The sequence below is a fragment of the Coptis chinensis genome, chromosome 6, assembly GCF_015680905.1.
Source record: "Coptis chinensis isolate HL-2020 chromosome 6, ASM1568090v1, whole genome shotgun sequence".
Classification (NCBI taxonomy): Eukaryota; Viridiplantae; Streptophyta; class Magnoliopsida; order Ranunculales; family Ranunculaceae; genus Coptis; species Coptis chinensis.
The window spans coordinates 57,494,867-57,566,955 of record NC_141461.1 but is presented as its reverse complement, the minus strand read 5'-3'; the positions used below and the strand labels follow the sequence as shown (position 1 = coordinate 57,566,955).

General features: G+C 36.5%; 1 protein-coding gene across 1 annotated transcript; it reads right to left on the bottom strand.

Annotated features, from left to right (window-relative positions):
* Nucleotides 1-36,321: 36,321 nt before the first annotated feature.
* LOC147493730 (uncharacterized) lies at nucleotides 36,322-42,047 on the bottom strand. The gene is made up of 2 exons (XM_086566291.1): nucleotides 40,772-42,047; nucleotides 36,322-36,571 (listed from the first exon to the last, which is right to left on the bottom strand). Exon 1 carries the CDS (start codon nucleotides 41,929-41,931, stop codon nucleotides 41,071-41,073), a length of 861 nt encoding a protein of 286 aa, XP_086422417.1. The 5' UTR covers nucleotides 41,932-42,047; the 3' UTR covers nucleotides 36,322-36,571; nucleotides 40,772-41,070.
* Nucleotides 42,048-72,089: the final 30,042 nt, after the last annotated feature.

Sequence of the window (72,089 nt, the reverse complement as noted above, 5' to 3'; positions counted from 1 at the left end):
GTCTGTTAACCCCATAATGGGTGGAACTCTTATATAGTTCATTCGTCGGTTTTTATATTAGTATGTTTTAACCTTGTTTTGCAGATGTTCCAGAATTTCCGCAGCGTTTCAATGGTACTTTTCTACCCTCTTTATTTAAATGCATTGAGGACAAAGCATGCTTCTTGTTTGGGGGTGGGCATAGAAACACGTGTAATTAAGGCATCTGTTAGGATATAGATATGTATAATATGCACTTGTTTTCTAGTTAAAATTTCATAAATTCAAAAATATAAATAAATAAGTTATGTTATACACTTAGGAATATTGGTATTGTTTTCTTTCTCTATGCTATTAACAATCTAGAAGTCTCACGTAGCTTTTGCATTAGAATAATTTTTAGAAACTTAGGTTCATATGTAGGTAATAATCTTTGCATCTATCTATAAATATATTACATGAGTATCTATGATTGTTAGCAGTAAGTCTCTGAAATCTATGCTAGAGTACTTATTCTACAAATCCCGTGAGAATATAGCCTAAAGCCTTATAAGAGTGAAACATTTGAGAAATGACACAAGGGAGAAGTAAAATCCGGATAGAGAAATCACACGTCCACTTGCTTGATCACTAAACCATATCCTAAGAGAGAATTTAGGCCCTCTTTGGATCGATATAGCCAGAAATTCAAACCTATGAATTATTTTCCGCTAGTCGCCCCTCTGATCCTTTCTTTAGCCTTTCATAAACCAAAAATCCTTTACCCTGCTACAAAAACAAAACAAAATAAAAAAAAAAAAAAAATCAACCTACCCAATTTAGAATAAGTCTGAGAATAGAATAAGGAAGAAAGAAGAATAGAAAAACCTGTGTAAACAAAAGTTAGTTAATTGCTTCAGAAAATAAAGAAAAGAAGTTTGCATCCAAAGAAAAGAAAAATAAAAATAGAAATAAAATAAAAACTCCAAAAAAATAGAATAAAAGGAGTCAAAAGCCAAAGAAAAAGGAAAAAAAAATATGGCTAAGGATGGAAACAAAGTGTAGAAGCAAATGTAAATAACAAAGTTTTCTCTAGTTACATAATATGAAGACTCTATTATCTCAGACTTGTCCCTTTTGAATATCCATTTCCTTCCTTCTTAAACCATCTCCTAATCCCCGCAACACCTAATAAAGACCTCTAGCTCAATTAGGAATAGGTTAGAGGGATAGTAAGTGGCAGATGTGTTTGATCAACTTCGGCTTCCTTGTGTGTCATTGAGATTGTAAGGTAAAGTATGCCCACTGCACACTGGAGTAGCAAAACTTGAGTGGAAAAATCAGAGTGATTTTTGTCTTGACTTTTATGTGAGAACCTACTTAAGGACGCTATTCCAAAGTTTCAGAAACGGACCTGTTACTGCATTTCATAGCATTACTCATTGTATATATGTTTATTCATAGATGATTGATTATTATGCATATATTAGCTTAGGTTTCGACTTGATTACTCTATATGCATTGCTAGTGAGAGGTATAATTAATTTAGAGCATGAACAAGGAAATAATAGTTTTATTTCTTAGTCGTTGTAGTATAGATGAAGTTTGTGAGTACCTTCACTGGAAAACTCTCACGAGACTATAACTCGTCCACTAGGGAATTCCTAGTGGTTTGAGGCCTTGTTGCATATGGTCAATGCAATCGCACTCAGCGAAACGAGAGTAGATAGAACTCCATATTTGGTCACTTATTCTAATTTCTCATCTTTGCTTGAGGACAAGCAAAATGTTGTTTGGGGGTGGTTTGATAAGAGCCCAAAACTGTAGTTTTAACCCTGTAACAGTCATACTTTTAGACCAATTATGTGAGTAATAATTAAGAGTTAATACTGATTACTTGTTTTTATGCTTTTCAGGTTTTAAAGTCCATTATGTGCAGAAATGTGCCACTTTAGCGAGATAAAGGAGCAAAGGTCGGTTGCTAAGGATTTCTGTGATTAAAGGCCAATTTTCAAGAAGACAAAGCCTCTATAAAGCCCGGTCAAAAGATGAAGAGTCAAAATCCACGCGGGCAGAAACAGCGCACAAAGTCAACAAAACTTCCGAAGACCATATCTTTGGACTCAGACCTCGGAATTGGGTCTACCTTACATCAAAACAACCGGCTCGGAAAGAGATTTCCAATAGTCTAAGCCTTGACCCAATCAGAGGAGCAGAAGTGGATGAAAAGTCTGTTGAAGCCAACTGCAACTGAAGAGGCCTTTTTGGACTGAAAGAATTGGGTTTTGGGCCTGATTCTCTGGCCCAAAACATGGCTCCAAGCCCATGCACGATTTTTGGATCTGAATGCATAAAAACCAAAGATTTAGTCTTTGTTAATGGTAGATAGTTAGACCTAGATTAAAGATTAGATTAGTAGCCTCCATTAATTAATTCTAGATCTAGTTTTCCTTTGATTTAATTAGTTTAATTTAATTAGTTTCATATCTTGTTTTTATTTAATTCCTTGAATGATTCTTCGTCATTTAATTAGATAAATAAAATAGTTATTATTATTCAATTTCGATTTTTGTCATTTGCATTTATAGATCTAGTTTAAATTCTTGTTCTTATTTCATTCTTAGTTAATTAATTAGATTTCAATTATTGTTTAATTTAGATTAGTAAAGTTAGAATTTTGATATGAAGTGTAGTTATAATTCAATGGCAAATGATGGGTTGATGATTTGAGGCTAAAACCTCCATTAGAGGTGTTGATGAAGCTTTGATGAAAACTTAGTGGTATAGTGTAGAAGCATTGTAGAATCTATTCCACTCTAGAAGGTCGTGATTCGCCATGAGAATGGGTGGACGACCCCACATGCTAGTTAGTATTTGGTAGAAATGCCATGAACACTAGGGATTAGAACTCGAAATTCTTGTCGTAAGAACGTAAGAATCGAGATACAAGAACCTATGCTAGGTTATCAAGTTGGATTCGAGGTGGATTCAATTCCCCTCTAATCCTTTATCTAGATTAAAAAACAATCATATTTCCATAGCATTCGTAGTTTAAATTCAAATAATCAATTTCATATTGCATCGTAGTATAATTCCCCCTCGTAAAACTCTCATTAGACTTAAGACCGACTAATTAGATTAGAAAACATTCCATGCTAGAGCACTAGGAGTGGAATGAATTTGTGACTCCACTCTATTTCGATAGATTTGAGAGTAGAAACATTGATAAATATAAGCATCATAAATAGTTTTTAGTTTTACTTGCGTTTGTAAGTTTAATCGCTTTATTTCATAGGTAAAACTATTATTTTTACGTTTATCAAATCCACCCACCCTTGTTTGATTCATACTGTGGTTTTCCGATTGAGCATTGAAAATTTCCGAAAAAATACACTGAGCGCGACCGCGCCTATAAGGAGCGCACCTGCCTATAGCTGGAACTTCGGCGCGACCATAAAAAACTCTAATTTGAAAATTACACGTGGCGAGCTTCATATATGAGAGCGCGCCCATGCGCCTTTGTTAATTTTTCCGAAATTCTACAGTTTTGACTCGAACTTTGATTTTTCAAATTTTTCAGTGTTCTAACTTGTTATATACACTGAACATGCGTAAACAAGACGCTATTCATAAGCGAAGCAAGGACGCAATTAGGTATTCCTTTCTTCCACACCTCGCATCTCCTGTTAGAGGTTTATACTAGTATATTAGAATTGTTTAGAGTGTTGATGTGTTTAGCTAAATTTGCTTTTAGCCTTGTATGAGATTAAGGTCTGGCCGAACAAAAACACCGAACGTAATTACACAACAACGTCAACAAACAAGTCTATCTAGTATACCACCCACTACACCTCTAGCTACTATTTCACACACACCACCTGATATTATGGCTGAAGAAAGAGAGACTCCTCTCTCTGACTTTTATAAAGCCTTGAGCGATAGCCCTAAATCTTGCATCGTTCTAGCAGACCCAGTGGGGGATTTCCAAATTCCCCCAAATATTTTTAATTTGTTACCTATTTTTCATGGATTAGACCATGAAAAACCTTATCAGCACATGCGTAGGATTGAACAAGTCCTAACAACATTCCACCATCCTACGGTTGGTGCGGAACAAATTAAACTCAGGGTATTCCCTTTCACCTTAGCCGATAAGGCGGCGTCTTGGTTAACTGCCCAAATGCCTAATTCTATGGACTCGTGGGCTAAACTTGTTCAGCTGTTTATGGAACATTTTTACCCACCCCTAAAGACGGATGAGATGCTTTCCAAGATTCATTTCTTTCGACAAAATCCTCACGAATCATTTTCAGAGGCTTGGAATCGTTTCACCGATCTCCTTATAGAGTGTCCACATCATAATTTAGCGAAAGACACGTTAGTTCGTGCCTTTTTCAAAGGACTTCTACACCACCATAAAGAAGTCCTAGACATAATGAATGGGGGTAGTTTCTTAAGTAAAGGAGCCTCGGAGGCATATAAATTTTTAGAGGATCAAACTAAGTGAAATAACAACTGGGGGGGTAGTGATGATATCCACCGCTCTGCTAGTTCTTCTAATACAGTTAAGGCCGCCAGTATGTTTGAAATTAAACACGATTCCGACCTTAAAACTCTAATCGAATCACTCACTAAAAAGGTAGAGGCCATTTCTGTTCAACAAAAGCCAATCCCCATCATGAATGTAAATTCAAATCCATGTAGTTTCTGTTGGAGCCCTGAGTATCCCGACTCCCACTGTCCTATAGCCTATGAACATGCTTGTTCCATTAATAGTGAACCTAACGCCCCTTGGAGACAAAATCCCAACTTCGGTTGGAGAAATAACCAACACGTCACACCTCCAGGGTACAATAATCAATATGTTAGGCCAACACAAAGTTTTAACCAAGCTCTACCACGACAAGGACAGGGTCAGGGTAATTTTAATAATTATAACAACCAAGCGCAACCTCGACAAGGTCAAGCACAAGGTCAATGTAGTTATAATAATTATAATGCTAATAGAGGTATCATTCCGGTAAATAATAACTATCACAATCCGCCCATAAATAATCAACGCGAGATAGTTCCAGTCACACCACCCGTGACTACTACACCCACACAACCGGATCGTCTTGACACCTTCATACAAGTGAGCCAACAACTTTTCCAAACCATGGCTCAATCTAACCAACACATTCTACAATCCGTTAATAATTTAAACCAACAGTTAGCCCAAGAGAAAGCCCAACAAAAGGCGTTTTTCCGGGCAAGCCGATATATGACCCTAGAACAAAGAAACCACGGCCTTTGAGGTAAACGGTAATACTAGTACGGAAACTACAACCGTAGGTGAGCTAAATGCCATCACCACTCTCGGTTCTAGAAGAGTGGTTGATAACAAAGTAACTATGCCTATAGTTACCCCATCAGTACTCCCTACACCGGATATCGAACTAGATACCGAAATAGAAACTGAAGAACCTACCACTGTAGAGGTGCCAGTTAAACCATAACCTAAGAAACAGAGAGCCAAGGTTACACATCAAGTCAAGCAATACGCTAAATATAGAGCGAAACCACCGTTCCCTCAGAAATTAGCCATGCTAACCAAGGATACTAACTTTGAGGAGATTAGGAACGTTTTCAAAAATCTAACGATAAACCTTCCTTTTCTCGAAGCTATAAAAAAGCTACCTAACCACGCTAAGTTTCTTAAGGAGTTGTGCACTACTAGGCGTAAGACCAACATACCTAAAGATGCCTTTCTAACCTGACGGTTCCTAACTTTATCCAAAATAATGGAATTGTTAAGTACAAGGACCCCCGGTCGCCCCATTTGTATAATGCACCTTAGGAGATTCTCACACGACGACCTACTACTAGATCCGGGGCTAGTGTTAACTTACTCCCGTTTTATTTGTATAAACAAATAGGTCTAGAGGAGATGCAACCTACTAAAATGACATTGCAATTAGCGATCGGTCTATTAAGTATCCTAAGGGTGTGGTTGAAAACGTCTTTGGTTAAAGTCCAAAATTTTTACTACCCACCGACTTCGTTATCCTCGATACAGAAGTCACTAACGACTATGTACCTATCATTTTAGGGCGTCCCTTCTTGGCGACTGCCAACGCGCTCACAAACTGCCGCGATGGTTCGATGTCCTTGTCCTTTGGCCATCTTTCTGTTGAGGTAAATGTTTTCAAAACGAGGACCGCGATATCGATTCATCTACAAATGGCGAGGGTAGCATGATCGAGAGCTTAGCTCGAGATTACTTCAAAAACATGTTTCCGGAGAAACAGATTAACAAATTCCTTTCCTTCGGAAATTCCGACTTTAATAATGACTCCCTGGTAGTAAACAAAATCGAAGAAAAATTCCTACAACTCTTTTGCACCGCTTCTTTACCACTTTGCGAGTCCCCCCTTGCTAACAACCATTCATCCCTTGATGCTATGACGGAAGATGAATTTTTAGAATCTCTATCCCAGTGATCCTTTTGACCCACCTATTGAGGAATGTCTTGCATATATCAAGATTTCTGATGATATGGACTTGAGAGCTCTAGCTGAGAATCATTCACCTTCCATCACCAATATTCCCCACCCTCCACCTTTTCAAAGGAACCTCGAGTTTGCACTCGATCCTTTAGTTTCTCCTGTGCTTCATGATTTTTTAAATCCACCTAGTAAACAAATACTTCCCAAGGATAAACCACTTGACACCTTCATTTTCAGACTTGAGACAGTCCCTAACTACACCATGAATGAGTTTTGTGCTAAACCCACATCCTCAATTTTTCCATGCTTTTTCTCTAAAACTTATCCCAATCCACCATATCTTCCACAACCATTCACTTTTCCACACTTATTCACTCGGACACCCTCTCGTTCAAAGATGAAACATAAGGTGCATGCTCGGTTATGTTATAGGTCTATCCAACTTCGCTTTCATTCTACTAGGCTGCGTCGTAGGAAATCTTGGTGCTTGATTGTGTTTGGATATGTTTTTTGTGATATTTATTTATGGAATGATCTACAACTATTTCGGTTGTTGATATATGATAAACTGCATATTCATACATATATTTAGATAAAGTCTCGAGTATCTGACTATAAATGACTCAATTTTTATGTTTGGTGCATTTCCTTTCATTTCCATATATTGGTGAATGCACCATTTAGGTAACCGGGCCCTCCCTATGGAGTGTGTGGTTGTAAGTACAGGATCCTAAGTCCACGGTTCACATAATTCACGTTTTCCACTCTTGCATGTTTTCTTGGTTTTTGAGTCATGTTTCTCTATGGTGTGAATTATGTCTTTACTGCTTATTGTTTTCCTTTATATTAAACCTAATTCATAAAAAGTAAAAAAGTTTAAAGCTATAAAAATAGTAATCTAGCAAGTCTCGAATCGACCTTAAAAAGACCCGCGTTTTAAAACAAATTTTTACAAACCTGTTTTCAAAAATTTGTTTGGGGATAAGTGTTAGTTTTTCCATTCTTGATCACTCAAATTCCTATTCTTACCCACACCTCGCTATTTTGTCAAAAAAAAAAAAAACGCACTTTTTGTGCCTGGAAGTGGAAGCCTGGCATACGACTTCCGTACACGAAAAATTTCCAGTTTTCTCGCGGGTTGTTCCCGGATCATTTGTAGCTGTTCCAGAGCGTAGTTTCGAGATGACATCTGCTACAATAATACCAGAACAGTCTTTCGAAGATTTGTTCCCAAGCACTACTTATGGTGCTTGGACTCGCGAGGTGATCACACACGTAGGCTGGGAACCGCTTATGGTTCTTGCTAGCATTTGTTCTTGGACTTGCCATGCCCGCTGAAATACAAGACCCATGGTGCTATTCGGTAGATAATATGCATGTCCGGGAGACAAGGTAAGTTTTTAATTCCATTTAGTGTCTACTTATGTCCCAAGCAATTTAAGTCTGTTAACCCCATAATGGGTAACCTTGTTTTAACCTTGTTTTGCAGATGTTCCAGAATTTCACGCGTTTCCATGGTACTTTTCTACCCTCTTTATTTAAATGTTTTGAGGACAAAGCATGCTTCTTGTTTGGGGGTGGGCATAGAAACACGTGTAATTAAGGCATCTGTTAGGATATAGATATGTATAATATGCACTTGTTTTCTAGTTAAAATTTCATAAATTCAAAAATATAAATAAATAAGTTATGCTACACACTTAGGAATATTGGTATTGTTTTTTTTTCTCTATGCTCTTAACAATCTAGAAGTCTCAATGTAGCTTTTGCATTAGAATAATTTTTAGAAACTTAGGTTAATATGTAGGTAATAATCTTTGCATCTATCTATAAATATATTACGTGAGTATCTATGATTGTTAGCGATAAGTTTCAAAATCTAGGCTAGAGTACTTATTCTACAAATCCCGTGAGAATATAGCCTAAAGCCTTATAAGAGTGAAACATTTGAGAAATGACACAAGGGAGAAGTAAAATCCTGATAGAGAAATCACAAGTCCACTTGCTTGATCACTAAACCATATCCTAAGAGAGAATTTAGGCCCTCTTTGGATCGATATAGCCAGAAATTCAAACCTATGAATTATTTTCCGCTAGTCGCCCCTCTGAGCCTTTCTTTAGCCTTTCATAAACCAAAAATCCTTTACCCTGCTACAAAAACAAATCAAAATAAAAAAAAAAAAAAAAAAAAAAAAAAAATCAACCTACCCAATTTAGAATAAGTATGAGAATAGAATAAGGAAGAAAGAAAAAGAGAAAAACCTGTGTAAACAAAAGTTAGTTAATTGCTTCAGAAAATAAAGAAAAGAAGTTTCCATCCAAAGAAAAGAAAAATAAAAATAGAAATAAAATAAAAACTCCAAAAAAATAGAATAAAAGGAGTCAAAAGCTAAAGAAAAAGGAAAAAAAATATGGCTAAGGATGGAAACAAAGTGTAGAAGCAAAAGTAAATAACAAGGTTTTCTCTAGTTACATAATATGAAGACTCTATTATCTCAGACTTGTCCCTTTTGAATATCCATTTCCTTCCTTCTTAAACCATCTCCTAATCCCATGACACCTAATAAAGACCTCTAGCTCAATTAGGAATAGGTTAGTGGGATAGTAAGTGGCTGATGTGTTTGATCAACTTTGGCTTCCTTGTGTGTCATTGAGATTGTAAGGTAAAGTATGCCCACTTGCATTAATGGAGTAGCAAAACTTGAGTGGAAAAATCGAGTGATTTTGTCTTGACTTTTATGTGAGAACCTACTTAAGGACGCTTATTCCAAAGTTTGAAACGGACTCATTCTTGCATTTCATAGCATTACTCATTGTATATATGTTTATTCGTAGATGATTGATTACTATGCATATATTAGCTTAGGTTTCGACTTGGTTACTCTATATGCATTGCTAGTGAGAGGTATAGTTAATTTAGAGCATGAATAAGGAAACAATAGTTTTATTTCTTAGTTGTTGTAGTATAGATGAAGTTTGTGAGTACCTTCACTGGAAAACTCTCACGAGACTATAACTCATCCACTAGGGAATTCCTAGTGGTTTAAGGCCTTGTTGCATATGGTCAATGCAATCGCACTGAGCGAAATGAGAGTAGATAGAACTCCATATTTGGTCACTTATTCTAATTTCTCATCTTTGCTTGAGGACAAGCAAAATGTTGTTTGGGGGTGGTTTGATAAGAGCCCAAAACTGTAGTTTTAACCCTGTAACAGTCATACTTTTAGACCAATTATGTGAGTAATAATTAAGAGTTAATACTGATTACTTGTTTTTATGCTTTTCAAGCTTCAAAGTCCATTATGTGCAGAAATGTGCCACTTTAGCGAGATAAAGGTGCAAAGGTCGGTTGCTAAGGATTTCTGTGATTAAAGGCCAATTTTCAAGAAGACAAAGCCTCTGTAAAGCCCGGTCAAAAGATGAAAAGTCAAAATCCACGCGGACAGAAACAATGCACAAAGTCCACAAAACTTCCAAAGACCATATCTTTGGACTCAGACCTCCGAATTGGGCCTACCTTACTTCAAAACGACTGGCTAGGAAAGAGCTTTCCAATGGTCTAAGCCTTGACCCAATCAGAGGAGCAGAAGTGGACGAAAAGTCTGTTGAAGCCAACTGCAGCTGAAGAGGCCTTTTTGGACTGAAAGAATTGGGTTTTGGGCCTGATTCTCTGGCCCAAAATATGGCTCCAAGCCCATCCACGATTTTCGGATCTGAATGTATAAAAACCAAAGCTTTACTCTTTGGTAATGGTAGATAGTTAGACCTAGATTAAAGATTAGATTAGTAGCCTCCATTAATTAATTCTAGATCTAGTTTTCCTTAGATTTAATTAGTTTAATTTAATTAGTTTCATATCTTGTTTTTATTTAATTCCTTGAATGATTGTTCGTCATTTAATTAGATAAATAAAATAGTTATTATTATTCAATTTCGATTTTTGTCATTTGCATTTATAGATCTAGTTTAAATTCTTGTTCTTATTTCATTCTTAGTTAATTAATTAGATTTCAATTATTGTTTAATTTAGATTAGTAAAGTTAGAATTTTGATATGAAGTGTAGTTATAATTCAATGGGAAATGATGGGTTGATGATTCGAGGCTAAAACCTCGATTAGAGGGGTTGATGAAGCTTTGATGAAAACTTAGTGGTATAGTGTAGAAGCATTGTAGAATCTATTCCACTCTAGAAGGTCGTGATTCGCCATGAGAATGGGTGGACGACCTCACATGCTAGTTAGTATTTGGTAGAAATGCCATGAACACTAGGGATTAGAACTTGAAATTCTTGCCGTAAGAACGTAAGAATCGAGATACAAGAACCTATGCTAGGTTATCAAGTTGGATTCGAGGTGGATTCAATTTCCCTCTAATCCTTTATCTAGATTCAAAAACAATCATATTTCCATAGCATTCATAGTTTAAATTCAAATAATCAATTTCATATTGCATCGTAGTATAATTCCCCCATGTAAAAACCTCATTAGACTTAAGACCGACTAATTAGATTAGAAAACATTCCATGCTAGGGGTGGAACGAATTTGTGACTCCACTCTATTTCGATAGATTTGATAGTAGAAACGTTGATAAATATAAGCATCATAAATAGTTTTTAGTTTTACTTGCGTTTGTAAGTTTAATTGCTTTATTTCGTAGGTAAAACTATCAATTTTATGTTTTATCATTAGGGTAAGCTAGTTAGGAGTAGTGTAAGTAATTAAGAGTAGGAGTAGATTATATAGATTTTATTAATATTTTCCATTTTCATTGTTTTCAAGCTTCAACTTTTATTGAATCTAGTTGGCTTTCTTCCATTCAAAGTGTTTAATCGTGTTACTTATCAAAATAGTTCTTCCAGACAACTTCTTATTCATTCATTCAACACATCAAAGTTGGTTTTATTCATTTGAATCAATCAAATGAGTATAACTTGCTAACCAAGCTACCTTTTTATATTTAGATTTTCATGTTTTCCACATAAAACAGCTCTAGTTTTCATGTATTAATCCTCAAACCATAAATAACTAGTTGTCTTCATCTTCATGCACCAAAACCATACAAAGAACAATAGAAAAGTTAAGAAAAGTTTGGTTTTTCTCCATCACACTTCTACTCTTCAAAGATCTAAGATGAGCAACTTCAAAACCCAGATACAAATCACTCATACAACTTCAAATGGCGCCTCCATCATGGATCTGATGATATAAGAAGAAGGGTGAATCAAAATAGGAATAACTTTCTCTTTTCTTCATACTTTTCAAACTTGTGTTTTTTTCTTCTTCTTTTCAAGTTTCTTTACTGTTGAATCTTACTAATCCGTTTTGTTTATGATTTCAGGTATCATGATAAAACGTAAAATGATAGTTTTACTCACGAATAAATGATGAAACTTAAAAGCAAGTAAAACAAAAACTAGATTCTACTAAGAGTTTTATCAAAGTTATTCTACTCTCGAATGCTATCGAAATAGAGTTGGAGTAAAAGATTCGTTCCACTCCTAGTTCTTTTGAATTCGTGTTTCCTAAGATTATCAATCTATCCAAAGTTAATGAGAGTTTTACAAAATTATACTACGATGCAAATTATGTTAACAAGATACGAAAATTCAACTACGAAATGCTAAATTGAATCTATGATAAGGAATTAGGGGGGATTGACTCCACCTTAACTCGACTTAATTTTCTAACAAATAATCGTTATAATCCGAATTAAACAGCTTTCGCATAACAATTGGTTCTTCCTAATCCTTAGTTGTTCATGGTAATCTCTACCAACTAACATCTAGCGTGTAAAACAATCAAACTCATTCTCATGGTGAACTAATTGTTTTCTAGAATGGAATGGAAATTACGACTATTCTACGCTAATTGAAATCAAGTTTTCATCAAGGCTTATTCAACCCCCTCAAATGGAGGTTTAGCCAAGAATCATTATACTATCATTTCTCAATGAATTTAAACAAGACATGGTATAAAGATTCTAACTTTGCTTATTTTAATTCAAATGGAAATCTAATCATGCAAGAATTAATTGAAACTAGTAATGACAAATAACTAAATCTATGAATTGAATCTAAATAATTAATGAAAAATGAAACTAAATTATGAAGAACTAATTAACTTTATTGATCTAATGAATAGTAATAACAATAATTTAATAACTAAGTTAAAACAAGATAATAAAAACTAATTAATTAATGGATTCTCAAAACTAGATCTAAACTATGCTCTAATTACTACTTTCTACCTAAAACTAAGGATTGTTTAAGAGTTAAGTCTTGTACGTGTCTTCAAATAGAGGAGAATAGATCCACATTTTCGTGCATGGGCTGAGGAGCCATGTATTGGGCTGGAAACTCGAGCCCAAAACCCAATTTCTTCAGTCCACAGAGACTTTTTCAGTTGGATTTTGCTTCAACAAACTTTTCATCTCTTCTGCTCATCTGATCGGGTCAAGGTTTGGAACATTGGAAAGCTCTTCCCGAGTCGGTCATTTTGACAAAAGGTAGCCCTAATTCCGAGGTCTAAGCCCAAAGATACGGCCTTCGGAAGTTCTGCGGACTTTTGTGTGTTGTTTCTGCCCGCGTTGACTTTGACTTTTCAGCTTTGACCGGGCTTTACAAAGGATTTTGTCTCCTTGAATCTTAGCCTTTAATCACAAAACTGCTTAACAACCAACTCTTGCTCCTTTATCTCGCCAAAGTGAAACATTTCTGCACATAATTGACTTCAATGCCTGAAATACATAAAAGCACGTAATCAGCATTAACTCTTATTTATTACTTGCATAATAAGTCTAAAAGTATTATTGTTAAGGGGTTAAAACTACAGTTTTGGGCTCTTATCAAACCACCCCCAAACAGCATTCTGCTTGTCCTCAAGAAAATATGAGAAATTAGAATAAGTGACCAAAAATGGAGTTCTAACTACTCTCGTTTCGCCGAATGCGATTGCATTGACCATATGCAACAAGGCCTTAAACCACTAGAAATTTCCTAGTGGACGAGTTATAGCCTCGTGAGAGTTTTCCAGTGAAGGTACTCATAAACTTCATCTATATTACAACGAATAAGAAATAAAACTACTGTTTCCTTATTTATGCTCCCAATTATCTATATATCTCACTAGCAATGAATAAAGAATAATCAAGTCGAAACGTAAGCTAATATATGCATAATAATCAATCATCTACGAATAAACATATATACAATGAGTAATACAATGAAATGCACTAACAGGTCCGTTTCTTAAAACTCGGAATTGCGTCCTTAAGTAGGTCCTCACATAAATGTCAAGACAAAAATGCTCTAATTTTTCTGCTCAAGTTTCGCTACTCCAATGTGTAGTGGGCACACTTTACCTTACAATCTCAATGACACACAAGAAAGCCGGAGTCGATCAAACACATCTGCCACTTACTATCACACTAACTTATTCCTAATTGTGCTAGAGGTCTTTATTAGGTGTTGCTGGGATTAAGAGATGGTTTAAGAAAGAAGGAAATGGATATTCAAAACGGACAAGTCTGAGATAATAGAGTCTTTATATTGTGTAACTAGAGAAAGCCTTGTTCTTTACTTTTGCTTCTTCACTTTGTTTCCATCCTTAGCCATATTTTTTTTCTTTTTCTTTGGCTTTTGACTCCTTTGATTCTATTTTTGGAGTTCTAACTCTTTATTTTCTTTTATTTGTTTATTTATTTATTTTTTATTTGGATGAAAACTTTCTTTTCTTATTTGAAGCGACTAACAATTTCTTCATTTCAAAGGTCTTTCTCTTTCCTATTCTTTATCTATATTCTCAGACTCATTCAAAGAATGGGTAGGCTGGTTTTTATTCTTATTTTGTTTTGTAAACGGTTAAAGGATTTGCGGTTTATGAAAGGCTAAAGAAAGGTTCAGAGGGGCGACTAGCGGAAAATAATTTCATAAGGGTTGAATTTCTGGCTATATCGATCCAAAGAGGGTCTAAATTCTCGCTTCGGATATGGTATAGTGATCAAGCAAGTGGACGTGTGATTTCTCTATCCGGATTTTACTTCTCCCTTGTGTCATTTCTCAAATGTTTCACTCATATAAGGCTTTAGGCTATATTCTCACAGGATTTGTAGAATAAGTACTCTAGCCTAGATTTCAAAAACTTACTGCCAAACAATCATAGATACTCATGTAATATATTTATAGATAGATGCAAAGATTATTACCTACATATTAACCTAAGTTTCTAAAAATTATTCTAATGCAAAAGCTACATGAGACTTCTAGATTATTCAGAGCATAGAGAAAGAAAATAATACCAATATTCCTAAGTGTATAGCATAACTTTTTATTTATATTTTTGAAATTTTTGAATTTTTACTAGAAAACAAGTGCATATTATACATATCTATATCCTAACATATGCCTTAATTACACATGTTTTTATGCCCCCTAAACAAGAATCATGCTTTGTCCTCAAGGTATTTAAATAAAAAGGGTAGAGAAATACCATTGAAACGTGTGAAATTCTGGAACATCTGCAAAACAAGGTTAAAACAGACGCAACTTTATATGAGTTCCACCCGTTATGGGGTTAATAAGAATTAAATTGCTTGGGACATAAGCAGACACTAACTGAAACTAAAACTTACCTCCTCTCCCGCGTTTACTCGTCATCATCCTTATCATCCTCTTTAAAGAGATGAGGTTCCTTCGCGTCCTGCCATGCCATGATAACTTGCCAAGCCCGTCACTGTGTGTCATCAACACATGCTAACCTGTCGAGTGTTACTATGTCTGATGGGGTGTAAGGAGCAACCAAATGAGGTTGCACTTGCCATCCCGGCCAAGTCATTACTCGAAATGAGCAAACCACCCAATTGGTGGGTCTCATGACTTCAACCCTTTTCCAATCTGTGAACTGGGTACAGAATTTAGGTAGACAACTGCGCATGATGCGGCAAACCAAAACAGGCATAAGAAGATACTTATGCCTCATGCTTTGGGCTCTCTTAAGACTAGCCACTAATACTTGGGGAATGTCATATCAGCGACGTTCCTCAGCTAAAGCAAGGAAAATGTTACCAGTGGTACTATTTGCAGAAGTAAACTGCCAATCCCCTAAAATATTCATCAGGATGAATAACATGGTGGTGCCAACATTGAGGGATAGGCTACCAAGGGCTATGTTATAAAGCCCTTGGTCCATTATACGAAACACCCCTCCTCCATAATACTCATGGAAATATGTATAGTCATAAAGGTATGAATTATTGGTCATATATCCCCACGTGTGAATAGGATCAGGTATTTGTATTCCCGAAACTAACGCTACCAGATACTTATTGAGTTCTAGTGGCGTGTCATCAACCATGACGGAGAATTCTTGTTCTCCATCCTGTTTACAATAGAAACTAATATTATTGTAAAAAAATTCAGTAAGCTGAGGTGAATACGAGTCGTCTTCACTTACCAGTAGATGCCTCCATCCTAACTGCAAGATCCTATCGCGGAACCAATGTCCATAAGTCTCACTTCCCAACAAGTGTTCGAAAGACTGCTCCGGTATGACTATAGGTGATGTCATCACAAAACTACTCTCTAGAATAGCTGGAACAACCCACAAAAAATTGGAATTTTTCATGGCCACAGGGGTCAAGGTGCCGGGTGCGCTCAACCTAAGCCTTGTATGGGCGCAGGTCGTGCTTTGGAGAATTTGGACTCACAGTGTTTTGGGCGCGGGTCGCACTCAAGTTTGGTCTTGGGAGGGCGCAGGTTGCGCTCAAGGGAAAACTGGACTATAATGTTTTGGGCGCAGGTGGCGGCGCTCTACTGAGGCGGAGGCGCGCTCCGAGCAGCTTAAGTGCTGAAGTGAGAAGGAAATAAGGGAAAACTTGGGAGTGAAAGGTGAGAGATAAAAGTGAGAGACGTGAGTTTTTTGTGGAGAATGAATGAAGTTTATATAGGTTTTAAGTTTCCAAAACGAATCGGGAAGTTGCCAAAAAGTTTTAAGGTAATTGCCGGAAACAAAAAATTTCGAAAACCGAAAACGGAAACAACCCATATTCTTGATTCTAAAACAAACCTAATATCTTTTAGATTGAATTTAGAATAGTAACTTCTAAACTCTTTTAAATTTCATCCTACCACAACATCTAATCATAGGCATGCCAATATCGGCAATATTCTCAACAATCACACCAAAACAACTTCTAAAATTGAGGTTCATATAAAAATCATGCTAGAATAAATAATACCACCCCTAACCAATTTCGGAAGGTGAGATTAACAATAAACACAATGCACAATTTGAAAAGAACCACATTATATTAAAATTAAAATTCTAACAACATTTAACTACCCAATTCAAATTTAACTACGGAATTCAAAAATTAATATCCAAACTAAATAAAAATAAATACAAAACATCAACTCATAATATCCCTAAACAACACGCTGCTGCTAGTGGATGGCACATGAGAAGGAGATGACTCCTGGGCTCCCGATGGGCCAGAGCCATCCGTCTTTCGACGACGATGCTTGTGCCTCACAGACACCTCCTCAGAAGAAGCCCTTGGGTGGGAAGCGTTCACGCATATCTTCACGAAACTTTTGCTGAGCTTCCATCTCGGCCATCATCTCCTCCCAATGCTCATCCTCGAGCTGCGTACGAGTCTCATAGTTTCAATGGATGGTAGCTGATAAGAGCCCAAAACTGTAGTTTTAACCCTGTAATAGACATACTTTTAGACCAATTATGTGAGTAATAATTAAGAGTTAACGCTGATTACGTGTTTTTATGCATTTCAGGTTTCAAAGTCCATTAGGTGCAGAAATGTGCCACTTTAGCGAGATAAAGAAGCAAAGGTCGGTTACTAAGGAGTTCCGTGATTAAAGGCCAAGATTCAAGAAGACAAAGCCTTTCTAAAGCCCGGTCAAAAGCTGAAAAGTCGACCATTACCTAAGCTAAAACAAAGACACACAAAGTCAATAGAACTTCCGAAGGCCATATCTTTGGACTCAGAACTCGGAATGGGGCCTACCTTATGTCAAAATGACCGTCTCGGAAAGAGCTTTCCAATGGTCTAAGAATTGATTCAATCAGAGGAGTAGAAGTGGACGAAAAGTCTGTTGAAGCCAACTGCAACTAAAGAGGCCTTTTTGGACTGAAAGAATTGGGTTTTGGGCCTGATTCTCTGGCCCAAAACATGGCTCCAAGCGCATGCACGATTTTTGGATCTGAAAAGTATAAAGACAAAAGCTTAGCTCTTTGTTAATGGTAGATTTTTTTAGTAGAGAATAGTAGATTTTTAGGTTGGAAAATAAAGGAGCTTAGAATATAAAGTAGCCATTAGAATAGCTTCTAGATCTAGATTTAATTGTTTTAATTAAGTTAATTTCAAATCCAATTCTTGTTTTAGATTAAACTATTAGAATCATTACTCTTAATTAGTTTGATTAATAAAATAGCTAGTTGTTAAATTTTGGATTCTTGTCATTTACATTTGTGTTAGATCTGATTCATTTATTACTTGTTATTCAATTCTTAATTATTAATTAGATTTTAATTATTGTTTAATTTAGATTAGTAAATTTCAATTCTTTATATCATGTTTAGTTTAAATTTAATCGAAATGATTAGCAGAATGATTCTTCGGCTAAGCCTCCATTAGAGGGGGTGAGAAGCCTTGATGAAAGCTTGATTCCGACTATCGTAGAATCATCGTAATTTCCTTTCCACTCTAGAAACAATTAGTTCACCATGAGAATGGGTTTAATCGTTCACATGCTAGTTATGAATTGGTAGGAATGCCATGTGTAATTAGGGATTAGGATAAACCAATTGTTCTCTGGCGATTCAATTCGGATTCTGACGATTAAATTCGTTAATAGGATTAAGTCGAGTTAAGGTGGAATCAATCCCCCTCTAACTCCTTATCATCGAATCAACGTAGCATTCCCATAGTTGTTATGATAGTCGACTAGTGCATCTTGTGGGTAGTTGCATCGTAGTCTTGTTGCCTTTTCGTAAATCTCTCATTAGACTTTAGAGTTAGAATACTTATACTTAGAGAACATTAACATGCGGAAGGACTAGGAGTGGAACGAATCACTCTACTCCACTATATCTCATAGGATTGAGAGTAGAATCTTTGATAAAATATAGGCACGTAAGTTAGTGTGTAGTTTTACTTTCGTATAGAGTTTCATCGCTTTATTTTGTAGGTAAAACTAATCAATTTTTTGTTTTATCAAATGGCGCCGCTGCCATCTTAGTTTCACTTTCGCATTGTTTTCATAGTGTAAGTACTTTTTTTTAAAGTCCCATTAAACCCACCCACCCTTGTTTGATTCATACTGTGGTTTTTCGATTGAGCGTTGAAAAGTTCCTAAAAAATACACTGAGACCGACCGCGCCTATAAGGGCGCACTGCGCTCTATAGCACGGAACTTCGAGCCGACCAGCCCCATGTGGGCGACCATTCTAAAAGCACTGTAATTTGAAAATTACACGGAGCGCGACCACGCCCTATGAGAGCGCACCCGCGCCCTTTGTTAATTTTTCCGGAATTCTACAGTTTTGACTCGAACTTTGATTTTTCAAATTTTTTCGTTCTAACTTGTTATATACACTGAACAAAAGCGTAAACAAGGCGCTATTCATAAAGCGAAGCAAGGGGCGCAATCGGGTATTCCTTTCTTCCACACCTCGCATCTCCTGTTAGAGGTTTATACTAGTATATCAGAATTGTTTGGAGTGTTGATGTGTTTAGCTAAATTTGCTTTTAGCCTTGTATGAGATTAAGGTATGGCCGAACAAAAACACCGAACGTAATTACACAACAACGTCAACAAACAAGTCTATCTAGTATACCACCCACTACACCTCTAGCTACTATTTCACAAACATCACCTGACACAATGCCCGACGAAGAAGAGACTCCTCTCGCTGACTTCTACAAAGCCTTGAGCGATAGCCCCAAATCTTGCATCGTTCTAGCGGACCCAGTGGGGGATTTTCGAATTCCGCCAAATATTTTTAATTTGTTACCTATTTTTCATGGATTAGACCATGAAAAACCATATCAGCACATGCGTAGGATTGAACAAGTCCTAACAACATTCCACCATCCTACGGTTGGTGCGGAACAAATTAAACTTCGGGGTATTCCCTTTCACCTTGGCGATAAAGCGGCGTCTTCGATTAACGCCCAAACGCCTAATTTTGTGGACTCGTGGGCTAAACTTGTTCAAATTGTTTATGGAACATTTTACCCACCCCTAAAGACGGATGAGATGCTTTCCAAGATTCATTTCTTTTCGACAAAATCCTCATGAATCATTTTCAGAGGCTTGGAATCGTTTCACCGATCTCCTTATAGCGTGTCCACATCATAATTTAGCGAAAGACACGTTAGTTCGTGCCTTTTTCAAAGGACTTCTACACTACCATAAAGAAGTCCTAGACATCATGAATGGGGGTAGTTTCTTAAGTAAAGGAGCCTCGGAGGCTTATAAATTTTTAGAGGATCAAACTAAGCGAAATAACAAGTGGGGAGTAGTGATGATATCCACTGCTCCGCTAGTTTTCTAATACAGTTAAGGCCGCCGGTATGTTTGAAATTAAATACGATTCCGAGCTTAAAACTCTAACCGAATCACTCACTAAAAAGGTAGAGGCCATTTCTGTTCAACAAAAGCCAATCCCCGTCATGAATGTAAATTCAAATCCACGTAGTTTCTGTTGGAGCTCTGAGCATCCCGACTCCCACTGTCCTATAGCCTATGAATAGGCTTGTTCCATTAATAGTGAACCTAACGCCCCTTAGAGACAAAATCCCAACTTCGGTTGGAGAAATAACCAACACGTCACACCTCCAGGGTACAATAATCAATATGTTAAGCCAACACAAAGTTTTAACCAAGCTCCGCCACGACAAGGATAGGGTCAGGGTAATTTTAATAATTATAACAACCAAGCGCAACCTCGACAAGGTCAAGCACAAAGTCAAGGTAGTTATAATAATTATAATGCTAATAGAGGTATCGTTCCGGTAAATAATAACTATCAAAATCCACCCATAAATAATTCACCTGAAATAGTTCCAGTCACACCACCCGTGACTACTACACCCACACAACCGGATCGTCTTGACACCTTCATACAAGTGACCCAAAAACTTTTCCAAACCATGGCTCAATCTAACCAACAGCTTCTACAATCCGTTAATAATTTAACAAAACAGTTGGCCCAAGATAAAGCCCAACCCAAAGGTGTGTTTCCAGGTCACGAAATACCTAATCCTAAAACAACAAATACAGCCTTTGAGGTAACCGATAATACTAGTAATGAATATGAAAATGTAGGTGAGCTAAAGGCCATCACCACTCTCCGTTCTGGCAGAGTGGTTGATAACAAAGTAACTATGCCTATAGTTACCCCACCAGTAGCCCCTACACCTGCTATATTACTAGATACCGAAATAGAAACTGAAGAGCCTACCACTATAGAGGTACCAGTTACAACACAACCTAAGAAACAAAAAGCCACGGTTAAACATCCAGGTGATACCATTGCTAAATATAAACAGAAACCACCGTTTCCACAAAAATTAGCCGTGTTAACTAGGGATACTAATTGTGAGGAGATTAGGGACGTTTTCAAGAATCTAACTATAAACCTTCCTTTCCTCGAAGCCATTAAAAAGCTACCACACCATGCTAAGTTTCTTAAGGAATTGTGTACTACTAGGCGTAAGACCAATATACCAAACGACGCCTTTTTAATAGAACAATTCCCAACTTTATCTGAACATAATGGAATTGTTAAGTACAAGGACCACAATTAGATCCCACCGCATAATGCACCTTAGGAAATTCTTATCGACGACCGCGTTATTAGACTTGGGGGCTAGTGTTAACTTACTCCCGTTTTATTTGTATAGATAAATAGGTCTAGACGAGATGCAACCCACTAAAATGGCGTTGTAATTAGCTGATCGGTCTATTAAGTATCCTAAGGGTGTCGTCCGAAAATGTTACGGTAAAAGTTCGTGGGATTTTTACTATCCGGCTGATTTTGTCATCCTCGACCGCGAAGTCGATTACGACTCTGTCCCCGATCATCTTAGAATGCCCTTTCGGCAACTGCCAATGCGCTCATTAATTGACGCGATGGTTCAATGTCCATGTCTTTTGGCCATCTTGTTTGTTGAAGTCAATGTTTTAAAACAAAGACCACGATTTACCCGATTAGCCTATGGATGGAGAGGTAAACATGATCGAGAGCTTTGCTCGAGATTATTTCAACAACACGTTCCCTGATAATCATATGCCCAAATTTCTTTCCTTTGGAAGTTCAGACTCTAACATTTCCATCCCTACACTAGTCGATACACATATTACGGATGAGGATGAGATAGATGACTTTCTCAAAGATATAAAGGACTATCATAGTAACGAGGATATGACCAATCTAGATGAGCAATTCGATGAGTTTCTTAGAGCAGGTGATAATTCACCCTATCAAGAACTACTTTCCACAACATCCACCTCGACTTCCCTCCTTCCACCCTTTCAAAGGAATCTCGAGTTTGCACTCGATCCTTTTGTTTCTTCTGTGCTTCATAATTTTTTAAATCCACCTAGTAAACAAATACTTCAGAAGACAAAAGCGTTTGACACCTTCATTTTCAGACTTGAGACAGTCCCTACCTACACTATGAATGAGTTTTGTGCTAAACCCACATCCTCATTTTTTCCATGCTTTCCTTCTACAATTTACCCATATCCACCATATTCTCCACAACCATTCACTCTTCCACACTTATTCACTAGGACACCCTCTCGTTCAAAAATGAAAAAAAAGGTGCATGCTAGGTTAAGTAATAAGGTTATTCGACTTCGCTTTCATATTACTAGGTTGCGTCATAGGAAATCTTGGTGCTTGATTGTATTTGGATATGTTTTCTGTGATATTTATTTATGGAATGATCCACAACTATTTCGGTTATTGATATATGATAAACTGCATGTTCATACATATGTTTAGATAAAGTCTCGAGTATTTGACTATAAACGACTCAACTTTTGTGTTTGGTGTATTTCCTTTCATTTCCATATATTGGTGAGTGCACCATTAAGGTAACCAAGCCCTCCCTATGGAGTGTGTGGTTGTAAGTACCGGATCGTAAGTCCACGTTTAAACATAATTCACGTTTTCCACTCTTGCATGTTTTCTCGGATTTTTGAGTCATGTTTCTCTATGGGGTGAATTATGTCTTTCTTGTTTATTGTTTTTTTTTAAAATTAAAAATATATATATATATATTAAAGAATAAACATAGTAATATAGGAAGTCTCGGGAATCTAACTTTAAAAGACCCACTACTAAAAACAAATTTTCTAAGCTCCGTTGTAAAAAAATTGTTTGGGGGTGGGGTGTTCGTGTTTCCGTCCTAGAATGTTTATGTCCCATTACAGTTGCTTAGGCCGTGTAATTGTATTACGATTCGAGTTTACATAATCCATGAATTTAGAGTTCAATTGTTCGCATAACGTACATCATGCACGCACTTTGAGGCATTTTCCACTATCTTATATGTCATCCACGGTCGGAATAGAGTGTTTTATGGATCATTGGATTGGAAATTCTCTCCTTATCATTTCCATATCTCATTCGCAAAAATCGGACCTATAACGAAGCGGCAATTTTGATTTGAAGTTTCGCGAAAAATCGAAAAAAATCACAAATTTCGATTTGGGCTTAGGCCCAACCAGCACACAGTAGACTTCGCGACTTTCGCCTACCTAAGCCAACAATTCGCGATCATCTTCCACAAACCGCCATTAACGCCCAAAGCTTCAAACAAAACCTAAAAAAATAAAAAATAAAAAAAATAAAATAAAAATAAAAAGAAAACCTAATTAACCTACGCCCCCAGTTCAAATCGATTTCAAATCTAATCTAAAAGCTTTCCACCACCACCTCCACCAAATTAAATAAGCAAAACCAACCAAAAATTCCAAATTTTGGTACTGCCGCGCCACCACTCCACCACCACCACTGTTTGCTTCAGTCGGTCGATTCAAATCCCACCACCACATTCCATTTAAACCCCCACTACATTCCAAACACCAATGGCTCAAAGAACGCGAATTTTACCGAGCAAGCTTTTATTGGCGACCACTTCGCCGCTTTTTCACGGTGACGAAATGATCGATAGAGGCTGGAATAGCTTGTGGTACTTTCGACGAAGCCTATTACCACGCGGGACTTAGTCCGATGGTTCTACAATCTGAGGGAGTTGGAAGGGACTAGGATTTTTGTTGTGGTGGAGAAGAGGAGGAAGGAAGTGACTACTGGCTTGTTGGCTGAGATTCTAGGCATTCCGCCTAGAATCCATCTGGATGTCACGTTGCAGGAGTCCCAACATAATGGGGTAGAGCCATTGATGAACGAGATAGTTACTGAAGGGAACTACAATGCGAGGTCGCATTGTGTTCGTCAGGCTTCCCTTAGGACCAACCAGCTGGCTGCAGCTCAGTGGATTGGTCGGAACGTCCTGGGGAAGGAGAAGGTCAGCGACATCGGCCTAAACTGCCTCCACATCTTATGGATACTCCAGGAGCAGAAGTACGAGTTCTGCATCTTGGAGTTTTTACTTAGCATGATTAGGGGAGTAGGGAAGTCTATTGCACCTCTCCCTGTGTTGATAACCAAGATCATGCTGAAGTTGAGAGCAGCTCAGGCATCTGATAGGACGTACATCACCCTACACCGAAACCCTCGCATCTATAAGGAGTATGTCCAACGAGTTTGGAGGTTGGCTGAGGATAGAGAAGAAAAGGAGGACGGTGGTTATGAGAATACCGAGGAGGATGGGGGAAACGAGAATGCCTCAGAGGATGAGGAGGATGTGACTTGTTTTGATGCGGATGCCTTGGAGAGGTGTTGGTCAGACGCAGAACGCATGGCTGTGATTCATCGTGGCATCGTTAAACTCAACACTATCTGCGAAGACCTCCGGACTCGACAGGCAACGATGCATCATAACTTCGAGATCCGTACATAGAGAGAGGATGAGAGGTGGGAACAGATGAGGGCCGAGCTAGAAGCTCAGCGCCAATTCCGGGCCGAGATGCTTACACGATTCCCACCTCACGGGGATTCTCCTTCTGAGGACACACCATCGAGGCACGAGCGTCGTTGCCAAAGGACGGATGGTGCTGGCCCATCAGGAGCCCAGGAGCCATCTCCGGACCGTGTACCCTCCGCGACCAGTACCGGAGTGGTTAGGGATAGCATCGTTTGATGTTTCTATGTTTATTTGTAGTTTCATTATTGTCATTTATTTTAATGTAAGTTTTATTTCCGTAATTTGAATTTTGTAGTGAAATGTACTCCGAATGAAATTTTTAATATAATGTGGTTATTTTCATTATGCGTGGTTGTTTAATATTGATCCCACCTTCCCAAATTGTTTAGGGGTGGTTTTATCTATTCCAGCATTATTTTTATATGACCCTCGTCTTAGAATTTATTGCGGAGTGAAGGTGAAAATATGGCCGTTTAGGCATATCTATGAATAAGTATCATGGTAGGATGAAATATCGATTAAATAAGTAGATTCTATCATAAATTCAACCTAAAAGATACTAGGTTTGATTTAGAATCAAGAAAATGATTTGTTTCCGTTTTCGGGTTTGGAAATTTTAGGATTTCCGGAAACTGCCGTAAATACATTTTGGCAACTTCCCGATCCGTTTTATCAACTTAAAACCTATATAAACTTCATACATTCTACACTCACAACTCACACTACACCTAACTTCCATCACTCACCTTTCACTCCCGCGATTCCCTCGTTTCGGCTCATTTTCCGAGTTTCAGCAACTCCAAGCGGACTCGCGCTCTACAATTTTTTTTCTGAATTTTTGTCGAGCGCGCTTTTCAATTTCAAGGCGTGACCAGCTCAAACACTGGAATTCTAAAACTTCAGGCCTCGCCCAGCTTCTAAGAGAGCGCAATCGCGCCCTGACTTCCCTGGACCAGAAAAATTCCAGTTTTCTGCGAGCAGTTTCCGGATCATTCGCAGCTATTCCAGAGCGTAATTTTGAGATGACATCTCCAACATTGATACCGGAATAGTCTTTCGAAGATTTGTTCCAAAGCACTACTTATGGTGCTTGGTTTCGCGAAGCGATCACATACGTTGGTTGGGAGCCGCTTATGGTAAGACCTGATGCACTTTATTCTCCAACACTAGCATCTTATTTTTACGATAACTGTATTTTCTTTGAAAGACCAGATGGAGAACACTTGTTCTCCATCAACATTGATAATGAACCAATGGAAATTACCAGGTTCTTGCTAGCATTTGTTCTTGGACTTGCTATGCCCGCTGAAATACAAGACCCATGGTGTTATTGGGTAGATAATATGTATGTCTACACTTATGAGTTTTTGCATGAGTCGTATGGGGCGGGCATTTTCCGTATCGAGGACCAAGGGGACTATAACGTCGCTTTTGGTAGCCTGTCCATGAACATAGGAACTGTTATGTTTTGGATCATGCTAAACATTTTAGGGGAATGGCATTTTTCTTCTGTGAATGATGCCACTTGCAGCATTTTCCTTGCTTTAGCCACGGGACGTATGTGTCATGACCTTCCCCGAACCTTGATGTCTAGTTTAGCTAGATCCCATGGCATGAGGCATAAGTTCCTTCTTATGCCTGTTCTAGTTTCCCGTATTATGCTATGTTTCTTTCCTATTTTTTGTACACGTTTCACGGATTGGATTACGGTCGACACTGTATGACCCACCAATAGTATTATTCGATCCTTCCGTGCAATGACTTGGCAAGGGTGGAGGATACAACCTCATCAGGTTGCACCCTACACCCCGTCAGACCAAGTGGCCCTTAATAGGTTAGCAATAATAGATGATAAATGGCGGGAAGCCTGGCAAATTATCATGGCATGGCAGGACTCAAAGGAACCTCACTTCTTTATGGAAGAAGAGGATGAGGAAGATAATGAGTAATGCGAGAGATATGGTAAGTTTTCATTCTAGTTAGTGTCTGCTTATGTCCCAAGCAATTTCATTCTTGTTAACCCCATAATGGGTAGAACTTCATTATAGAGTTCGTCAATTTTTATTTCCTATATTAGTGCGTTCTAACTTTGTTTTGCGAGATGTTCTGAAATTCACACGTTCAATGGTATTTTTCCTACCCTCTTTATTTACAATACTTTGAGGACAAAGCATGCTTCTTGTTTGGGGGCATAGAAACACGTGTAATTAAGGCATCTGTTAGGATATAGATATGTATAATATGCATTTGTTTTCTAGTTAAAATTTCAAAAATTCAAAAATATAAATAAATAAATTATGTTATACACTTAGGAATAGTGGTATTGTTTTCCTTCTCTATGCTCTTAACAATCTAGAAGTCTCACGTAGCTGTTGCATCAGAATAATTGTTAGAAACTTAGGTTAATATGTAGGTAATAATCTTTGCATCTATCTATAAATATATTACATGAGTATCTATGATTGTTAGCAGTAAGTTTTTGAAATCTAGGCTAGAGTACTTATTCTACAAATCCTGTGAGAATATAACCTAAAGCCTTATATGAGCGAAACATTTGAGAAATGACACAAGGGAGAAGTAAAATCTGGATAGAGAAATCACACGTGCACTTGCTTGATCACTATGCCATATCCTAAGCGAGAATTTAGGCCCTCTTTGGATCGATATAACTAGAAATTCAAACCTATGAATTATTTTCTGCTAGTCGCCCCTCTGAGCCTTTCTTTAGCCTTTCATAAACCACAAATCCTTTACCCTGTTACAAAACAAAACAAAATAAAAAATTCAACCTACCCAATTTAGATAAGTCTGAAAATAGAATGAGGAAGAACGAAGAAGAGAAAAACTTGTGTAAACAAAGGTTAGTTAATGGCTTCAAAAAATAAAGAAAAGAAGTTTCCATCCAAAGAAAAGAAAAATAAAAATAGAAATAAAATAAAAACTCCAAAAATAGAATAAAAGGGAGTCAAAAGCCAAAGAAAAGAAAAAAAAAATGGCTAAGGATGGAAACAAAGTATAGAAGCAAAAGAAAATAACAAGGTTTTCTCTAAGTTACATAATATGAAGACTCTATTATCTCAGACTTGTCCTTTTTGAATATCCATTTCTTTCCTTCTTAAACCATCTCCTAATCCCCGAAATACCTAATAAAGACCTCTAGCTCAATTAGGAATAGGTTAGTGTGATAGTAAGTGGCAGATGTGTTTGATCGACTCCGGCTTCCTTGTTGTTATTGAGATTTGTAAGGTAAAGTGTGCCCACTGCACACTGGAGTAGCGGAACTTGAGTGGAAAAATCAGAGTGTTGTATCTTGACTATTATTGTGAGAACCTACTTAAGGACGCTATCCCGAGTTTCAAAAATGAACCTGCTAGGCATTTCATAGTATTACTCATTGTATATATGTTTATTATAGATGATTGAGTATTATGCATATATTAGCTTAGGTGTCGACTTGATTACTCTATATGCATTGCTAGTGAGAGGTATAGTTAATTTAGAGCATGGATAACGAAACAATAGTTTTATTTCTTAGTCATTGTAGTATAGATGAAGTTTGTGAGTACCTTCACTGGAAAACTCTCACGAGGCTATAACTCGTCCACTAGGGAATTCCTAGTGGTTTAAGGTCTTGTTGCATATGGTCAATGCAATCGCACTCAGCGAAACGAGAGTAGTTAGAACTCTATTTTTGGTCACTTAATCTAATTTCTCATCTTTGCTTGAGGACAAGCAAAATGCTGTTTGGGGGTGGTTTGATAAGAGCCCAAAACTGTAGTTTTAACCCTATAACAGACATACTTTTAGACCAATTATGTGAGTAATAATTAAGAGTTAACACTAATTACGTGTTTTTATGCATTTTAGGTTTTAAAGTCCATTAGGTGCAGAAATGTGCCACTTTAGCTAGAGATAAAGAAGCAAAGGTTGGTTACTAAGGAGTTCCATGATTAAAGGCCAAGATTCAAGAAGACAAAGCCTTTCTAAAGCCCGGTCAAAAGCTGAAAAGTCGACGCTGGCGTAAAAAAAATCACAAAAGTCGTGAGAACTTCCGAAGGCCATATCTTTGGACTCAGACCTCGGAATGGGGCCTACCTTATGTCAAAACGACCGGATCGGAAAGAGCTTTCCAATCGTCTAAGCCTTGATCCAATCAGAGGAGCAGAAGTGGACGAAAAGTCTGTTGAAGCCAACTGCAGCTGAAGAGGCCTTTTTGGACTGAAAGAATTGGGTTTTGGGCGATTCTCCGCCCCAAAACATGGCTCCAAGCCCATGCACGATTTTGGATCTGAAAAGTATAAAAACAAAAGCTTAGCTCTTTGTTAATGGTAGATTTTTTAGTAGAATAGTAGATTTTTAGGTTGGAAAATAAAGGAGCTTAGAATATAAAGTAGCCATTAGAATAGCTTCTAGATCTAGATTTAATTGTTTTAATTAAGTTAATTTCAAATCCAATTCTTGTTTTAGATTAAACTATTAGAATCATTACTCTTAATTAGTTTGATTAATAAAATAGCTAGTTGTTAAATTTCGATTCTTGTCATTTACATTTGTGTTAGATCTGATTCATTTATTACTTGTTATTCAATTCTTAGTTATTAATTAGATTTTAATTATTGTTTAATTTAGATTAGTAAATTTCAATTCTTTATATCATGTTTAGTTTAAATTTAATCGAAATGATTAAGTAATGATTCTCGGCTAAACCTCCATTAGAGGGGTTGAGAAGCCTTGATGAAAGCTTGATTCCGACTATCGTAGAATCGCCGTAATTTAATTTCCACTCTAGAAACGATTAGTTCACCATGAGAATGGGTTTAATCATTCACATGCTAGTTATAAATTGGTAGGAATGCCATGTGTAATTAGGGATTAGGAAGAACCAATTGTTCTCACGAAGCAGTTCAATTCGATTACTTGACGATTAAATGGTTAATAGGATTAAGTCGAGTTGAAGTGGAATCAATGCCCCTCTAACTCCTTATCGTCGAATCAACGTAGCATTCCCATAGTTGTTCTGATAGTCGACTAGTGCATCTTGTGGGTAGTTGCATCGTAGTCTAGTTGCCTTTTCATAAATCTCTCATTAGACTTTAGAGTTAGAATACTTATACTTAGAGAACATTAACATGAGGAAGGACTAGGAGTGGAACGAATCATTCTACTCCACTATATCTCATAGGATTGAGAGTAGAATCTTCGATAAAATATAGGCACGTAAGTTAGTGTGTAGTTTTACTTTCGTATAAAGTTTCATCGCTTTATTTCGTAGGTAAAACTATTCAATCATTTGTTTTACCAGTAGTCTGGCGAGTCCGGAGGTCCTCACAAATTGTATTAAGAGAACGCATGCCACGGTGAAGCACCGACATGCGTTCTGCTTCAGACTTACACCTCTCCAAGGTATCGGCATCAAAACATGTCGTGTCATCCTCATCCTCTGACTCATCCTCTTCAACTACCCTCTCTTCAGGCAACCTCCACGTCTTCTTGATACACTCCGTATAAATAGTAGGATTTTTGTGCCTTTTCAAGCAAATCTGATCAGACTTCGGAGTCGCTTTCAACCTCATCATGATCTTTGTTATTAGAACAGGGAGAGGTGCAATACTCTTCCCGACTCCTCTAATCATAGTAATCAAAAACTCGAAGATACAAAAATCATACTCTCTCGTCTGGAGTATCCAAAGCACGCGGAGACAATTCAGGCTGATGTCACTGACTTTCTCCTTTCCAATGACATTCCTCCCAATCCACTGAGCGACAGCCTGCTGGTTGGTTCACAGAGACGACTGGCGAACACAATGCGAGCTCACATTGTAGTTACCCTCCAAAACCGTCTCGTTCATCAAGGCCTCAATCCCAGTAAATTGGGATTTCTGCACTGTGGCTACTAGACTGCATCCTTCCTCCTTTCCGAAGATACGCGCCAACATATTTCTATCCACTTCTTGCCTTACTTTATTCACCTTGACAAAAGTTTTATTCCCAACCAACTCCCTCGTCCGATAAAATTGTTGGACCAAATCCTCATGATAAAAATTGTTCATCGTATACCACAAATGCTTCCAGTCTCTACGAATCATCTCCTCACTATAAAACGGCTCAAAGTGGTCGGCACGAAAAGCTTGTTTCAGCAAAATTCGTCATCTTAGAGCCATTTGATGTTTGAATGGATTTGTGGGTTTGAATAAGGTGGGGAAAGAGTTTGAAACAACCTTACTAAAAAAAACAATGGTGGTGGCGTGGTGGGGGCAGTGGCAGTTCGAATTCTTGTGATTTTTTGTATGTTTTCAGTGGTGGGACAGGTATGGAAATGGTATGGGAGAGGTTTGGAGAAGATTTGGGGTTATTTTAAATTGTTGGGCGTGGGTATAGTTAGGTTTTCTTTTTCTTTTCTTTTTTTTCTTTTTGGTTAAGGTTTGTAAAGCTTTGTTAATGGCGGTGGGGAAGAAATTACGATTCTGTTTTTGGGTTGAAGATGGAGACGCACGTGCGTGTGAGATTGGGCCCAAGCCTAATTCGATTTTCGAAATTCATCGATTTTTCGCGCAACTTCAAACTAAAATTGCCGCTTCGTTACCGGTCCGATTTATACGAATGAGATATGAAAACGATCAGGAGAGAATTTCCAATCCAATGATATATAAAACACTCTATAATGCGTGCATGACTTAAGTTATGCGAACGAATGAAATCTAAATTAATAGATAATGTCAACCCGAATCGAAATACGATTAAACGGCCTAAGAAACACAAATAGAAAGTTGACCAATCAAGGATGGAAAAACGAAAACCCCACCCCCAAACAAATTTTTGGCAACGAAGTTTAGAAAATTTGTTTTAAAAGCGGGTCTTTTAAAGTCAGATTCCCGAGACTTCCTAAATTACTATTTTTATGATTTTATAATTTATTTTTATTTTTTTATGAAAAAGATTTAATAGAGAAAACAATAAAGCAATAAATACATAATTCACACCATAGAGGAACATGACTCAAAAACTCGAGAAAATATGCAAGAGTGGAAAACGTGAATTATGTTAACCATGGACTTAGGATCCGGTACTTACAGCCACACAGTCCATAGGGAGGGCCCGATTACCTGAATGCTGCACTTACCAATATATGAAAATGAAAGGAAGTACACCAACCAACAAAGGTAAGTCCTCATAGACAGGGTCCTGTAACAGGACTTCCTCCATATTAGGGGACAATAGCTAGTGAAAATGTTTTAACCGTTGGCCATTGACTTGAAAGGTACTGTTGTCCTTGGGATTTACCAAGGTGATTTCCCCATAAATGGTGACTTCAGTAACCATAAAAGGACCAGACCAACGGGTTTTTAATTTCCCTAGAAAAATATGTAGACGGGAGTTGTAAAGCAAGACCTTTTGACCTACCACAAACTCTTTGTGCAAGATTTGCTTATCATGAACACATTTCATGTTAGCTTTATAATCCTTCGTGAGATCATAAAAATCACTATAGATTTCTTCAAGCTCATTCAATTGCAACTTGCGCTTGACACCTGGCTCATCAAAATTGAAGTTAAGGCTTTTTATAGCCCACATAGCACAGTGCTCCAATTCAACGGGCAAATGACAAGGTTTCCCAAATACAAGTCTAAAGGGAGACATACCTATAGGAGTTTTGAAAGCAGTCCTATATGCCCATAAGGCATCAGATAGATGCTTTGACCAATCTTTCCTATCAGGATTTATAGTTGTTTTTAAGATCTTTTTGATTTCCCTATTAGAAACTTCTACTTGTCCTCTAGTTTGTGGATGATACGGAGTTGCTACCTTATATGTAACTCCATACTTTTTCACTAGAGATGCAACAACTCTGTTGCAAAAATGTGTTCCACCATCCCTAATGATAGCTTTAGGAATGCCAAATTGATAAAAAATGTATTCTTTAATAAAAAACACAACTGTCTTATGGTCATTGCTACGGCAAGTCATGGCCTCTATCCATTTAGACACGTAGTCCACGGCAACTAGAATATATATAAAACCATGGGAAACCGGAAAATGACCCATGAAATCAATTCCACATACATCAAAAACTTCTACCACCATGATTGGATTTAATGGCATCATATTACGCTTCATGATTCTCCCAAGTTGTTGGCAACGAACACAAGTCTTGCAATGGACTTGGGCATCTTTAAAAAGAGTAGGCCCAATAAAACCCACATTGAAGAATTTTAGCAGCTATTTTCATACCACTAAAATAGCCACCACACTCTTTGTCATGGAAGAATGAGAGAAACTCATTATATTCCCACTAGGGAATACAACGATGAATAATCTGATCCGCACAATACTTAAAAAGGTAGGGCTCATCCCAGTAGTATAGCTTAACTCTGGCCAAGAACTTCTTACATTCATTTCTTGACCAATCAGCAGGAATAGTATCAGACGCTAAATAATTCACAATGTCAGCATACCATGGTGTAGAAAAAATAGCATACAGATGCTCATCAGGAAAAGAGTCCGATATGGACTTAGAATCACTATCATCGTCATTTCTAAGTCTACATAAGTGGTCGGCAACTACGTTTTTGACCCCTCTTTTGTCCTTTATTTCTAACATGATCTCTTGCAGGAGAAGAATCCATCGGATTAATCTCTGCTTAGCATCCTTCTTTGCGAGAAGGTACCTAAAGGCTGCATGGTCCGTGTAAACTAGAGTCTTAGAACCAACCAAATAAGGACGAAACTTAACTAAAGCATAAACGACAGCTAAGAATTCTTTTTCAGTAGTTTTATAATTCCTTTGAACATCGTTTAAAGTTTTACTAGCATAATAAATAACAGTGGACTTATTATCTTGTTTATGTCCCAAGACAGCACCAACAGCATAATCACTAGCATCACACATGAGTTCGAAAGGTTTAGACCAATCGGGAGGCTGTATAATCGGTGCAGAAGTTAAGGAGGCTTTTAAAGTTTCAAAAGCCTGTTTACAGTTAAAATTAAAATCAAAGATGGCATCCTTTAAAAGCAGACTAGTTAACGGCAAAGCTATTTTTCAAAAATCTTTGATAAAGCGCCTATAAAAACCTGCATGGCATAGAAAGGCTCTAATATCATGGACAGCCCGTGGTATAGGTAGAGTCGCTATCTTATCTAGTTTGGCCTTATCTACTTCGAAGCCATCACTAGATACAATGTGACCCAGTACTATGCCCTTTTTCACCATGGAATGATATTTTTCCCAATTTAAAACCAGACTCTTCCCTTCACACCGTGTCAAAACCTTAGACAGGTTAGACAGGCAGTCAATGAAAGAGTCTCCATAGATAGAAAAATCATCCATGAATACTTCTATGAAATGCTCTACCATGTCACTAAATATATGAAGCATACCCCGCTGGAAGGTACCAGGAGCATTACAAAGGCCAAAAGGCATTCGTTTATAGGCGTATGTTCCAAAAGGACATGTGAAGGTAGTTTTTTCTTGGTCATCAATATCAATAATAATTTGGAAATTGCCAGAGTAGCCATCCAAAAATAGTAAAAAGCATGACCAGCTAGACGTTCTAGCATCTGATCTATAAAGGGTAAAGGAAAATAATCCTTTCGTGTCATGGCATTTAAACGTCTGTAATCGATACAGATTCACCATTCCATAGGACCATGTGTTGCAACATATTCACCCTTGGCATTACGTACCATGGTAATCCCTGACTTCTTAGGACATGAATAGGACTTACCCATTTGCTATCAGAGATTGAGTATATGGTACCCGTATCGAGTAACCGTAAGACTTCTTCCCTAACCACCTCTTTCATGGCAGGGTTCAAACGACGCTGAGGTTCGTGAGAAGTATTTGCGTTATCATCCAAATAGATATGATGAGTGCAAACATTAGGGTCGATTCCTTTAATGTCGGCTAGGGACCAACCAATCGTAGAACGATGGTCCCTAATCACCCTGAGCAAACGTGTCTCTTCCTCCTTAGATAACAAAGAAGATATAATTATCAAATGACTACCATCCGGATAAAGTTGAATATATTTTAACTCAGAAGGAAGAGGTTTAAGCACCGGGGTGGAAGGAATGTCGATAAATGCTTCTGGAGGGTCCTCATCTTGAGTAATGAATACTTGCTTAGGCAGCAAGTCTTCAAACTCAGTAGATGGAGCAACAGAAGGGTCTACAATAGGTGTAGACTCAAAGATGGTGTTGACTTCCTCTAAGTAGGAGTCATTGACAAAATCTGAACTTCCAAAGGAAAGGAATTTATGCATATGGTTTTCTAGAAATGTGTTATTAAAATAATCTTGAGCTAAGCTCTCGATCATGGTAACCACCTCATCTATAGATGAATCTGGTAACTGTTTCATCATTTTAAAAACATTTACCTCAACAGAAAGGTGTCCAAAAGACAAGGACATCGAACCATTGCAGCAATTTATAAGCGCGTTGGCAGTCTCCAAGAAGGGACGCCCTAAGATGAACGGAACAAAGTTGTTAACAACTTCTATATCGAGAATAACAAAATCAGCAAGATAGTAGAAATCCTGAACCTTAACAGGCACGTTTTCAACCACACCCTTAGGATACTTAATAGACATATCCGCTAATTGCAACGTCATTTGAGTAGGTTGCATCTCTTGTAGACCTATTTGTTTGTATAGATAATACGGGAGTAAGTTAACACTTGCCCCTAGGTTTAATAAAGCAGTCGTCGTGTGGGAATCTCCTAAGGTGCATTGTACAATAAGACGACAAGGGTCCTTGTACTTAACGATTCCATTATGTTCTGATAAAGTTGAAATTATTCAGTTAGAAAAGCGTCTTTAGGAATATTTGTCTTACACATAGTCATGCACAACTCTTTAAGAAACTTAGCGTGGTGAGGTAACTTTTTAATTGCTTCGAGAAAGGGTAGGTTTATCGTTAGATTTTTGAAAATTTTGCTAATCTCGTTATAGTTTGTATCCTTGTTTAACATTGCTAATCTCTTGGGAAATGGTGGTTTCTCTCTATATTTAGCGTATGGATCAACTCGATGTCTAACCTTGGCTTTCTGCTTCTTAGGTTGTGGTTTAACTGGTACCTCTACAGGGGTAGGCTCTTCAGTTTCTATTTTGGTACTAGTTCAATATCCGGTGTAGGAACTGCTTGTGGTGTAACTATATGCATAGTTACATTGTTATCAACCACTCTGCATGAATGGAGAGTGGTGATGGAATTTAGCTCACCTACGTTTTCATTGACCTTACTAGTATTACCGTTTACCTCAAAGGCTATGTTTGTTGTTTTAGGATTAGGTATCACTTAACCTGGAAACACACCTTTGGGTTGTACTTTCTCTTATGCTAATTGCTGTAAGGAAAATTGGATGGCTTGTAAAATCTGTTGTTGGGTTTGCATAAAGCATCAAAACGATCCGGTTGTGGAGGAGTGTTAGCTATAGGTTGTGTGACAGGAACTATGTCACGTTGATTATTAATGGGTGGATTTTGATAGTTATTATTTACCAGAACGATACCTCTATTAGCATTATAATAATAATTATTATTATTATAATAATTACCCTAACCTTGTCCTTGCCTCGGTGGAGCATGGTTGTAATTGTTTGTTGGCCTAACATTTGGGTTAAACAACCTTGGAGGTTGTTGATTATTTCGCCAACCGAAGTTGGGGTTTTGTCACAGCCCGAATTTCTAAACAATAACAAAGTGAATATTTGAAATATAAATATCTCAAACATCACTAGGTTCACTTGTTTAAAACCCAGGCTATGACGGAGAATACTACACATACAAACCCTAATATCCATGTCATAAAAGAAACAACTTAAATAACAATAATCCCAACAATTATCCGCAATCTCTTTATTAAGATAACATCCTTCCAAATAAAACATCAAAACAAACTCTCCAAATAAAATTCATCACTACCATGTCCTTATGCCATGAAAAAAATAAACTACGTTATTACATTCTTCCAACCAAGAAAATCAAACCTAAAAGAAAACTAACAGACCGCTCCAGGCACGAATCCCAATCACACCAACAAATCGCAGTCAATCTACGCATAGATACTTACCTAGTTCACGTCGACATCAACCTAACATCAATGGCAACCAACCCAATCAACTACACATAATAACCTGCGAAACTCAATTCTAGTTCGCATAAACATCTTTTTTTTTTTTCCAGCAGTATATAACTAATAGCTTAAACCAGTAGTTGGAATTGTTATCGACACTTTTGTTTAACAGCACGCATACAATTTGATAGAGAATCAGAACAAAGACACGACACAGAACTGAATACAACTTCTCCACAGTAGTTTAAGCATTCAAAATTTCTAGTCCTTACACAGTGTATATATATAATTATATAAACAATACTTTTTTTTTTTGTTTTCGAGAGAAACCTTTTGATAAAATAAAAATTTGTGAAAGATAAAATCTACTCACCGTTATAACCGAATAGCTCCCCGAAATCGAAAACCTCCAAAGACTGAAGTCGACAACGATCTTTCTTGTTCAAACCCCCTTTTTTTTTTCTCTCAGTAAAACTCTCACCTTTTTTTTTCCTTTCCTAAAAACTCTACGTGAGAAACCCTTATTTTCTAGTTTTTTTCAAACCTCTCCGAAAAACCCGGGTTTTTAAACCTATCTACTTACTTACGGGCTTTTTTTCAAAACTACTGGATATCCTATTTCTGTTTTCTATTTACATTATTATTATTATTAATATTTATATTATTATAGAAAAAGCAAATAAAAAGACAGGGTGTTATAATATACACACCTTAAAAGGATCTCGTCCCGAGATTCAAGGTAGCGTGTCAAAGAAAAGCTCAGGGTGCATCTGTCTTATCTTATCTTCAAGTTCCCAGGTCACGTCATTTTCCCTTTCACTCCACTACACTTTTACCAAATTTACAATCCTCCTCCTAAGGTGTTTCACATCCCTATCTACTATCATGATAGGTCTCACTGTAAAAGTTACATCATCGTTCAACTCTAGCTCTGCTGGCTGGACAACCTCAGTAGGATCTTTCACACATTTCCATAGCATAGACACGTGGAAGACATCATGAATCATTGCTAAGTTAGGCGGCAAGGCAAGACGATACGCCAAACTACCAATGGAGGCTACTATCTCGTATGGTCCAATATATCGCGGACTCAACTTCCCTTTCATGCCAAACCTCATAACTCCTCTCATAGGGGAAACCTTCAAAAACACAAAATCGCCTACAGAAAACTCTACCCGTTTCCTCTTCAAATCTGCATAACTTTTTCTCGCCTACTCAGTCTTTGCCTTAATCCTTTCTCTAATGACTTTAATCTGCTCAGATGTCTCTCTCACTATCTCAGGCCCAAGCAATACTCGGTCTCCCACATCTGCCCAACAAGCAGGTGATCGACATGGACGCCCATACAAAGCCTCAAAGGGTGCCATACCGATGCTCGACTGGAAACTGTTATTATATGCAAACTCCACCAAAGGTAAATGCTCCTCCCATCCTCCACCAAAATCCATTACACAAGAGCGTAACATATCTTCTAATATCTGATTCACCCTCTCTGTCTGTCCATCTGTCTGAGGATGATAAGCAGTACTCATCGCCAAGCTAGTGCCCATAGCACGCTGAAAACTCTTCCAAAACTCGGAAGTGAACAAAGGATCTCGATCTGAAACAATACTCACTGGAATCCCATGTAACCTGACCACTTCCCGAATGTACAAGGAAACTAACTTATCTGTATTTCTACGCACGTCAATAGGGATGAAATGAGCAGATTTCGTTAGACGATCAACAATAACCCAAATAGATTCATTACCTCTCCGAGACTTAGGCAAACCATCAATGAAATCCATAGAAATATGCTCCCATTTCCACATTGGTATCTCTAATGGCTGCAATAATCCAGAAGGCCTCTGATGCTCTGCCTTAACCTGCTGACAAGTTAAACACTGAGAAATATATTCTCCGACATCTCTTTTCATTCCTTCCCACCAAAAGGTCCTCTTCAAGTCTTGGTACATCTTCGTTCCTCCAGGATGAATTGTAAACCGAGAACGATGAGCTTCATATAATATTTCCTTCTTTAACTCTGCATCATCTGGTACACATAATCTCTCATGGAATCTCAATCCTCCATTAGAATCTACTGCCCAATCAGACGGACAATCATCTAAAATATCAATGACCAGATCATCCAACCGACTCAAAAGAAATCGGTCTCTATGCTGCATGGCAATCACTCTCTTGATATATCATCACCAAATAACCTCCAAACCGCATATATATATACCCTCATCCGTATATGGTGTAGTCCGGACATCATAAGCTGCTATAGTCTCTAAACTCTTCCACTCTTGCACCATAAAGAGTGGTCAAAACACCGTGCAATCGACTAAGTGCATCCGCAAACTACATTGCCCTTGCCTGGGTGATACTGAATCTCGAAGTCATAACTACTTATGAACTCCATCCATCTCTGTTGTCTCATATTCAACTCTTTCTGTGAATAAAGATACTTCAAACTCTTGTGATCTGTGTAAAGCTCGAACTTCTCACCATATAAATAATGTCTCCACACCTTCAAAGCAAAAACCACTGCCGCTAACTCTAGATCATGAGTAGGATAACGTCTCTCGTGTATCTTCAACTGTCGTGAAGCATACGACACCACCTTCTGGTCTTGCATTAGCACACAACCCAAACCAGTTCCACTAGCATCTGTAAAAACCACTAGCTTTCCGCCTCTAGTCGGGATTACTAGAATTGGAGCTGTTGTCAACCTCTGTTTCAATTCTAGGAAAGCTTTCTCACAATCATTAGTCCACATAAACTTCACATCTTTCCTAGTTAACTTGGTGAGCGGAGCTGCAATAAGTGAGAACTTCTCAATAAATCTCCGATAATATCCAGCTAACCCCAAGAAACTTCTAATCTCTGTGACAGAACAGTGGTTGGTTGTTTCCATTCTTTCACTGCAGCAACCTTTTCAGGGTCTACAACAATCCCTTCACTAGATACCACATGTCCCAAGAAACGAATTTCTTCTTCCCAAAAATGGCACTTGCTAAACTTAGCATACAACTTATGTTCCCGAACGTCTGCATCACTGTCTTCAAATGCATCTTATGTTCTTCTGTGTTTTGTGAATAAACTAAAATATCATCAATGAAAACAATCACAAATTTATCCAAATAGGGCCTGAATATACGATTCATCAAGTCCATAAAGAATGCAGGTGCATTCGTCAACCCAAAAGGCATCACAGAAAACTCATACAACCCATAACGAGTTCTAAATGCAGTCAAAGGAATACTCTTCTCTTCAACTCCCATCTGATAATAACCAGTCTTTAAATCAAACTTCAAAAATATCTTAGCCCCTTTCAACTGATCCAACAAGTCATCAATCCTAGGAAGCGGATACTTATTTTTTATAGTCACCTGGTTTAAATCCCTGAAGTCAATACACATCCTCAAAGTACCATCCTTCTTGGAAACAAAAATAGCAGGCGCACCCCATGGTAAGTTGCTCGGTCGTATGAACCTGGTCATACACACCTTAAAAGATTCAAACCCATATACTCAAAAGATATGGTTAAGCCAAAAACAAAATCAATAAACATTAAACTATTACCCCTTCTTGAGTAATTCCTCGACTTGCACTTTCATTTCGTCCAAAAGCTTAGGTGCCAACCTGTAGTTTCCATTTTGAAACCGGTGCGCCCCCCGGTAATAAGTCTATACGAAACTCCACCTCCCTCTTGGGTGGCAACCCCGAATCTCCTGAAAAACATCTTCAAGTCTCTCACTACTTCCACATCAATCGATATCCCTCGTGGGTATCTCTATAGAAAGCGTGAAGCTAGACATCACCGAGTCCTCCTTACTAACACGGTGTGAATCAACCTTGGCATGCCAGGTGTATTCACTATAAACTCCCTCCTCGCACAATCCAAGGTAACATGATAACGTGTCAACCAGTCCATACCAAGTATGAAATGGAAACCCTCAAACCCCAAAACGATCAGGTCTACCATAAAGACACGTTCTAAGAAACATAACTTAAAACCTTTGCACTCGTCATACAAGGTAACAGAACCTCCTAACGGTGTGTCAACACACAAAGGCTTAGGTAAAAGGGTAGTTTTAAAACTTTCTTTCTCAACATACTGACGAGATATAAAGGAATGTGAAGCACCCGAATCAAACAAAACTCTGAATGTAAACTGAGATGAACTAAAGGTACCTTCAACATTCCCAGGTCCTGGCATAGCTGCATATGCCCTAGCACGAGTGACTGGTGCTGGTGCTCTGTTCTGCTGATTACCCTGCTTGGTAGGGCAATAACGAGATAAATGCCCCACCTGCTTACACTCCCAGCAAGCCCTTTCAACAGGAACTATGGTTCTGAGCATTGGTGCTGGTGCAGGTAAAAGTAATGCTGCTGGTCGATACGGAAGAGCGGGAGCTCGACCCTGAAACTGGGGACCCTGCCTCTGCCACTGATTCCCCTGAGGTTTAAAGCCTCCAGTCTGCCCCGGTGGCCTATAACCACCCTGGCTGATAAAATCCTCCCTGGGGTCGAAATACACCCTGCTGATGAAATCCTCCCTGAAACCCCTGGGATGATGGTCTCTGAAACGGAACCCTCTGAGGTACATCATAAGGCCTAAACCGATTCGGCTGCCTGCTCTCAAAAGGCCTAGGACCAACAACTGGTATCTCACCAAACTTCCTCTTCCCCCTCGACTCTCTTAGGGCTGCATTCTGCTCCTCATATCTCAAGGCCAAGTCCAACACACGATCAAAAGTGTCCCCATCAAAAGGAATCAACTTGCTGGACAAGTGACTCTCTAACCCACGTATGAACTTTTGGTTTTTCTTCTTGTCAGTATCCACAAGATAGGGAGCAAACCTCGATAACTCATTAAACTTGGTCACATACCCAGTCACAGACTTCCCGTCTTGAGTCAACTCAGAGAACTGTTGAGCCAACTGCTCTTTTACTGCCTCAGGAATGAACTTACTCTCAAATCTAATCTTGAAGTCTTCCCAAGTCAAAGTTCTAGTGTCCAGACTAGGGGTGAGAGCTCGCCACCAAAACCTAGCAGCGTCATCAAGTTGGTGAGCTGCCAACTCCTGCTTCTGAATCTCCGTAAGCTGCATACGCTCAAAAACATTTTCACAACTTTGAATCCAAGACTCTGCTGCAATCGCATTCCCAACACCAGTAAATCGCTGCCCACCAAGAGTACCAAACTCCTTATTGCGCTTAGCAAAAGGATCTCCCTGAACTGGATGGTTATTCTGCATAGCCTGCAACAACTGATTCAACTGTACTCCTGACATCTGTACTGGAGTGTTCACTGCAGGTCCAGTGGTATTACCATGTCGTGTCTCAACCATGATCTACAGTTCAAACAAAACTCCCATTAATATTCACATATATCCAAAACTCTCAACACTATAACCCACATTCCACATCCGAGGATCACTTAGACTTTCCAACACTAAGCTAACCTAGGCTCCGATACCAAAATGTCAATGTCACGGCCAATTTCTAAACAATAACAAAGTGAATATTTGAAATATAAATATCTCAAACATCACTAGGTTCACTTGTTTAAAACCCAGGCTATGACGGAGAATACTACACATACAAACCCTAATATCCATGTCATAAAAGAAACAACTTAAATAACAATAATCCCAACAATTATCCGCAATCTCTTTATTAAGATAACATCCTTCCAAATAAAACATCAAAACAAACTCTCCAAATAAAATTCATCACTACCATGTCCTTATGCCATGAAAAAAATAAACTACGTTATTACATTCTTCCAACCAAGAAAATCAAATCTAAAAGAAAACTAACGGACCGCTCCAGGCACGAATCCCAATCACACCAACAAATCGCAGTCAATATACGCATAGATACTTACCTAGTTCACGTCGACATCAACCTAACATCAATGGCAACAAACCCAATCAACTACATATAATAACCTGCGAAACTCAATTCTAGTTTGCATAAACATCTTTTTTTTTTCCAAAGCAGATATATAACTAATAGCTTAAACCAAGTAGTTGGAATTGTTATCGACACTTTTGTTTAACAAAGACGCATACAATTTGATAGAGAATCGAAACAAAGACACGACACAGAACTGAATACAACTTCTCCACAGTAGTTTAAGCATTCAAAATTTCTAGTCCTTACACAGTGTATATATATAATTATATAAACAATACTTTTTTTTGTTTTCGAGAGAAACCTTTTGATAAAATAAAAATTTGTGAAAGATAAAATCTACTCACCGTTATAACCGAACAGCTCCCCGAAATCGAAAACCTCCAAAGACTGAAGTCGACAACGATCTTTCTTGTTCAAACCCCCTTTTTTTTTCCTCTCAGTAAAACTCTCACCTTTTTTTTTTCTTTCCTAAAAACTCTACGTGAGAAACCCTTATTTTCTAGTTTTTTTCAAACCTCTCCGAAAAACCTGGGTTTTTAAACCTATCTACTTACTTACGGGCTTTCTTTCAAAACTACTGGATATCCTATTTCTGTTTTCTATTTACATTATTATTATTATTAATATTTATATTATTATAGAAAAAGCAAATAAAAAGACAGGGTGTTATAGGTTTTGTCGCCAAGCTGCGTTAGGTTCGCTATTAATGGAACAAATATTATCTTGTTGTGATTGTTATTGTTCATAGGCGAGAGGACAATAGGAGTCGGGATGCTCTAAACTCCAACAGAAATTACATGGATTAGAGTTGATATTCATGACGGGGATAAGCTTTTGTTGAATAGAAATAGCCTCTACCTTTTTAGTGAGAGATTCGATTAAATTGTTAAGTTCAGGATCGGGTTTCATCTCAAATATACCAGCGGCCTTAACTATTGTAGAAGAACTAGCGGAACGGGAGATATCATCACTACCCCCCCAGTTATTATTACGCTTTGTTTGATCTTCTAAAAATTTATAAGCCTCTGAGGCTCCCTTACTAATGAAACTAGCCCCATTCATTATGTCAAGCACCTCTTTGTGGTGGTGTAACAGTCCTTTGAAAAAGGCACGAACTAATGTGTCTTTCGCGAGGTTATGGTGTGGACACTCTATAAGAAGATCGGTGAAACGATTCCAAGCCTCTGAAAATGATTTATGAGGATTCTATCGAAAGAAATGAATCTTGAAAAGCATTTCATCGGTCTTCAGTGGTGGGTAAAAATGTTCCATAAATAGTTGAACAAGTTTGGCCCACGAGTCCACAGAATTAGGCGCTTGGGCAGTTAACCAAGACGCCTCCTTATCGGCTAAAGTGAAGTGAAATACCCTTAGTTTAATTTGTTATGCACCAACCATGGGATGGTGGAATGTAGTAAGGACTTGGTCAATCCTACGCATGTGCTAATAAGGCTTTTCATGGTCTAACCCATGAAAAACGGGTAGCAAATTAAATATATTTGGGGGGATTCGGAAATCCCCCACTGGGTCTGATCGAACGATGCAAGATTTTAGGCTATCATTCAAGGCTTTGTAAAAGTCAGAGAGAGGAGACCCTCTTTCTTCAGCCATTATTTCAGGTGTTGTGTGTGGTATATTAGCTAGAGGTGTAGTGAGTTGTATACTAGAATGGCGTGTTTGTTGACGTTGCCAGTTGATTACGTTAGGCGTTTTTCTTCGGCCTGACCTTAATCTCATGCAAGGCTAAGAACAATCTTAACTAAATGCGACAACACTCCAAACAATCTTGATATGCTAGTATAAACCTCTAACAGGAGATGCGAGGTGTGGAAGAAAGAAGTACCTGAATGCCTCCTTGCTTCGCTTATGAATAATGTCTTGTATACGCGTGCTCAGTGTGTATAACGAGTTAGAAACACTGAATAACTTTTAGAAATAAAAATTTGAACTAACCTGTGGAAATCGGGCGTTTTCAGAAGAGGGCGTGAGGCGCGCTCTGGTTAAGCCTTTAGAGGGCGCGGTACACGCTCGAGTGAAACTCAAGTTACAGTGATTTGGGCGCGGGTGGCACTCCACTGAGGTGCAGGTGCGCTCTGGTAAAGGGAACTGATGTCCAGTGATTTAGGCGCGGGTGGCACTCAAATTTAGCCTACCAAGGGCGCAGTCGCGCTCCGTGTAATCCTGCGAGAAAAATTTCAGTTCTTAAATGGACAACCACAGTTAGAATCAAACAAAGGTGGGTGGGTTTAATGGGACTTTGGAAAGTCAAATTATACTAACGAAACAATTCTAAAGGGAACTAAGATGGCAGCAGAGCCATTTGATAAAACGTAAAATGATAGTTTTACTCATGAATAAATGATGAAACTTAACGCAACTAAAACTAAAACTAGATTCTACTAAGGGTTTTATCAAAGTTATTCTACTCTCAAATGCTATTGAAATAGAGTTGGAGTAAAAGATTCGTTCCACTCCTAGTTCTTTAGAATTCGTGTTTCCTAAGATTATCAATCTATCTAAAGTTAATGAGAGTTTTACGAAATTATACTATGATGCAAATTATGCTAACAAGATACGAAAATTCAACTACAAAATGCTAAATTGAATCTATGTTAGGGAATTAGGGGGGATTGATTCCACCTTAACTCGACTTAATTTTCTAACAAAAAATCATCGTAATTCGAATTGAACAGCTTTCGCATAACAATTGGTTCTTCCTAATACCTAGTTGTTCATGGTAATCTCTACCAACTAACATCTAGCATGTGAAACAATCAAACCCATTCTCATGGTGAACTAATTGTTTTCTAGAATGGAATGGAAATTACGACTATTCTACGCTAATCGAAATCAAGTTTTCATCAAGGTTTATTCAACCCCCTCAAATGGAGGTTTAGCCAAGAATCATTATACTATCAATTCTCAATGAATTTAAACAAGACATGGTATAAAGATTCTAACTTTGCTTATTTTAATTCAAATGAAAATCTAATCATGCAAGAATTAATTGAAACTAGTAATGACAAATAACTAAATCTATGAATTGAAACTAAATAATTAATGGAAAATGAAACTAAATTATGAAGAACTAATTAACTTTATTGATCTAATGAAAAGCAATAACAATAATTCATTAACTAAGTTAAAACAAGATAATAAAAACTAATTAATTAATGGATTCTCAAAACTAGATCTAAACTATGCTCCAATGGCTACTTTCTACCTAAAACTAAAGATTGCTTAAAAGTTAAGTATTGTGTCTTCAAATAGAGGAGACCAGATCAACATTTTCGTGATGGGCTGAGGAGCCATGTTTTGGGCCGGAAAATCGAGCCCAAAACCCAGTTTCTTCAGTCCACAAAGGCCTTTTCAGCTAGATTTTGCTTCAACAAACCTTTCGTCCCCTTATGCTCCTCTTATTAGGTCAAGGTTTGAACTATTGGAAATCTCTTCCCGAGCCGGTCGTTTTGGCATAAGGTAGGCCCAATTCCTTCGGAAATTCTGCTGACTTTTGTGTGTTGTTTCTGCCCGCGTTGACTTTGACTTTTCAGCTTTGACCGGGCTTCACAAAGGCGTTTTCTCCTTGAATCTTGGCATTTAATCACAGAACTGCTTAACAACCAACCCTTGCTCCTTTATCTCACCAAAGTGACACATTTCTGTACATAATTGACTTCAATGCTTGAACTACATAAAAGCACGTAATCAGCATTAACTCTTATTTATTACTCGCATAATTGGTCTAAAAGTATTAATTTTAAGGGGTTAAAACTAGAGTTTTAGGCTCTTATCATATCACTCTGGGTTGAAGACTACTTTGTGAAGCAATAGGAGGAAGCCGCTAAAAAGTTGCCGGAACGAGGACCGCAATTGCTCGTGATCGGCTCACGTCCGCTAGGTTAGACCCGCGACCCGCCCCCTCAAGTTTTTCCACCTAGAAAACCCTTAGCTCAGATGGTAGCCCTTGTTCAGTAGATCTCTCCTCTTAACTCGTATTTGTTCAACTGTTAGTGGTTTGAAACTAGTTAGATTTCCAATATTTAGTGTTCTTCAAATTCAAAAATATAAAAAAAAATATATAAAAATAAACAAAATAAAATAAAAACAACTTACTTTATTGTCATTATTAGATAAAGTTTAAGTTTTTTTTGATAATATCATATTTTTATTTTATCGTTATTAATTATGGATAATTAAACAAATTGGGATAATATCAACTTGTTTAAAGATAAGGTATATGATAATATCAACTTAGGTTTAAAATAGGAAGTAATTGTCTTTTGGTTTAAGTTTAAAAAACTTACCAAGTGTTGGATATTTGATCAACTTGGGACATTTGTATGCATGAGGTGAGTCATGTAACAAAACGCTCGCGCATTATAAATCAACTTGGAGATTATAAATTCAATATTTGACAATTCTTGTTATCTTTTCATAATCATATACCGAGTTCGAGTCTCGTATGAAATATTCTTACGATTACGAACCTCAATTTTCAAATTTCCCTAGTACCTAATACATGCAAGAGTTTTCTAATCATGCAGACAATTCATGGAGTTCCACCACAAATAGTCAACCATCAATCATATATCAACCTGGTCAATTAGAGTGTGGCTTTGCCCAAAGTCCATCACCATCCATTTCAAATTCATTTCCCACTCCACCATCTATTATAGACCAACTTTACCAGGTAATGGCTGAACAAATAATACAAATTCAGCAAATAGCAAAGACCTTTTGTTCTCTCCAATCCACTTCGATCAATCAATACCACATCTGAGACTAATATTCTCCCCACCAATCCAAAACCCAACCAACAATAGAAACAAGGTGTTACTATAACAAAGCCAATTGCTAAAGCCCTCCCTGATATTTATGACCAATTAAAACCCCATCATCATCCACCTAACTATCGTGTGAATTCTAGATCTTATGATGATGCTTACATGTATAAAGTTACAATTTCTCTCACTTGTCCTAGTACATCATCACCTATGCAAGAGAACACTCTGATAGAAGAGACTCTAGAACATGTGTTGGACTCAACACACTTGGACAATGATAAAGAGGACAAAGAAAATCAAGTGCTAGAAAAAGAGGAAATAAAATCTATGGTTGAAAGTGGATCTCAATTTAGTTTGGTCGTTAAAAACTTATCGATGGAACAAATTAGTGACATTCTTACTATTGCATATAAGAACCACAATCTTGTGGAAACACTAAAACTAGATGAAGAATTCTCTGAGTTCTCGAGATAATGTAAAGAACCACCACCCAACCATCACCATCACCATCCCAGTTTAACACCTCTTGAAATCCAACCTCTATTCATTAAAAATCTTCCAATTTCAGAGGACTGCACCACTAAACCATTTCAAAAAAACCTCAAATTCACACTTAAGCAAATTACCTTTGAGATCATTCATAATTTTCTCAACCTTCCCAGTAAAGAGACTTTTCCCAACATACAAATTCATGAGTTTATCATTCTAGGTAATGAGAATCCCACTTTAATTGAAGTGCCATAAAAAGAGAAAATAAAATCTATGGTGGAATGTGGATCCCAATTTAGCTTGGTCATTGTAAACTTAACGATGGACAAAATCGATGATTTTCTTAAAGATGCCGACACTGTCTCTGATTTTATAGATACACCCAAGCTAGATGAAGAGTTTTTGGAGCTCATAAAAGCATTCGATGATGAGCCCATCATTCAAGTCGTTGAAAAGCCTAGTATGTCATATTTTGCATCATCTGAGCTTCATGAAGTACAACTACTACCACACTCACACTCTCTTTGACAATTCAAATATAATGGGTTACATAAACTTTCTTTTATCACTCTGTATCTTACACTCTAAATGCATTATTTCATTATGTTTGGGGGTAAATGCTTTGTCATGTTTTTATGGATTGATCCCCAACTGTTTAGACTATTAGTTTACAGCTAACAACATATCATCCATCTTAATTGTGCATAGTCTTGGAAAATCTGACTTAAAATGACCCCACATATAGTCTTGAATATCTGACTATAAAATATTCATATTATATTTTCTCGATGCATTCATGGGAATGCATCATTAAGGTAACCGGGCCTCCCTATTGGAATGTGTGGTTGTAAGCGCCAGAACCTTAGTCCACCCATATCTCGCGTATTCTAGTCTATTTAGCACTTTTTACTTGTAGTTTGAGTAGTGTTACTATATGAAGCGAGTATATTATTTTTCATTTCTTTATTTTACACTTCTTTGTTTTAAAAATGTTTGTTTTTCCCTGTTCTCTTTATAGAAGTTTCTCAATGCAACACTAGTTATGTGATTTTCTAAAAACACGGGCAATGGATTCCACCTAGACCAACCCTTAGAAGTACGCAATCTCCATTCTTATAAAGGCGGTTTGAGGAACAGTTATGTGTTATTAAGGGTCGCCCATATCACCATGCTATTCGTACAAGACATCTTACATCTTGCATTGTAAATCCCCCAACATACATAACTGAAGCTGCAGTCAGACTAAATTGGGTTCAATAAAGAGCCGAAACGAAAGTTGCCTAAGATCAACTGTTATGGTTTGTTTTCAAACTTAGCTTAGAAATCACTAATTTTGTACGAGTTATCTGTATTAACATCTCTACATAATTTTTCAAAAACTTGAGGATATCAATATGAAATTTTTACGTCCTAGAGTAACCAACATGATACTAAACATATGATTTTATTTTCTTGTAGAAACTTTTTTATGGTAAGAGATACCTTTTGATTGAGAAAAACAGTCATTGAAAAAAAAAAAAAAATAAAAAATCACAGACACACACACATTTCATGTGTATGTATAGATAGTTGTTTACATACTTTATATTTCGCACTTTTTATTTCTTAAACCTGTTAGTATAATAATAATCATGTATGCATGTTTAGTATTTGGTATATGAGTAAAGGATAATACATATACATCATGCCACCATTTCTGCACTACATATGTTTTCAAAAATACAAAAACCCAAAAATTTCGTAGTAGACATATACTAATATACCTAATATATAATAATTACGTAACTTACTATTTTGATAAACCATGTATTTCTTGTTCTACATCCAGCAACCCACGCTCCAAACTTGTTTGGCGGTGGTATATTTTCATCACAAATAACAAAGTACTTGTGTACTACCGTTTTTGCTCATGTTCCTATGGTAATTAATCACTTTTCTTATCTCTTCATACTTTGAGGACGAAACATATTTCTGTTTAAGGGTGGTATAGTAACATTTTGCAAAAACTAGGCATTTCTTATATTAGTATATTTCTTTCTTTCTTAAAATATTTTCGAAGAGACCAAAAAAAAAAATAGTTTTCTGTTTAGTACCAAAAAAATCGTGTTTCATTTTTCTATGATGAATACATGATCTAGAAGTCTCATTATAGCAATAGAGTAAGGATTTGTTCTTCGAACTTAGACTAATATACGTACAATTGTTTCTACATTTGTTCATGAATGGCATGCATAAGCATTATTGACTGTATATAGCAGTAAGTTTCCGAGACCAAGGTTAGAACAGTTAAGTTCCATATCATGTAAGGATCTAGCCAAAAGCCTCATCTGTATGTTTATTGAGTGATGACACAAAGGATGTCCGGATAGAAAGACCACACGTCCACTTGTTTGATTATCACGCCATATCCTAGGAGAGAATTTAGGCCATTTTTGGATCGATATAGCCAACTAACGTTAAAACCAAAAAAAAAAAAAAAAAAAAAATCCTTTAGTTTCCTCTTTTTAAGCCTTCAAAAATTCAATTAACTTTTTTATTCTTCGCCATCAAATCCTTAAACCATTGTTATACACAATAAAAAAACTTACCCAGCTGACGAGTTGAGAATTGAATGAACAGTAAAAAGAGAAGTGAAGACCTTGTACAAAAATAGAACAATTAGTTGCTTCAAAAAGAAAAGAAAAGAAAGATTCATATCAAAAATCGAAACTCTTAAAAGTTCAAAATTAAATGGAGTTGATTTCAAAAGAAACAAAAGAAAAGTTAGACCTCCCAAAAATCAACATCATATGGAGTCACAAAACCAAATGGCTAAAAAATAAATTATAATTCGGAAGCAAAAAAAAACGGGGTTCTTCTCTAGTTACAAGTATCCTGAAGATCCGATTTCTCAACTTATCATATTTTGTTTTCCCTTCTATTTTTATTTCTAAACCACCACCTTAGCCCTGCAACTCCTAATAAAAGACATCTAGCTAGGTTAGGAATAGGATGGTGTGATTGTAAGTGGTAATTGTGATCAATCGACCCCGGTTTTCTTTAGATGTCATTCGTGTATGTGAAGAATATAAATACTCGCTCCATTTGCGAGAACTAAACTTGAGTGAATCTATTATAGAGTTTGTGTTTTAATACATCCCTGTGAGAATCCACCTTAAGGACGCTCTTCAAAAGTTTCGAAAACAACTCTTCTTTTGCATTTCAATGCTTATGTTTGCGCATTTATCTTTAGATGATTTAATTACTATACATATGTTATCCTAAGTTCAAAGGAGCTTGTCCTTATTCACCTGCTAATGAGATGTATGGACTTTTGAGAATAAATAAGGAGAGGTCAAGACCCTTTGTGCTAGATAAAGGAAGTTTGTGATAGGGTTATATACTAAAAACATTACTTTTGTAATAACTCTAATTCTTTATATTTTGAATGAGAATCATATGAGCAAATATTATGCATATTATATATGTTATTAGTTATATGCATGTGTCTAATACTTTATGTTATAGATGATATGGTGTGTGGTAACACACAGAAGATCATATCATCAGTACCTTATAAAGTATAAGTAAATGTTTATAACCTAGATGGATTTGGACAAACCATTGGTAAGGTTGTAGTATAATCTGGTATTAGTCTATCTTGACTATAGGATTACACTAGTACACATTGTGTGTATTAAACAGGACCAAGTGAGATTATTTCTCTTTATATTGACTATATAAGAGAACAAAAACCTCTGTTATTATGGATGCTTGTCCTCTTAATCTAGATATAATAACGGGCACTTACGTGCATTGTACATTGCTTTAAATCATCAATGAGTGAGATTCATTTGTGAATCAACAAACTCGATGGATTGGGTAATGACATTGTATGTAAGGTGTGTTGTTGATTATAGAAGGAATCTGTGACCCGCAGGAAGTCGGGTTGATGATGTCCCCTTGAGGAGCTCATAAGGATTGTCATGTAAACCCTGCAAGTGGATTTATTCCGACCTAACAATGAGGTTGAGTGGTACTACTCAAGGGCATAAGAAGTTGATTGATGTAGTTGTCAGTAACTTGACTTAATCAACGGGCATTCGATATCTTCAACACGGGGAGATCAACAAGAATATAATATGGAGCCCATAAACGTAACACGTAATTTGGGATTATGGCGGTAGTGCAACAATAGCCTTTAGTGGAATAAGCCATTTGTTGATGGACTTGGGTCGTATGTTCTGGGCGAACATGGGAAGCCCAAGTCCGTCAGGAGGCCTAACCCTAATTTCTCCTCATGGTCCCTGTTGTAGCCTATAAAAGAAACCCTTCTCTCCTGGCCGAATTCACTATTTATTTATTTCATTTTTGATTAAAAAAGAGACGCAAGGAAAGAGAGAAAGAAAGGGTTGGTAGATCGTTGCCCACACAACATCCAATCTAAGAATAGGAATACAACAGAAGATCAAGAGGTTGCTGATTCATATATCTTATACTCTTAGAGTTATCTTAGCCGATTTACAGGTATGTTTTCCAATCAAAATCGTGAACCCCATTAATTTCGCTGCGCATGGTTTTCACAGTTTGTAGAAATTTAAATTCTGAAATAATGGTTCCTACAGTTTGTAAGTACCTTCTCTGGAAAACTATCAGGAGGCTTAAGCTCGTCCACTAGGGAATTCCTAGTGGTCTAAAGCCTTGTTGCATACGGTCATTGCAGTCGCACTCTGCGAAATAAGATTAGTATACACCAAAACCATACAAAGAACAATAGAAAAGTTAAGAAAAATTTGGTTTTTCTCGATCACACTTCTACTCTTCAAAGATCTAAGATGAATAACTTCAAAACCCACATACTCCCACTTTCTACATCAACTACTTACTGATAAATTTATAAAATTAGATGTGAAACCAGTAACTAATTCTACTACTACTATTCCATGCTAATGAAGATATTAAACTACTCTAATCATGTGATAGAGGGAGTAATCATGTTTGATCCACTCTTACGTACTTAATAGTAAATCTAGAATAAACTAAACTATTCACTAATGGTGAGAGTATTATATCGTGGTAAAAATAGTAAATTAAATGTGCTAATTAATGAATTCAAATGATGCGAAAGATATATAGAAAGAAAAATCAACCACGCGATTCTAATAACTATTAGATTAGTCATTGAATGGCTTGTTTGATACATATCAAGCCAATGGTCATCTCTAATTATAGTCTTTCTAGCACGAGAGATTAGCACCCCCACAAATCTCTTTGGTGGGGTTTCTAATCTCTAGTTCACCATTATTTTTTGTCTATTTTTCCAACTCTGATTAGAACAAGTCCAGATCCATTAGAAATCTTGTTCCGAGCCAGTCGTTTTGACATAATGTAGACCCAAGTTCGAGGCCTGAATCCAAAGATATGCCCTTTTGAAGTTCTGATAGTTTTTTGTCCTCTTTTTTCCCGGATTGACTTTAACTTCCCAGCTTTGACTGGGCTTGAAAAAGTTTTTTTCTTCTTGATTCTTGGGCTTTAAACATAAAACTCTTCTAGCAATCATCTTGACTCATTTTCCATGCAAAATGGCGTCTTTAAGCACATAAACAACTTCAAGACCTGAAATACAAAAAAACATGTAAACAGTACTAACACTATTTATTACAAACATAATTGGCCTAAGTAGAATACTATTATGGGGTTTAAACTACAGTTTTGGGTGTTTATCACATCACCCCCAAACAGTGTTTTGCTTGTCCTCAAGCAAAAATGAGAAATTAAAACAGATAGGTGGCAAAAAATGTTAACTAATCTCGTTTCGTAGAGTGCGATTGCATTGACCATATGCAAGAAGGCCTTAAACCACTAGGAATTCCCTAATAGACGAGTTATAGCCTCAGCTCATGAGAGTTTTCCAGAGAAGATACTCACAAACTTCATTTATGCTACAACGACTACATAATAAAAGTAATTATCCCCTAATTTATCTCAGATATCTATACATCTCACTAGCATTTAAACAAGGATCATCAATCTAACTCCTAAACTAATACATGCATAATAATCAAATCATCTTAAGATAAACAACTATACAATGAACTATGCTATGAAATGCAATGGCAGGTCTTTTTCTAAAACTTTTGTGTAGCGTGCCTAAGTAGGTTCTCACAAAGAATGTGTCAAGACACATAACACTCTAATTTTTCCACTTAAGTTTGCTAACTCCAGTGTGTAGTGGGCACACATTTCCTCACAATCTCAATGACAATCCAAGGAAGCCATAGCTGATCAAACACATCTATCACTTACTATCACACCAACCTATTTCTAATTAAGTTAAAGATCTTTATTAGGTGATACGGGGACTAGGTGTTGGTTAAAGAGGGAAGGAAATGGATATTCAGAAAGACAAGTTTGAGAAAATAGGGTCTTCATATTATATAACTTAGAGAAAACCTTGTTCTTTTGCTTTTACACTTTGTTCCATATTTAGCCCTTAATTGGCTTTTGACACATTTTGATTTTTGATTTTCGACTTTGGAGTTCTACTTTATTTTTCTTTTCTATTTTGGAACTAATTTACAACTTTTCTTTTCTTTTTCTTTTAAAGCAACCTAATAATTTTTGTTTACACATATTTTTCTCTTCTCTTTTCTTCACTTATCCTATTTCTTAGGCTTATCCAGATAGGTAGGCTAATTTTATTTTTTATTTTGTTTTATTGGGTAAAGGATTTGTGGTCTGTGAAAAGGCTAATAAAAGGCTCAATGGGGCGACTAACAGAAAATATACTTAGGTCAAAATTTCAGGCTATATATATCCAAATAGGGCCAAAATTCTTACTTAGGATATGGTATGGTGATCAAACAAATGGATGTGTGCTTTCTTTACTGGGATTTGACTACTCCCTTGTGTCATCACTCAAATATTAATTAATATGGGCTTTTTGGCTAGATGCTCACAGGATATGTATTAAGTACTCTAACCTAGGTTTCAAAAAACTACTACCAAGTACAATCATAGATGCTCATGCAAGATGTTCATAAAAAGATGCAATGACTATTACCTACATATTAATCTAAGTTTCAAAAATTAAATCTTAATTCAAGTACTACGTGAGATTTCTAGACTAATATCATCATGGAGAAGGGAACAATACCATTATCACTAAGTGTATAGTATAAACTAATTTTTTTTCTAATTTTTATACGACAAATAATACGTAATAACGAAGTTTCAAAAATTTCCCCTTCTTTTTAAATCTTAAAATCTCTTCCCCTTCTCAACCTCTTTTTCAAAATTCTCCCGATTTCCAAAAATGTCTTCTATTAAGAACGAAAACCATCCACCTAGCAAGACTAGGTGGATTAGTTTCAATGATCGTGTACAAGCACTTTTTAGAGAACTACAACTAAAAATATGGACACATGTACCAAAAACCATTCCTAGTTTGGGTAAGAGTTCATATGCATGTAAGAGACCCCCTTTGAGAGAAGGCTAATGCTCGAACTGTCAAACACCAACTTGCATCAGTCTTCAACCTCATAGTGAATATTCAGTTTTCAAGGTTTTCATGTGTCAGCCAGGCCCGAGCGCAGCTGAATAGAGTAATCCAACCATCTGGTTGGGATTGACTCAAAGTTTTCAAAAACTTCAACAAGTCTTGGGAATCTGACTTAAAACGACCCAACTTTTTAAAGTTTTCAAAAATTCATTCCCAAAAAAATTAATTAGTCTTTATCTTTCCGTTTATAAATACACAATAAAGATCTTCCTTCATTTGCCCTCATAACATTCTTTTATGATCACGCCTTTCATACAAGCTTGCTTTTTGAGTTTGACACACTCTATTTCTTTAGAGTTCCATCGTGTTTAAACTTATCTTATATACGCACCTCTAGGCGTTCTCCATAATTTTTTGTCATACAACCTCAGATAGAAGCTTGTGATATGCCTTTGGATAGGATTTTTTGTGCTGGTTGTTTAGACGGCTCGTTTGTCCAATTCTACCTGGTAACGAAGCAGGGATTCATATTTTATGAGTTACGAGACAAGAAAGGACATCTTGGGTATTTCGAATATTTATTTGGGCTTGGGCCAAATTTTCAAAACCCTAAAAACCCATCATCTGGCGGTTGTACGCGGGTATAAAACCTAACCACATGACCACCTGACTTACTTCTTCTTCCTCCACAAAACCCAGCCCACAAAAACCAGAACCAGGCGCGCCCGCGCAACATTAACCCTTGCCCGCCCCTTGATTTTTGCCAAACTTGATTTCCTTCTGTCATCTTGCAGCAAATCATCACCCCTTCTCAACCCAACCTTCAATTTAACAAAACCTCCATTCATGGCTACCGATCGAACGATTGTACCCGAGATGAGTTTTTCCTCTCTTTTTGATGTGGGAATTTTGGCATTTTCTACAAGGCACATATCTTGAGGAGAGGTTGGAAACCTTTCATGCGAGACTCTACAGCCCGATACTCCCCTTCTATCTTTCAAACTTTTTATCGCAGCTTAGCTCGTGATAACGAGGCTAGTGCAACCGTGAGGATGGGAGAAGGATTATTTGAGCTCAACAGAGTAGTGGTGGGAAAAACAGTCGATCAGTATCCCTGCGAGGCACGAGATTCCAGTAAGTCAAGAGTTCCATGGTTTGGTTTTTGATCTGATGTCCGCTACGGTTATCGAGGGGCAGTACGCCACTGGTTCTACATGCGCAAAGCATAGCTCCTTGAAGAAGAACCAACTAGCAGTAGCTACGTGGATAGCCCACAACTTGGTGGGAATGACGAAGCCTTCTGATATAGGTAAGTCGATTCTCTACATTCTTTAGATCTTATAGACCTAAAACAATGGGTCCTGTATTGTTACATTTCTTTGGGACCAGCTCACACAGTCGGGAAGAAGTACTGCTCCCCGGCCTGTCCTTGTCACCAAGATTATGCTTTCTTGGGGAGCAACAGTACCTACAGACTACGAGACAATTCAGACTGCCATAGTCACACTTACATATCGTCACTGTGTGGTACTCGACTGGTCACCAATAGAAGAACGTGCCGCAGAGCACAAAGCAGAGGTTATCCTGCCACCACCTCTGATCAACTACTTTTCTCCTAGAGCAATTTCTCAGTTCATGCACCCGCTGGATACGATTGCATTCATGTATGAAGGTCAGCGACGCCTGCACCAGTGTGTCCTCATCATGCAAGACGAGTAGAACACTTCTAGATAGGACCAGGATGTTTTCAAGAACGCACCACTCAAACATTTAATGAGTTAGGAGATGCAATTATTCCTGAGCATAGATCTCAGAGAGTCCATAGAGAGCCAGGAGAGGGTAGCTCGAGACAGCCTCGACGTTAGATATCACGCACGGATTCTAACTAGGGAGTTCCCTAGTGTCTGTATAGTTGGATGTTTATGTTTTATTTTTGTTTGTTTTGTTTTTCCTTTCAGCACGTACTTATAGTTCCCTAGTGTCTGTATATGACGTTTAGGCAGTTCCCTAGTCTCCCTTGTTTTTTTTGTTTCTTATGTGGAATTTAGTATATGAGTAGAAAGTAATACAAATATATCATGCCAAAATTTCCATTTTTCTTTTACATTATATATATATATATATATATGTTTTCAAAAATACAAAAACCCAAAAATTTCATAGTAGAATAATTACGTAAATTCCTAGTTAAATAACTGATAAATGTAAAATGAATAGTCTACCTACGAAATGAACGATGAATTCACAACGTAAGTAAACTAAACTATCTTTTGTTGCTTATGTATCAAAGTTTTCTTCTACTCTCAATCCTATGAGATAAAGTGGAGTAGGAAGTTCGTTCCACTCTTAGTCCTTCCGTATGCTTGTATTCTAGTCTCAATACTCTACTTAAAGTCAATGAGAGCTTTACGAAGGGGCAACTAAACTATGGTGCAACTACCCACAAGATGCAACTAGTCGATTATCAGACAACTATGGGAATGCTACGGTGATTCTATGATAAGGAGTTAGAGGGGGATTGATTCCACCTTAACTCAACTTAATCCACTAACGACGAAGTCGTCAATCGAATTGAATCGCACGCTAACAAAGCGGTTCTTCCTAATCCCTAATTACACATGGCATTTCTACCAATTAATAACTAGCATGTGAACAATTAAACCCATTCTCATGGTGAACTAATTATTTCTCGTGGAATAGAAATTACTTAATTTAATTTCTACGATAAACGAATCAAGCTTTCATCAAGGCTTCTCAACCCCCTCTAATGGAGGTTTAGCCTTGAATCATTCCAAATCATTTCCATTTAAATTAAAACTACACATAATAATAAGCATTAAAATTTACTAATTTAAACAATAATGAAATCTAAATTAATGACTAAAATGAAATAAGAACAAGAATTGAAATTAGATCTAGAAATGGAAATGACAAAATCGAAATTGATAAAAAATACTACTTTATTGATCTAATCAAATGAAGAACAAGATCCATAGGTTTAATCTAATAAAGGATTTGAAACTAATTAAATAAAACAATTAAATCTAGATCTAGAAGCTATTTTAATGGCTACTTTCTATTCTAAGCTATCTACCTAACCTAACTGCCATTGACTGCCATTGACTGCCTTAACACTGAGTTAAGCTTTTGTTTTTATACATCCAGATCCAAAAATCGTGCATGGGCTTGGAGCCATGTTTTGGGCCAGAGAATCGTGCCCAAAACCCAATTCTTTTTCAAATTCAAAAGGCCTCTTCAGCTGCAGTTGGCTTCCATAGACTTTTCGTCCACTTCTGCTCCTCTGATTAGGTCGAGGCTTAGACCATTGCAAAGCTCTTTCCGAGCCGGTCGTTTTGACATAAGGTAGGCCTCAATCCGAGGTCTGAGTCCAAAGATATGGCATTCGAAGTTCTCACGACTTTTGCTCCTTTATCTCGCTAAAGTGGCACATTTCTTACATAATGGACTTTGAAGCCCTGAAATGCATAAAAACACGTAATCAGTATTAACTCTTACTTATTATTCACATAATTGGTCTAACAGTATGATTATTAAGGGGTTAAAACTACAGTTTTGGGCTCTTATCAATAACCCATGTATTTCTCGTTCTATTTCAAACAACCTACGCTGGACGAAGAACAGAATACAGGTGTACTGCCGTTTTTGCTCATGTTTCTATGGTAATCACTTTCCTTAGCTCTTCATACTTTAAGGACAAAGTATATTTCTATTTGGGGGTGGTATAGTAATATTTTGCAAAAACTAGGCATTTCATATATTAGATATAATAGTATATTTCTTCCTTTCTTAAAAAAAATATTAATTTTGAAAAAGACGAAAAATATTTTTTTGTTTAGTATTAAAGGTCTTGTTTCTTTTTTCTATAATAAATAAATAGTCTAGAAGTCTCATTATAGCAATAGAGTAAGGATTTGTTCTTTGAACTTAGGATAATATACGTATAATAGTTTTTGCATCTTTTCATGAATGGCATGCATAAGCATTTGATTATATATAGCAGTGAGTTTTCAAGACCAAGGCTAGAACAATTAAGTTCCATATCCTGTGAGAATCTAGCCAAAAGCCTCATCTGAATGATTATTGAGTGATGACACAAATGATGTCCAGATAGAAAGACCACACGTCCATTTGCTTGATCACCACGCCATGTCCTAGGAGAGAATTTAGGCCCTTTTTGAACCGATATAGCCAAATAAACATTAAAAACCCAAAAATATAATTTTTCCTCTAGTTACCCCTATTGAGCCTTCACAATTTTCTAAAAACTTTTTTATTTTTCACCATCAATTCTTGACCCGTTACTACACACAATAAAAAGCTTATCTAGTTGACGAGTTGAGAATTAGGTGAGTATCAGAAAAAGAGAAGAGAAAACCTTGTATGGTACAAAAATATATTAGTTAATTTCTTCAAAAAGAAAAAAAAAAAACTCATCAAAAACCAAAACCCTAAAAAAATCAAACGAGTCAAAAATCGAATATCCCAAAAGTTCAAAATCAAAAGGAGTCGATATCAAAAGAAACAAAAGCAAAGTTAGAAATTCCAAAATTAAAAATCATATGGAGTCACAAAGCCGAAGGGCTAAAGATTGAATCACAAATCGAAAGCAAAGAAAAAAATGAGGTTCTTCTCTAGTTACAAGTATCACGAAGACCCAATTTCTTAACTTATCATATTTTGTTTTCCCTTCCTTTCTCTTTCTAGACCATCACCCTAGCCCTATTACTCCTAATAAAAGACCTCTAGCTCGATTAGGAATAGGATGGTGTGATAGTAAGTGGCGAGTGTGATCAATCGACCCTGGTTTCCTTTGGACGTCATTCGTGTATGTGAGGAATATAAATATCAGCTGCATTTGAGAGAATGAAACTTGACTGAATCTATCAGAGAGTTTGTGTTTTAACACATCCCTGTGAAAACCCACCTTAAGGACGCTCTCCAAAAGTTTTGAAAATGACTCTGCTTTTGCATTTCATTGCTCATGTTTATGCATTTATCTTTAGATGATTTAATTACTGTACATATATTATTCTAAGTTCAAAGGAGATTGTCCTTATTATTCACTAATGAGATGTATAGACTTTTGAGAATAAATAAGAAGACAAGACCCTTTGTAATAGATAGAGAAAGTTTGTAAGTACTTTATTTGGAAAACTCTCACGAGGCTTAAGCTCGTGCATTAGGGAATTCCTAGTGGTTTAAGGCCTTGTTGCATATGGTCAATGCAATCGTACTCCATAAAACGAGATATGGATAATAAATTACACATTTGTGATCTTAGTTTTCTCTCTCATCTTTGCTTGAGAACAAGAAAAATGCTATTTGGGGGTAGTTGATCAGCTCTTAAATGTGCGTTTTATTACTTCTATATTACTGCATTACAACCCTTCTTATGTATAATAAACAAACAACTAATAGCTTTTACTTCCTTTTGCAGGTTATAGGTCATTTCATACCACTATTCATAAAAGATGTATTTTAGCAACAAAAAGAGTTTTAATAATGCTTCTTATGAAGACTCAAGCTGCTATGAAAAAGTGTTGAAAAAGTCAAAATCAAAGTCTAAGTCAAAGTCTAAGTCAAAGGTCAAGGACTCAAAACCCAGAAGACTGAAAGTCATGTCCATAACTCAAAAGACTAGAGATGGATGACCTTGTCACAAAATAAGACTTGCTCAAAACCTAGCTTGATCAAGAAGATAAAGCAAAAGCATAAAGGAAAAGTAAAATATAACATAGTGAGGTGTCTTGATTGTAGAGGGAGAGGGCAAATCAGTCATTATTAAATCATTCATTGTGAAAGTAGGAGCATAAAAGCAAAAAATAGGGAGAGAAAGCATTATCCAATTTTTGGTTTGACAACCCAAAAATTGAGATCAATTTTATCATGTTTTCTTAGGTAGATTTACATTTTATTGCATTTATTTTATTTTATTGTTATTTTCCTTATTTCAATCTATCATGTTTTCTTGTTTTATGTTCTTGTTTTCATTTCATTTCATTACTTTCAATCTTGTTTTCAATACTTGTGTTTTCAATCTTTTTATTCCAAGCACTTGTCTCTACATTCTTGTCATTCAATACCAAGAACACAAGTTGCACTCATTGAAGTCATCAATGAGTGTAACTTGGTGATAAAGCTATCTCATTTCCTCTTCATTCTTCATGTTTCACTCTTACACTTTCATGTTTTCAATGTTTTTAATCTCTCAATACTAGTATTCAATACTCATTAGATTTAGGATGAAAAAGATGAATAAGAATAACTAAAAAGTTATTATTTTCACTCATCATTCATTCCTCCCAACTTAAGATTTAGGATAGAAACTTCACTCACCACAAACTAATAGTCACTTGCCAATCAAAAAAATAAATCAAACCAAGGTAAGAGATGAAATATGATGATATAATAGGAAAACAAAATGTTGAGCTTGTTGAGTGTAATAACACCTTATCACAACCATGAACACAACCTTGCAACTGTAGGAACCGTTATGGTTGCAACAATTGTTTACGAGTCGTGAAAACCCAAGCGCAGAGGAATAAGGGGTTCTCACGGTTTTGGATAGACATTTAGATCGGCTAAGATAACTCTGAGAATCCAAGATCTACGAATCCGAATCAACCTCTTGATCTTCTATTGTATTCCTATCAATGGAATGGACGTTGTGTGAGCAACGATCTACGACCCTCTTCTTTCTCTCTTGGCCTCTCTCACTCACATAATTTGGAATCGATTTTAGATCTACTTTTCTTGAGCAAAAACTTGGTAAAAAACAGCCAGAGAAAGAGGTTTATATTTATAGGATACAACAGGGACCATGAGGAGAAATTAGGGTTGGACCTCCTGACGGGCTTCGGCTTCCCATGTTCACCCAGAACACACGACCCAAGCCCGTCAAAAAATGGCTTATTCCACTAAAGGCCATTGTTGCACTACCGCCCTAATCCCAAATTATGTGTTACGTTTATGGGCTCCATATTATATGCTTGTTGATATCCCCGTGTTAAAGATATCGAATGCCCGTTAATTAAGTCAAGTTAATGACAACTACATTAATCAACTTATTATGTCCTTGAGTAGTACCACTCAACCTCATTGTCATGACGGATTAAATCCACATGCAGGGTTTACATGACAATCCTTATGAGCTCCTCAAGGGGACATCATCAACCCGACTTCCTGCGGGTCACAGATTCCTTCTATTATCAACAGCACGCCTTACATTCAATGTCATTACCCAATCCATCGAGTTTCTTGATTCATAAATGAATCTCACTCATTGATGATTTAAAGCAATGTACAATGCACGTAAGTGCCCGTTATTATATCTGGATTAAGAGGACAAGCATCCATAATAACAGAGGTGTTTGTTCTCTAAGATAGTTAGTATAAAGAGAAACAACCTTACTTAGTCCTGTTCAATACACACAAAGTGTACTAGTGTAATCCTGTAGTCAAGATTGACTAACACCAGATTATACTACAACCATACCAATGGTTTGTCCAAATCCATCTAGGTTATGAACGTTTACTTATACTTTATAAGGTACTGATGATATGATCTTATATGTGTCACCACACACCATATCATCTACAACATAAAGTATTAGACGCATGCATATAACTAATAACATATATAATATGCATAACATTTGCCCATATGATTCTCATTCAAAATATAAAAAATTAGAGTTAATACAAAAGTAATACTTTTAGTATATAACCCTATCAGCAACAACCTCACTCTCACTATTCTTCTCTCCTCTAATCCTAATCCCGAGAGATCACAAAATTGCTTAGGCATATGAAGGACAGATATACTAGTAAAGTCATTAATACAATTGCAACAAGAAAAGGACTATGAGTATTGCTTCTTTTCCTCTATTACGTTTCTTCTTTTTTGTTCCTATATGTATTTCTTCAATTCTATATTTTAGTTTCAACTCCTCACACTTCAACATAATATAAGAATATATTAATTTTTTCTCTTTACGCGTTGATAAATATATGAGGAAAATTTATGTACAAAAGATAAATGGAACTCGTAGACTTCTTGGGTATGTCATAGAACCTTTAGTATACCTTAGGAACACTAAGGATCCCCAGAACCAAAGATGGTGATTTGTTAAACCTAGAGATTACAACCTAGCCACAACGCTCGCCTCGAGCTCCTAATTAGCACCTGTACCTTTTACTGCATAGCTAGGGAATTAAAAAGAAAGACATCTAAAACACCAACAAGATAAAAGGGTAGTACTATAAAAAAGGACAAAACACCCACAAAATTAAAGTGAACCTCCACCATCAATCTATCAACTAATTAAACTCTAATATTTCTTCTTATACAGGTTAAGGTCTACCATAACCTCTAAACTTTTGATAAAAAAAACAAATATCATATCTTAGTTCATAGCTGAAGTAATTCAAGGCTTATTTCATTTTCTTACAATTTTAGTAAATAGTTAAAAGAAACATATACAAGTAAAAGGCTGAAAAAGTACAATACTCATCAAACATTCAAACCCTATCAGTTAATAACTTGAAAAGATCTCCTAATGGGTACAAATTCAATATGATATTGTATGAAGGTTTTAACTAATAGAAAATAACTTTTGGTTTTGAAAGGTACAAAACACAATCATCAGTTCCAAATAACTTCCAAGCGCAATACTAGCTACCAGGCATTGGTGGTGGCTTCACTATTTACAAGTGATCCAAAACAGGTGCACTGCACTGCAGCTCCACCAAGTATGTCCATTTATTTCCTAAAAATGTAATATCATAATACCTGTTAATCAAAAGGGATTTCAACGATAGGCATAGAATGAATACCTAGCTAACTTACAGTTACAACTACTACATTTATGTGACTGTATGTGTGTGTGAGCTGCATAATGGATTGGTCACAGTAGAACACTCATATACTTCTAGTAATAGAAATAACTATAGAAAATACTCTATGACAGAATGTTTGTCGCTATATTAATTATATTAATAATATCTATCTATTATACAAAAATCCAATATATCGGGGAAACAATTAAGTGTCCTAAATGAGCAATAGAACTTTCCCAAAAATGATTCCTAAAATTATTAAAAAAAAAACACAACAGTTAATTAATCAATCCACTAATGTTTCATGCACACCTGTTATTCAGCATGTATTGAATTTTCCAAGCTATTTGAGTTATCCCAAACCTTCAGGCTCTTCATTACCGAAGCATTCCATCTTCGGAAATGTGCACTTGATCATTAGAAAAAACTAAAACAAAAGAAACACATGAACTAATTATAATTTACTATATGGAGCACTTATAACATTTGTATAAGTGGGACAACACGCTAAAGGCAAGAGACATATATAAATTTGTTAGTAACAAATGAAATATATGGTGTGTGATAGGCACAAACAGTACCACGAAACATAAAGAAAATGTCATTGTGGGCAAGTTGATAAGCCAAACAGATGTAATAAACAAGTGAAATAAGTAGCTTATAAGTAACATATCATCAAAATAGAACTGTCAAAGGGTTGGTTGCATAAGGCTTCCTCACCTCATGCAACATTGATTCTAAATGTTAAGTGAAAAATGTACTAGCCTCTTTAGCATGTATATTGTCATGTAAAATTGATAAAGACACAAGACAACCAAAAGCACTACAAACATAAATCAATTCAAGGGATCCAAAGTACTACATCAAAGAAAGATACATTGAAGAGCAGTTCCAAGAAACCACACTCCAAGCAAGAAAGATACACTCAACAACTTGAAAGCTAAAACAGCTCAACTATGGTGGAAAGCAAAAGAATTGACATTTGACAAGTATATGGTATACATACAGAAGGTCCTACTTGGAGGCTTAGGAAAGAAAGAAAGGATACAAAACAAAGCATGACATATAAATATAAATAGTACCTTTGGCTTCAATAATAATTCAGCATCTCCATCACTTCAATCAAGTAGGCAAGCCTATTTCTTTGACAATAAGACAAGAGGTCCAACTTTTAGAAAATCAACATACTACTATAATCATGCTATAAAATCCACCCAGTGAAAAGAACTTGTCTGCTTAAAACTTGCCCTTCAATTAGAAAGAAGAAAACTTTATTAATCAACAGATAAAATAAGAGAAAGCATAAACCCCACCTGATTATATTGAATATGACAATTGCTAACCAAGAACAAGACATTAAGACATGCTAGAAATGTAATAAACTCTTTCTTAAGGCCAGTAAAATGATGTTCAAAGAAGTAAATGCACCTTTACATTTTGTGTTGCTAGTATACGAAACTTTATTTATCACCCAAAAGAAAATAAAAGTGATGTTTGATTGGGGAGTTACAACATCTAGCAGCAGTAGGTATTCATTGGCCAATAACATAACCAAAAAAGAGATTAAAAAAAAAAGCTACTCACTACAACAAAATTGTCACTAAATGACATTTTTGGGAAGGTGAAAGGTAAAAGTTTTTTAACTTTTTCCTGTGATATTCTAACTTTTTAATGGTCTGAAAGCATGAAAATCATTGAGTCGTGTTATTTAATAACTTAGCTTTATGATATTCAAGAATCCAACAAAGAAAATGATGGAAATTGGGGATGTTCTTGTGACCAGCCACCCTATGAGAAATTAGCAGATTATACACACTTTCAAGTTTCAAATCTTAAAATCATAACTAAAATAGAAATCAAGGGTACTTAGCAAGTCCCACCCATAACGCATCGCATCTACATTAGCAAACAATAAAAATGAAACATTTAAACAAACTGAGATACATTAAAAAAAAAGAAACAAACAAAGTGAAAAATATGCAACTTTCCACTTTCAAAATAATATATTTCCTTGAGCTACACATAAATTAAAATAGAGAAACTAAGGAACTATTCTCCAACGCTTTATTCTCCTTCCATGTCATGCGTGAGGAACCTAAAATCACAACACATATGACCAAATAGCAAAAGATAAATGAAAAGGTTCCAAGCCTCAAACTAGTCATATTCAAGATAAGTATGGTCACATTACATGTCATGCGATGAGTAACATAAAATCACAACATGGGTGACCAACATCTAAAGAAAAATGAAACAGTTCCAAGACTAAAACTAGTCATATTCAAGGTAAGTATAGTCCTCTGCTCGACATGCTCATGCTCACATACACACACACACACACACATGAAAGCAGAAGACATAGAGCGTGTGCGATTGTGAAAGAGTCAGAGGTGATTAAATATTAAGTTGTAGATAGAGTTTCAGGAGTCCTTAGTCCTCAAGACTAGGACAAGCATTACATGGATTAATATTTACAACAACAAAAAATTCAGTAGAATAGATCAGAGACAATTCGTCTTAGAGGTTTAGGTCTCCAACCTTATGTAAGAATAGGGTAACCAAATCATAAATGTTAACACTTGATTTTCTCCCAAAGCTTCAGTCACAAATTTGTCCAACACGTTTTCAGCTTCAAAAGCAATTTGTTTGAGTTTTTCCAGCCAGATGTTCACCAACTTATCCCTTAGTCATCTCTCTTCTGCTTCTTCTAGCACGACTTGAATAGTTTTTAATGAATTCAGTAGTTTATCTAGTGGTCTTGACTCAGGACAAAGACAAAATTTAAGCCACTTAATCACTGGGTCAGCAAGCTCATCAAAGCAAACCTATAAAAGTGGGATAATACTGCTTCTGCCATGATGTATCTCTCAAAACAAAATTGTCACTCGATTTTCTTCACTTTGAATGTTAGAATCTGAATTTTGAGTTTTTCAGTGGGTAGGCTCTAACTTCTTTAAAATGACCACAAAAACAAGAAGATAACTTCTGATGAGAGCCCAAAATTGTAGTTTTAACCCCTTAACAATATTACTTTTAGACCAATTATGTGATTAATAAATAAGAATTAGTATTGTTATCGTGTTCTTATGTATTTTAGGCATTGGAGTCGGATATGGGCAGAAATGCTCCCTTTTTGCGAGATAATAGAGAAACGATTGGTTACTAAGAAGTTATATGATAAAAGGCCAAGATTCAGGGAGAAAAAGTCTTTCTAAAGCCCGGTCAAAGCTTAAAAGTCAAAGTTAACGCGTGCAGAAACAGCGTACAAAAGTCAGCAGAACTTTCGAAGGCCGTATCTTTGAACTCAGACCTCGGAATCGGACCTACCTTATGTCAAAACGACCAGCTTGGAAAGAGTTTTTCAATGGTCTAAGCCTTAACTCAATCAGAGGAGCAGAAGTGAATGAAAAGGTTGTTGAAGTCAAATCCAGCTGAAAAGGCCTCTGTGGACTGAAGAAATTGGGTTTTGGGCTCGATTTTCCGGCTCAAAACATGGCTCCTCAGCCCATGCACGAAATTATGGATCTTGTCTCCTCCATATGGGAGACAAAAGCTTAGCTCTTAAGCATCTAGTTTTTTTTTACTTATCAATTATCCAATAACTTGTTTTTTAGATCTAGTTTTTACTTCATAGAATTAGTTTTCCATTCCAAGAGATTAGTTAGAACAAAGAATGAATATTATTTAGAATCAGATTTAGTTTTATAATAAATTATTAGTTTTTCATTTCAATTTAGTTTATTGATTCAATTCTTATTTAGTTTTAGTTGTCTTAAATTTATAATTAGGTTGTCTTAATTTGATAATTAGTTAATCATCATCTTAGTTCTAGATTAGGTTTAAATCTTGTTTTAATTCATTTGGAATCATTATTATTATTGTTCAATTAGATTTATGAGTTTAATCATTTATTCAATAATGGGTTGTTCTATGTGTTCTTATGTTAAAAATGATAGTGTAATGATTCAAGGCTAAAACTTCCATTAGAGGGGTTTGAGGAAGCCTTGATGAAACTTGATTTCGATTAGCGTAGAATAGATCGTAATATTATATTCCATTCTAGAAAGTAATTAGTTCACCATGAGAATGGGTTTGATTGCTTCACATGCTAGTTGTTAGTTGGTAGAGATTACCATAAACAATTAGGGATTAGAAAGACCCAATTGTTATGCGAAAGCATTACAATTCGGATTACGACAATTCTTCGTTAGTAAATTAGGTCGAGTTAAGGTGGAATCAAATTCTCCTAATTCTTTATCTAGATTTGAACCTTAGTATTTTAATTGCCATCTTATTATTTAGAACATTTCGATTACGTTATTTCCCATCATTGTTAACATAATTATATAATACGTACTCTCATTGACTTTGATAGAACTGATAATCGCCGTTAACGTGAATTCTAAAAAACTATGAGTGGAATGAATTTTTTATTATAAATATATTGCAATAGCATCGAGAGTAGAGAACTTTGATAATTAAGCAGAAATTAGTTTTAGTTTTACTTACATTTGAGTTTCGTTACTTATGCGTAGGTAAAACTATCTTTTTACCTTTTATCAACTTCTTATTATTTTTTGAACAATAAACTGGGGTTCTGGCCTACCCCTAACCTGCATTACTTAATCCTCATATACATCTTTCCCTCCATATCATCCTTTATAATAGTCTGCAACTTTTCAGACAAAGGAAGGGAAGATTATACAAGAGTCATCTATCAACTCTGAATGGTCAGCCAAGGGTGCCAAATGATCCGCTGCCTTATTGGTTTCCCTAAAAACATGTTTAAACTCTATGAACTCAAAAGCCCCTCCCACTCTCTGGATGGATACTACCATATCAACCATCTTCCATGGAGGAGCTTCTATCTTCATTATAGCATGAACTGCTCTTAACGAATTAGACGCCACTAACACTTTTGGGATTCCAAGTCGTATACATAACTCCAACCCTTGGTGTATTGCATTTAACTCCTAATATAGAACTGAGCTGTTCAAGCTACTGCCTATGTAAGCCGCCACTGTATCTCCATTGCTGTCACGGATGATTCCTCCTGAGCTAGCACCTCGACTATTCACTACACGATCTGTGTTCAATTTCACAACTCCCTCTCTTAGTCAACAAGTGATGTGTGATTCTTCATCCATAGCCAATGTCAACCAAAATATAGACTATTATTAAAAGTAATAATTGTGCACAGTGAAATCTTCTTGGTGTAGAGAGCAAGGCTTCAGAAAATCTCAATTCTCATATGATGTTCAGTAACTTATGACAAGATAGTAAGGTCCATTTTCATATCTAATATGACAAGACAGTAAGGTCCAAAATCAAAACAGTACCTAGATACTAAATTCAAGCAAATTAGCTAATAAAGAAACACCCTCAAACCAAGCAAAAATCGATACAATATAGAGATACTAAATTCACAAAAATAAGCAAATAAAAAGCATACCTTGAAGCAACCAAAATCAAATGAAGCAATATCAACCCCACATTGGAATCGGCATCAGCCCAATTAAGGAGTGGAAGCCAAGAACAATTAATTGACAGACAGTGAGTGATAGTTGAAGAACATGATATGGAAGATATATAATTGAAGTACTTAGCAGTGGCAGCAGTAGCGGCAATGAGAGAGAAAATCGAGCAGCGGTGAGAGTAGCAAAAGGTACGATAAAAAATAGTGGTTGTTCACAGATGTCATAACTCTTAACTAGAATCACTAGTAACTTATTCAAATTTGTTTAGTTTAAAAGATTCAATGGCTACAAAAGACAAACAACCTTCAAATCATCTAGTGTGTGCATATAACCCTTCCCCTCTATATAATATTACAAACAATAGTCAGGCATTTGTGCATAGTGTTGTTATGTGCCTCTTAATTTCTACAACTTCAAAATGAAATAGCTTTCTACACACATCAATTTCTTGTAACATTTGGCATTATTGGACGTGGCATTGAGATCTTTAAAGCAATATTTGTGATCAGACTCTAATATTTTGAGACACCAACCGGGGAAAAGACTAAGTAGAGAGGCATACTTGGCGGCTTATTTGGAGGCTCTGAAAAAATACGAAACTTTCGATAATTTTGAAGAATTTCATAGATTTCAACTTGGCACAACAATCTTGTTTGTGCTTCCTTAAGTATATGTTCAATATATCTGGCCTCAACAAAGATAAGCAAAAAATAAAAATAAAAAATTAATTCTACAATATGCACAAATGGAAACATACATAATTGATAAGAGCCCAAAACTTTAGTTTTAACCCCATAACAATAATATCTTTAGACCAATTATGCGAGTAATAAATAAGAGTTAATGCTGATTACGTGTTTTTATGTATTTCAGGCATTGGAGTCAATTATGTGCAGAAATGTGTCACTTTGGTGAGATAAAGGAGCAAGGGTTGGTTGCTAAGGAGTTCTGTGATTAAAGGCCAAGATTCAAGGAGAAAAAGCCTTTAAAAAACCCTGTCAAAGCTGAAAAGTCAAAGTTAACGCAGGCAGAAATAGTGCACAAAAGTCAGCAGAACTTCCGAAGACTATATCTTTTGACTCAGACCTCAGAATTAGGCCTACCTTATGTCAAAATGATCGGCTCGAAAAGAGATTTCCAATGATCTAAACCTTGACCCAATCAGAGGAGTATAAATGGAAAAAAAGCATGCTGAAGTCAGATCTAGCTAAAAAGGCCCTATGGACTGAAGAGAATGGGTTTTGGGCTCGATTTTTCGGCCCAAAACATGGCTCCTCAACCCATGCATGAAAATGTGGATCTGGACTCCTCCATTTCAAAGGAGAAGATTTAACTCTTAAGAGATACTTAGGTTAGGTAGCAAATAGCCATTAGAGCATATTTCTATATCTAGTTTTTACATTAAATTAATTAGTTTTCTATTACCTTATTTTAATTTAGATTATTGAATAATTGTTAATTCTTTATTAGATTAATAAAAATAGTTAGTTCTTCATAATTTCTGTTTGATTTATTAAAGTACTTAGCTCTAAATTAAATTACTTAGTTGTTAATCATTTCTTAGTTGTTAAGTTAGATTTGAATACTGTCATTATTCGATATAGAAAATTTAGAATCTTTATATGATGTCTTATTTAATTTCATTGGGAAATGATAGCATAATGATTCTAGGCTAAACCTCCATTAGAGGGGGTTGAAGAAGCCTTGATGAAGCTTGATCTTTGTTAACTTAGAAATCGTTGTGATAATCTATTCAATTCTAGAAAGTAATTAGTTCACCATGAGAATGGGTTTGGTTGTTTCACATGCTAGTTATTAATTGGTAGAGATTGTCATGTATAATTAGGGATTAGAAATACCATTTTGATATGCGAAAGCATCGAAATTTGGATCACGACGAATCTTTGTTAGTTGATTAAATCGAGTTAAGGTGGAATCAATCCCCCCTAATTCCTTATCATATAGTCAATTTAGAAATTCCGTAGTTTGAATTAGCGTATCTTGTTATTTGAATTCACATCGTAGTATAATTTCCCACCATTACTTTTACTAACTTTGGCTAGAACCGATAATATTAGAAAACATTGAATACTAAAGAACTAGGAGTGAAACGAATCTTTTAATCCAACTCTATTTCGATAGATTCAAGAGTAGAAATCTTTGATATTACACACACGAAAGTAGTTTTAGTTTTACTTGCGTTTAGAGTTTAATCTTTTATTCGTAGGTAAAATTATTCATTTTACGTTTATCAAATGGCGTCGCTGCCATCTTAGTTCCCTTTAGTATTGTTTTCTTTAGAATTGTTAGTCTTCCAAAGTCCTATAACCCACCCACCCATATTTAATTCTAACTGTGGTTGTTTGTTTCAGAGCTGAATTTTTCATTACAGGAATACACAGAGCATGACCCACGCCCTACTAAGGCAAAACTCGAGCGCCCCCCGCGCTGAAGCGCCTGGAACTTGAGTTTTTACTTGAGCGCGACTCGTGCCTTGC

Excerpts from the sequence above, each read along its gene's own strand:
- LOC147493730 (XM_086566291.1), bottom strand. The coding sequence starts at position 41,931 with ATGGTTGAGACACGACATGGTAATACCACTGGACCTGCAGTGAACACT.